The sequence below is a fragment of the Poeciliopsis prolifica genome, unplaced genomic scaffold (genome assembly GCF_027474105.1).
Source record: "Poeciliopsis prolifica strain line A6 unplaced genomic scaffold, Auburn_PproV2 SCAFFOLD043, whole genome shotgun sequence".
NCBI classification, from domain to species: Eukaryota; Metazoa; Chordata; class Actinopteri; order Cyprinodontiformes; family Poeciliidae; genus Poeciliopsis; species Poeciliopsis prolifica.
The window spans coordinates 3,866,210-3,938,298 of record NW_026562418.1 but is presented as its reverse complement, the minus strand read 5'-3'; the positions used below and the strand labels follow the sequence as shown (position 1 = coordinate 3,938,298).

General features: G+C 39.2%; 3 protein-coding genes and 1 long non-coding RNA gene across 5 annotated transcripts in view; all 4 read left to right on the top strand.

Annotated features, from left to right (window-relative positions):
* LOC129376357 (uncharacterized) overlaps positions 1 to 2,915 on the top strand; it is a 9,045-nt gene extending 6,130 nt beyond the window's left edge. For both annotated transcript variants that reach the window (XR_008607744.1, XR_008607743.1), the window contains exons 2-3: positions 596 to 637; positions 2,630 to 2,915. This is a non-coding gene — a long non-coding RNA (uncharacterized LOC129376357). The remainder of the gene's footprint in view (positions 1 to 595; positions 638 to 2,629) is intronic.
* A 2,592-nt stretch (positions 2,916 to 5,507) lies between these two features.
* Positions 5,508 to 23,481, top strand: phactr4a (phosphatase and actin regulator 4a). Its single transcript, XM_055055943.1, is given in 15 exon segments — positions 5,508 to 5,779; positions 9,780 to 9,947; positions 10,024 to 10,104; positions 10,206 to 11,369; positions 11,998 to 12,591; positions 16,379 to 16,463; positions 16,465 to 16,511; positions 16,904 to 17,456; positions 18,144 to 18,370; positions 19,173 to 19,344; positions 19,567 to 19,622; positions 21,094 to 21,155; positions 21,239 to 21,376; positions 22,324 to 22,400; positions 22,748 to 23,481. Coding segments are annotated over 15 exon segments (3,498 nt in total). The 5' UTR covers positions 5,508 to 5,721; the 3' UTR covers positions 22,764 to 23,481.
* Positions 23,482 to 40,617: 17,136 nt separating this feature from the next.
* Positions 40,618 to 43,241, top strand: LOC129376268 (uncharacterized). Its single transcript, XM_055055830.1, has 6 exons — positions 40,618 to 40,728; positions 42,029 to 42,262; positions 42,389 to 42,623; positions 42,696 to 42,749; positions 42,842 to 43,105; positions 43,201 to 43,241. Exons 1-6 carry the CDS (start codon positions 40,618 to 40,620, stop codon positions 43,239 to 43,241), a joined length of 939 nt encoding a protein of 312 aa, XP_054911805.1.
* A 3,669-nt stretch (positions 43,242 to 46,910) lies between these two features.
* LOC129376336 (NACHT, LRR and PYD domains-containing protein 5-like) lies at positions 46,911 to 70,003 on the top strand. The gene is made up of 22 exons (XM_055055942.1): positions 46,911 to 46,958; positions 47,051 to 47,314; positions 47,410 to 47,446; positions 50,246 to 50,341; positions 51,555 to 51,623; positions 52,159 to 52,201; positions 52,906 to 53,137; positions 53,789 to 54,058; positions 54,152 to 54,188; positions 55,463 to 55,520; positions 55,809 to 56,039; positions 56,162 to 56,396; positions 56,488 to 56,541; positions 56,627 to 56,893; positions 56,990 to 57,026; positions 58,466 to 58,521; positions 59,654 to 61,394; positions 62,526 to 62,702; positions 63,576 to 63,752; positions 67,715 to 67,891; positions 68,352 to 68,504; positions 69,070 to 70,003. Exons 1-22 carry the CDS (start codon positions 46,934 to 46,936, stop codon positions 69,101 to 69,103), a joined length of 4,470 nt encoding a protein of 1,489 aa, XP_054911917.1. The 5' UTR covers positions 46,911 to 46,933; the 3' UTR covers positions 69,104 to 70,003.
* Positions 70,004 to 72,089: the final 2,086 nt, after the last annotated feature.

The following is a 72,089-nucleotide window of genomic DNA, read 5'->3' as shown; positions in this document are numbered from 1 at the left end:
TGAGCAACCTAAAAACTCTTATCATGTTGACTTCACTGGGACAAAAAAAAAAAAAAACAGAATTTTGTTGTCAGCTGTTTGGTTTGTCCTTGTCCCTGTGATCTCTTTGACTCCACAAACAACCCCAAGCTAGTGCTGGTTCTTAAAGCTATAGGACACAATTCAACAGCTCACATGGGAAATCATTTGTCTGAATTCCTCTAGAGCATTTTGTGACATAAAAACTAGAATCATAAAGAAGTTGTTGATGTACTGAGCTACATGTAAAGGCTGTTCAACCTCTAACATGGAGATCGACTCTCCCCCTCCCCCATAGTGGCGCTGCAACAAGAACCACTGAAGGAAAAAGGCTAATTTAAAAAAAGAAAAATAAATAAATAAATGCTGCCTTGTATACTGCTTCTTGCTATTTAGTTTGAATTTATAATTGTGAATATTTGTCATTGTATATTTTGTGTAAATATGACCTAAAGCACCTGACAACCCTTTCACAAAATAAAAGGCAATGACATAATTTATAGCAGCAGACAATCTCTCAGGTTTTCATGCAAACAGTTGAATTAACTTTGAAACTGATCCTATTTATCTGTTTCAGGTACTAACGGCGGAGTTTTGGTCACTGTAATGGAAAAACCTGGTAAGAAAACTTTTGAAATATTACTGCACTGTAAATGTTAAAGGTGTGACATTATCTGTAGATGAGAAACCTTTAGAAAAGTACTCAGGTTGAGTTGAGACAGACCAGCTGTTTGTTTCTCTGCTGGGAACACAATCGCTCTAAGTAATGCATGCACTTCCGATATATTGTATCTTTTTAAAACTACTAAATGCTTGGCTTGTTTCAGACTTTAAACAACAAATTCCCAACACGACATTTTGTCAGTTGTATATTGGAGAGCCTTAAAGGGGCAGGATTATATATTTTCCAGGCATATAGTTATATTTTAGAGCACAAGCAAGTAATTACATTATCTTCAGTTAAAAAAATGCTGCATATATCAGATATGACTTCAAAAACATTTACTTCATAATTTAGCGCTTTGGGATGTGGCTTCTGCCTCTTTAAAAGCTGTTTGAGTCCGTGAGGGCCTTTGTTCTACAACCTTTTAAGATGTGTCATTGGTCTAGCACACCTGAATAAAACCTCCTCTGCAAGTCAGGCCTTTTAAATATCAGTGATGGGCCAGAAAACTGCAATAAATGCATCCCCTACTCTAGTGTGCTGAGGCAGAGAATTGGCTGATCCCAGTTTTCACAATTAAGAATTTTATGTTGTCTTTTTTCATTGTATTAGCAGTCTATACAGCTGAGCGTCATTTTAGGGCCCTCTTCAGTTGTAGGTCTCGGACAATATACAGTCAGGGTAGAGCTACTGACGTCACACAACACTGCCCAATGATTGGGAGACAAAAGAAGGGCACTGCTTGCGACAAGCAGGACACATTCATTATGTTTGCCGTTGCACTTGTATGACTTGATGTTGTTGATCCACGTTTGAGTTTTTATTCTGCCTATGCAGTGAGAGTTCAACTAGTGGTCAAAATTCTTTCCTAAACGTTGATTCATAAAACAGCGTACCAAACCGCTCGGTGGAAACGGATCATAAGCGTGGACAATTGGTATGTCCTGCCAAAAACTATCTCTACTGATCCAATGTTATAGTTCAAGGAGCAGAAGTACTAAGATTGGATAAATTGAAGAATGTGACATCGGGACCATTGCACATTTGAGGTTAAGAAGACAGTGACAGCAGTGTCTTATTTGTTACTGAAACATTCTAGAGTGACAGGATGAATTTAAGGTTTTGGCACAATGGTAGTAACAAAGACAAGATGCGCTGGAGATGTTAGGATTGTTAATGGGAGTAATGGAAAAACATAAGATGTGTAAAACATTATAGTATATCAGGAGGAACATCTTGACTAGAGTTATTTAGCAATTAAGCAAGAGAGTTCAGGGTGTAGAAGTGATTGACTTGTCCAGAAGTGTGATTCTAGATGTAAAAGGTAAAGGTTGTTGTCTCTGATGTCAGAGCAATCTGACTCATCATGTTTTAGTTTTAAAATGTCATTAAGGATTAAAATGTCATTAAACATAATGGAGATTTGATGTATATTAATCAATTGACAATAAGCTACGTCTGCATCTTCATGCATTGTTAATTGCTGCTGCTTTGAGATTCCATGCTATTTTCAAGTTATCTGTGCAGAATACAGGCTGATTGGTGGAGTGAGGATTTAAGGGTTGACAGTTTGACGCATCATGCTTTTTATCACTGAAACCTCCTGATCGGTCCTAACCCTGAACACACACACCTACCGGTAGCAACACTGCTGGTTTCCCTTTTTTTTATCACACATAGACTTGAATCTATTTCACTGTTGACCTCAATCATTTAACAAGCTCTGAGTATCTGTGCACACTCACATTACCTGAGGTTCACTGCCACAGTGCAGGAGAGGCAGCAGTTGTGCAACGTTTGACATGGCCGTGCAGTCTCAACATTTTTGTAAGTAAACCTGTTTTCTGAATATCACATGTGGAATGTTCTTGGCTTGTGCCTGTTGCAGTTGAAGAGTGTAAGATCTGAGTCATGCTGCAGGTTGGTTGTTTGTTGTGTTTTCTCTAGATTCACCATGAGGAGGCAGGGTGCTAAGAGCGCTTTAGCACTAAGAGAACCTCAGTGAGGACAGCTTAGGGAACTCATCTCTGCCTGGACAGTGTGGCCAAGTAGTAAAAATAAACTGGACTTCCTCTTCAGCTCAGTGTGAAATGGGACCTTTCTGATCTAAACACAGTTGTGTTAAGCAGCTCACAGGTCCAGGTCCAGGCTTTGTTGAGAGGAGCTTGTTGAAATGTCTGCCTGCTGCTCCTCTTTAAATAGAATGTACAGGTTTCCAGCCATGGAAACATAAATTACACAATAAAAGCCCATCATCTCTCTTTATTTACCCAGTTGTTATTGGACTGTTGTCTTGATTGCTGTCTTGTGATCCTACATGAGTCACAGGCTGCTGTATTGCAGTACCTCAAGTGACCTGTAGAAGGAGCAAGAGTATAACTTGATTCAGACGACAAATATAAGCATATGAAAATGTACTGCACTGTTTTCTCTGTCGGTCTCACTTAGTTTATTAGTTTCTATAAGTAACAATCAGGGGAACTTACAGTTTAATTTATCTTTTATTAATAAAAATTGCATTTAAAGTAATAATTTTACTGCAGTAACGTGTTGACATAATCCATTCTCCCTGATAGACATGGTCCTGGTTCAGTGATTGGGCAATTGCTGCTATTAGACACTATGGTACCAACGATTATTAGTTGTGGTTATTAATTAATTATTGCTTAATTGGATGAATATAACTGGCACATTCAACATATTTTTTTATTTTAATACTTAAACATTTCTATGCAATACAAGAAATGCATTAAAATATAAAGAAACACCCAAATAATTTATATAAAAAAAGAGCATTCTATTGCCTAATATGCAATAACTGCATTCCTTTAGTGAACACCAGATTTTTTGTAGCAAAACAAATCTGTAGCTAAAAAGTATTTCTAACATCAACATGTTAAAATCTCAGACCTCTCTACTTGAATCAGCATCAGTACAGAACCAGACTGATGTGGTGATTGTTTTTTGGATTCATAATTGGATAGCCAACTTATTCATTCTAATAGAATTTGAAACAAGTGTAGCTAAAACTGCCAGGAGTTTCAGGTCAAACATATTTGTGGACAAAGGGTTCTTTTCATCTTTAATGTAAAAAAGTATATCATTTTTGGACAGTTTTGTCTCCACTACTGTTCTTTTAGTAAATTCCATTTTACATAACCAAAAAACAAAACCAAAACAACAATTAAAATGGATATTTCTATAGTCTTTAAGAAAAAAAACAAGACAAAAAAAAAAAGAAACTGCCCTTCAAATCAGCAGTTCGTTGAGATCAATGTGGGTTCTATGAAATCTTTTATTTTCCAAATTTTATTGTATTTTTTTCCCAAATTCAACTTTGGAATTTAGGAAAATAAAATAAAATTTTTTCTGAATTTTATTCTAACCATATTGGTTAACCCAAAAAGTATGTATTTATGGTGTGAATGAAAGAAATTGAACAAATCAATAACCAGAGGTCAACACTTATTGTTGTTCTGTTTCACAAATGAAACTAACTGTTAACAGAACATTAGTTTTACAAGGTCTTACAATGTGTTTCACACTCGTTTTTTTTAAAGAACTCAAACATTATGTGCAAAACTACAAAAGATAAAATTGTCTTGTTTAAAATCTTTTTTTATTCAAATTGTAATAGTTGTGTCTGTGTTTTTAAATACAACCACTTAAGTCATGTTGTACAGTTTTCATATAAATATCCTGAAACAGTCATGTTTTTATTCAAGGTTATTTTGAGAGATTCACTTCTTTCACTTCCGACTCAGAAAGGCATATCTGAGGTTTAGTATCTGCTGATCGTGATCCGATACGTAATAACATCTGAATTGACTTAAAATATATTCATTAAAAAAATAATCATAGACATAAATGTACTAAATTAAAAATTAATTTGATTACTCTGCACCAGTTCAGCACACCTAAATCCACCAGGTTTACCAATATTTTATCGAATATGCCTTTTTGACTGCTTGGTCAAACATGTAAAATCAAGACAAATTTAATTTGTTCAGTCTGTGCAGTTAAAAGCATTTAGTCGACGTAAAATAAGTAGTAAAGGAACTGTAACTGACTAAAACAATAGCTTGACTATCTGCCACAAACCTTTTTTTAAATGGTTCAGAAAGTAAAATTAGGAATTCTAAATAGAATATAAAATCAATGATAAAACATGACATCACCCATAACACAAAGCATGGAATTAGACTGAATAGATCTGCCCTTATGGATCAGGCACATTGTTACCGATACCCGATCTAGATTTTTTTTTTCCAATGTCAGGACCGATATAGGTATTAATATTGTATCTCTAGTTGTCACATAACAGGAGTTTCATCTGTCATATTCGGGTCGCTAACAAAAGATCTCCAGTCATTATTTTACGCATGGTTTAAAAGGACAATCCTGAGTCACAGTACACCTACATTGTGTCACTTCCTGTACTCTGTCACTGCACTCCACCTCAGTCTGGCTCACCTTGTGCTTCTCAGATTACAACAGCCTGTAGGGTCCGACCCCATCCTTTATTGTCCCTCAGTGAGAGGGTGCTGACAGCAGACAACATGTAGCATGGTAATGGGAGGGAAGAGTTCAATATGTTGCAAATCCCACAAGGCCTGATGGTCAGACCAGTCAAACCTAAAAGCCTGCCTGCTTTGAACTTTGCCCCTGAGAAATCCACTTTTAGAAATGACTTCCATCTCTGTTGGTCTACCTTTCCTGTGCACCTTATTTATGAAGTCAGATCTCCATGAAGGGAGGGACTTAAGTGCTGAGAGAGGGAGTGTGTTTGTGTTTTAAAGCAAGGAGACGAAGGAAGCAGGGAGGGAGGGAGAGAACAAGTAACTCAAGCTGAAGAAAGGGGGAGGTGCTGGACTCTACAGCCAAGAGACACTAAACGCCTCGAGTGAGCAGTCAAGACAGTAGTTACAGTAGTTTGGTGTGCTTTGGAGAAGAGTGAGGTGGAGTAAGGTTCTTCTCTCCTGCCGCGGGGCCTCAGGGGAGGCAGCGCCTGGCCAGCCGGTGGGGGCTGAGGCCCTAGCATGGGACAAAATGCTAGCGATGAGACTGTGGCCCAGCAACCGGCCACACGCCAAGCTGGTAAGTCTGAGAAAGTGACAGGACGTAAATGCAGCAGACCAGGAAACAAGCGGTCAGGTTTTTATTTTAAATTCATTTTTGCAGTTCTGAGAGCCGTCGAGAAGTTAAAGACGAGCAGGTGTTTGTAATGCGGGGGGAACGAGAGGGTGGCAGGTACAGGCAGGTGTAGAAGAATGCATGCAGATGGAATGTGGTGATTGTGAAATCCACAAACCACACAAACCTCTCTCTGTTTGCACACTTCTCTGTCCTTTTAGCAGCAGATGTTAGAGCAGCAATTAAGAGACCTGTACTATTCCACTACACTCATATGTCTACTTCACCTGTTTTTATACGTCTACACTTCTGTTCTAAATAAAGCAGATTCTGTGATTTTTATCTACTAGTAATATTCCACTTGTCTATTTCCAGACGGTGTGGAAGTTAAAAAGGATTATGAAACTTCACTGTTACTCGACAACATTGTCCTGGTTAGATATTTGCTCACCAACTGCCGGTGTATTTTTGACTTTGGTTTGCTATTCTGCATATTTGGTTTCAGCATGTCATGTGATTGGCATGAGTCAGTCGGAGCCTGACCGTAGGCCAGCAGGGAGTTAGATAAGTGCCAGCTGGTCTGTTGATGTTTAATCGCATGTTGCTTTTAAATGGGTGAGTGTTGACAGAAAAAGGGGCAAGTTCTATTGGGAGCAGAGATAGTTTATGCTAGCAGATTTTTAGAACCAACTCGTATGTTAGAAAGCTGCCATGTAGGGAACCATGGCAGCTTTCCTACATTCTTTGTTTTTGACGGTGCAGGGCCGGTTTTTGGAGGAAAGACAGTATTTGTAGCTTGATGTGATTTTCGGCGTTAGCAGAACATAGACCAAGGTTTGCGAACATTTGTAATTGAAACACAGCTTGTGTCATGATTATGGATGAATTTTGGACACCACTGGTCTAGAGTTCTGGGTTCTCTCTTATGTTATTTTTCTCTTCCGTTCAGCCCTCAAGTTTTCTAAAGGATTGAGATCTAGGGACTGGAGTGACCATGTTTTTGTATCGACTTATGTTTTCTATCATTATCCCATTGACATAATCGGGGAACACCCATATTTAGTTTTCTGTTAGACTCTGCTGGATTGTGGTATTTTAAAGAGTTTAGATGTTATGCTCTCTTGTTGTGGTGTGTGGAAGAGAAACAAGTATCATAGAACCTTCACCAGTAGTAACCATGGCAGCTTTCCTACATCCTTTGTTGCACTAGTGATACTTGTTTCTGACTGTAGTGTTGTCTTGTCTAATTAAAGTACATAAATCTAGCTAAAATCCCAAGAGAGTTAATCAAACTTCACACTTTTACATTTGGGATAGTAGAGCAGACAGATGACCATGATTGTTGTTAATATTGTCTAGTGGATTTTATGGTAACCTGATTTGGCCCAGGTGGTGAAAACTGCCCCAGTTGGGGGTCAGTTCCTGAACTTGGACTTAATATAAGCTGGCAAACTGCAAAGCAAGGTCAGCCATATTGCTGATAAACAGGACACAAATCGTTTTTACCACTTCCACCTGGGAAACATTACAGATGTATAGACTACAAACTAAGAAAAAGCTTTTTCCCGAGAGCTGTGAAACATCTGTCCACCTTCCGTCCTCTCTGCCTCCCTTGCAGACGCACTCATACCCATTTGCTAAACCCTAAAGACCAATTGAAACTTTAGCAACATACATTATGTGCTTTATTGTTTTGCTTACTTATCACTGAGGGTACCAACACAATTTTATGTTCTAAAAACATAGTGAGAAATAAAAAAAATATATAATTTGATCTATTGGCAAAAGTTGTAGTTGATCTGATTTCTGTGTCCACATGATCACAGTTTACAAATAATCTACTACTGACAAAATAATCGTTGTTTCTTGATCTACCTGAGATCTATATATCTGTAATCTTCTTATTGAAGTTTAGGGCGAAATATTGAGTCAATCCTCAGTTTGTACAGTGTAGGCCAAGAACTGCTCAAACTGCCATAACAGGGTGAAACAGATTCACTTAAACATTTTAGGCTATCACAGATCTGCGGTCCTTCACTAGCCTTAGTTTCATGACGTCAAAAAACTCACATTAAAGTAAAAATGATTATTATGGATGTTGAGTTTTTTTGTGTATGTAATTATTAGATATAGAAGTGAATGAGCTTCTCGACTAATAAAAACTGAATTGATCTGTTTTCCCAAAGTGAATAAAAAAGAGGTAAGAGTAACAATCCTGACACAAAATGGAGAATGTTAACTCTCACTCAAATTTGTAGTAGGACAGATGCTCTTTCTACTCATTTGTATTTTTGTTAGATTCTTAGGCAAATAAAATGAATAAATATAATCTGCATACTTGTAATACACTGGACGAAACTCTGATTAAAACCCTTTCCAGGCAGATGTTGCAGATTTGCAACAGCTTAATCCTACTTTCCTAGTCTTTGTAAGTAATTTGAGCCTGAGAGGGTTAAGAAATTGTGTTTGTTACTTTAGTGACAAATACAGATTTGATTGTAGCTGCTCAACAGTTCAAGGTCATTTTGTTGTGGGTTTTTTACACAGCCGTGCAGTAACAAGCCCGTTAGGGATTTCCACTCTGAAGCTGTGACTCAGAGTGCATTGCCTTGTTCTGTGTCACACAGAGGTATCAAGCATACTTGATTAGGGTTCTAATTAAACCGAAAGTCTTCAGAATTTCTTTTGTCATACTTACTGTAACATTCATGTTCATTCTTGCTATAACCAGCCGTTTAATATAGTTCTTTTTGTTGAATTATTTTTCTTAAGCTTATTTTAAAGAAATGATAATCGCAACTGAAAACATAGTATTAAGGGTAAGTTAGCAGCTTAGGTGTTGGCTAAATGTGAAATCTTGTTTTCTTGTTGCTACACAAACCTATGCTACATTGTTTTCTTTTAGACGACCGTTGGAGAGATTTCTTTGTTCTCCACACTGATTTTATTCAAGGCCTCTTCTTTAACCACGGACTCCTGATTGAATTCTTGGACTACCATAGCGGTACTCACTCGGACTGTTGTGTTATAAAAATGTTATTGTAGATGCAATTCTTCTCAGACTTTACTTTGTCATGATCACAACAAAAATAAAGGTTTTGTCATATAGCGTACTTGTATATTACAAACCAGTAAGGGGAAGGAGCTGTAAACATTTGTGACTGCCCATGACAAAACCAAGAACAAGTCTTCCCAGGTTGTTTTGAGTTTTTGTACACATTCTGAAAGTGTTGATTCTACTCTTTATAATAATATTAAACACATAGAAATGAAAAAAAAAGAAGATATTTCAAGAAAATTGTCCCCTTACCTGTTGAACTACCCTGGTGTTTTCATAAAAACTCATCATTTTCTTTGCACACCAATAGCAACAAAACGTCTGAAGACAAAAATAAGCAATTTGTCTTGAGCTTTTGCTACATTTTTCAATTAGGCTGTGAGCTTCTGTCATGTAAAATTTTGTCTTGGAGTCTGTGAAAAATTACACCATGAATAAGTACAATATGTTAGACAATGTTTTCTGTTTCATGTACACATTAGCGTTTAGACTGAGCTTAGAAAACACAGCCTTGCCCATCTTGAAACGGAGGGCATAAAACCCTATAACTTTTTCATTTTATGTGTTGCACCTGCTTTGTGCAGTTAGTCAGTGTACTGACTGAATACAGTGCTATACAGGATTTCCTGGGATAGTCCATTGGGATTTTGTATTTAAAAAAAATGAAGCAGCTGAATTTTGACACAAAATTTCCTATTTTAAAATCCCAGAAACTGATGTTTAAAGCATGCAGCGGTTTCTTTACTTCAACTAGTGTATTTTTCACAAAGAAAGTTAAATCACTATTTCTACAGAAATTGGTTGGTCTTTTCACAGTTTTGCTGTGGCACACCACATTTATTTTGTCTGCCACCACAATAAACAAAAACATGCTGACATGCTTTTTTTTTGTTTTTGAATTGGTAGATGATAAGGTCGACTTGCAACAGAGTACACCAGGGTCTGAAGAAGGAAATTCTGGAGGAGGAGCACCCCCAGCAAAACGGAAAAGCAAATTTTCCATGGGAAAGTTCCTCAAGCCCTTTAGATTTAAGAAGAAGAAGCCAAGTGAGAAGTTCTCCGAAACATCTAAAGGTATGCTTGCTACAGTAGTTATTTGTGTCGTGTGTGGTGGATTAAATAATTTATTTGTTTGGTATTTCTTCTTCAGAATTGGAAAGAAAGATTTCTGTCAGAAAATCTCGCAATGAACTGATTGCTCGGGGAGTTTTAAAAGAGATCCCTGAAAATGGTAGGTCTACATGGAAGTGCTTTATTCTCCAAAGTGATTCTAAGTTAATTGCAAAAAAGTGTTATTTGCTCATATACTTTTTTCCCTCTGCATGTGGTTAGGGAGCAACAATGAAATCCACCTCAAAGATCCACCAGTTAAAAATGGGCATCCTGTACAAACAGATGCAGATAGGGTGTCAGAAACAGGAAATCAAAAGGCTGACATCAAGGCAAATCCCATTAGGTATCCTCAAGGAGAAGATCGTCGCATCAGAACACCATCGGACTCTTCGCTCAACCGGGCGCCTCTAGATGTGGACAGATATGCAAAATTGCCAGTGGATGTAGACAGACGAAGCCGCATCCCCTTGGACTATGACAGAAGAGGGTCTGACCCTCCACAAGATGATAGATCCATTAATGACAAGAAGAGGGATGGCCAAGACATTCGGGAAAGGAGGGATCGGGACGACAGGGAGAGGAGGGATCGTGATCGGGATGAGCGGGAGCGCAGGGATCGGGACGAGAGGGGGTGGAGGGACCGCGATCGGGATGAGAGGAGGGAACGGGATGAGAGAGAGAGGAGGGATCGTGATCGCGACGAGAGGGATCGTGATCGGGACGAGAGGGAGCGCAGAGATCGGGACGAAAGGGAGAGGAGGGATCGGGACGAAAGGGAGAGGAGGGATCGGGACGAAAGGGAGAGGAGGGATCGGGACGAAAGGGAGAGGAGGAATCGGGACGAGAGAGAGAGGAGAGATCGTGATCGGGACGAGAGGGAGCGCAGGGATCGGGACGAGAAAGAGAGGAGGGATCGGGACGAGAGGGAGAAGAGAGATCGGAATAGGGAAAGCAGGGAAAAGAGAGATCGTGATGAAAGAGAATGGAGGGATCGGGAGCAGAATGAAAAGGAAAAGAGAGAGCTTGATGACAGAGAAAGAAAAGACAACAAAGATCGATGGCTTGAGCGTGAAAGGAAGGAGAATAGAGACGATAGAAAAGATAATAAAGTAAGAGAAGATGGGGATAGGAAATCTGCTCAGGTTGAGAGAGGTGATACCAGGAACAAACAGGAAGACTGGATTAAGGAACAGGGAGATGAACGTGAGAAAATGGACAGAATCTTGCCTGATGTCTCACGTTCAGTTCCTGACATGGACTTACGACCTCCACTGCCGCGGAGCTCCTCAGATGATGACAAGAAAACTGTGTTGCCATTGGACGTTGAACGAAGTTCCACACTACCCAGATATAAACCAACAGTTGAATTCCGTGACCGCTCAGGTAAGGAAATTGTCATAAGATTCAGAAAATTATCCTATTCCAAAACTCTTCCATCTCTCTCTTTTTAAGTTGGCAAAGGTTTCACAGTAGAGCTAATTATTAAGGCTCTTGAAACCGTTGCAAAAGTCTTGAATTCAGCTTTCGAGAAGCCAAGTGCGGATACTTATTTCTTGGCTGGATGTAGAAGCACACAAATATATTTTTAAAAAGTGGGTGACTACAAAGGCTTGGTACATGAGACTTTGAAAACCATGTGACTTCACAACTAGTAGTGAATAGTGAAGTTGTGAAGTCCTCCATTTCACAACTATGTAGTTTTAATGTGACACAGTGTACAAAAGTTGCTCAAAAGGTCCGAGTACTTTTTACAATGCACTGTTGAGTCAAAAGAAATCAAGAAAATCCTGCTTTGATCTGTCACCATGGGTGTACTTTAGGTTACCTCCCCTCTAATGGATATCCTACAAGCCAGCCCCTCATTTAAGCTTTTGCCTCACTCCTTATTTGTGTGTCAACGCTTTTTGTGCTTCCTTTTTACATAGTTTCCCAAAGCTCAGTGTTTGAAGCCTTGTCAACCTCTCCTTTAATGACTGTCTGTGTGTATTTGTCTCTGTCCACGCCTCTGCAGAGTCTGTCGGTGTCCGATTGATTCCTGACCATTCCCTGGAGCAAGATTCCCAAAATCAACTACCCCTACCCAAGCGAGTTTTGGTTCCCCCTAAATTCCCCACTGGTCATCTTTCCAAGTCCACCAGTTTGACCCTGTCCTTCTCTTCCTCTTCCTCGTCTTCTACCTCCTCCAACTCTTCTATTAAAGCTGCAATTGCCAAGCCCCCAAGGACTGTCTCTCTTGTAAATGACCCATTTCAGCTGCCTCTTGCTGGTGCTCTTTCAGCAGACTTTGACGCACCTCCCCCTGTTCCACCCCACACAAAGCAGCTTCCTGTCCCTGCCCCTGCCCATGTACAGCAGCCCCCTGTCCCTGCCCATGTACAGCAGCCCCCTGTCCCTGCCCATGTCCAGCAGCCCCCTGTCCCTGCCCCTGCCCATGTCCAGCAGCCCCCTGTCCCTGCCCATGTCCAGCAGCCCCCTGTCCCTCCCCATGCCCAACAGCCCCCTGTCCCTCCTCATGCTCAGCAGCCCCCTCTTGTTTCAAACCCCAAGCAACCTCCTGTGCCTCCACCTAAACCCACCAACCGCAACAGCAATCCTCCAGCGCTTGGTGAGTTTCTTTCCTGTCCTCTCTATAATGAGTTGCTTTTGTCTCTGTCTATTTGTGTCCTCTTTTGAAGTTGGCCAAACAGTCCAAATGTGATATACCTTCATCATCAGCTGTGGCCTGCCTGGCTTCTCTCTAACCAAACTGCAACTTGTGTGCAAAGTTAAGATATTATGACTTTGTAAGTGTTGTGATTCTCAGCATTCCTAAGTTGTCCGAAATCATTTTGAGGGTTTTAGAACAATTACAATGCCTGAGAGTCTTCATCTCTTTCCTATTTTAAAAACAGACACATCATAATGCACAGTTAACAATATTAAAGATGACAGAAAATAAGAGTCTCAAATGCATTTACAGTTGGAACCAGAGGTTTACATACACCAAGTAAAAAGACATGTCTACCTGGTTCTCTTAAAGCTTAGTTTGATTTAACTTCAAATAGTGAGGAAGAAATGGTGTAATGTAAACCTCTGGTTTCAACTGTTTCTTTCCAAAACTTGTATTTCTATTTGTACTAAATGTTACTGAAGGTTAGTTTTGGTATGACTGATGAAACTGTTGGTGGTGGAGGAAATATTCCTCGTATGTAAACGCACAGTTTGTGACAGCAAAATACACCTGAATTGTCTTAATTTCAGTGCAATGTAAATATTCAGTATCCTGGGGTGGAATGTGCTCCTGAGTAATCCTGTTACTCCTTAACCTGCTCAGTAAAACAGACCTAATGTTAGTGGGAAAAACAGGATAACTCTTTTAGTAATTACTCAGCTCTCCCTTGGTTGCAGTCAGCATAAACTGTGGTTCTGTAATCTGCAGTCTGAGATAAATACTCAGGGGGAACCTTGAATTGTTCTTCGTCACAGAGCTGTGTTGGCTCCACCACATTCTTCAGATGTTTCCTGTTTATTTATTGAGCTCTTTCAGCATGGCATTTCAGAAATTCTTTAAAACACGTAAATATGAAAAAATAAATTTGGGTGTAGAAACAAGTATACACGGAAAAAAGTTACATAAAATAATCAATTATAGAAAACCCAATAACAAAATTAGTTTTAATTGTTTTCTTTCACCTTTATTTGCCTTTTTGGAATGCCACTCTGCTGCAAATCAGTTGTTTCAGGAAATTCTCACTTAAACAGGAAAGTCAACTTAACAGCGCGTATTACACAAGCTTAAACTAGATTTAGATTTTGAGCATTGACTCTTCTCCTGCTTGAGAGGTTGTTCAGATATAAGAAGAGGTGAAGATACAGCACAATAACGTAAGTACCCCAATACAGGACACAGATACAGTGTTAGACTGATTGGTTCAGAGAAAGGCTAAAAATGTTAGAGCTCACCACCGAAGTTAAATGTTTAAAAAATCCTGTGGAAACATGAAGAAAACTGACAGAACTGGTATTAACTAAAATATACCAGTAGTTTGGCACTTGACCACATTTTTATGGAGGAAAAAACATAGACATGGAAATGACTCACTACTGTTAAAACAGCTTTTAAACTGGTCTGAGCGCCTCTTTAACTCCCCATTAGGCATATTATACACATTATACTTTTATATAGACGCATTTATCAGCCACTTTGTTAAAATGAATGAATATGGTTGTTTTTGGGGTGGGGGGATTTCCAGTTCACTGATCCTGCTGTGTTTTTTCTGACTTATAAAAACCAAGCAGCCTCCATCAGTGTTGCTGCAGGAGAATTTTAGCCAGCATTCATACGTTTCCTCAGGCGTCAATGAGCGGTTAGCTGGAGTCTCACCTGATCAGGGGATGCATAAATTGGTGAAAGAAAAATTTGACAGTCATTTGTCTCTTTGTCAGATGGCTGGTGCAGACATGCAGACATTTTCAACTTTACACACAGAGTAGCACATCTCAGAGGAAACTAAATCTATCAGTAAAAAAGTATGACCTCTGACCTAGACAATGAACTAACTACAGCTCACTGTCTGGGAGCTGCCAGAACATGGAAGAGTTATGAAGGCTTTGGAGCAGAGGGAGCGCATTCAGCAGACTTTTTTCCTGCAGCCCATCATTCAGTTTTGCCGACTTCTGATTGATTTATTTTGAAAAATGTTCTCTGGCGCCAAACCTTTGAGGTGTTTGTAATTCAAATTTGTAGTGTGACAGCTGAGGGCAGATTCATCCTCTTGGACAATCAGGTCCATGATTGGACAACCGTTTTTATTTTTTGTGGGACTCTGTAATCACTGCACATCTTGGACAACTTTGTGGTTGAGCTGTAACATTTCCAGTTTTCTGAAACTTGAAAATAGGTTTTGCCACAATGTTGTGTGTGATGCTCGTTCCATGTTTTCTGTAAAATTTCGTGCAGCCATACGACTGCGTCCTGATCATCAGCATAATTTCAATTCTTTGTCAAACTCATCTTGGGTATCTGAAATAAAAAGAAATATACATTTTACATTCTCCTATGTATGGGAACTTTTGTCCCACCCTATAGAACCCAATGAAAATTTAATACAATTGAATAGGCCAGTATCATTTTAGAAACGGATTATGATGACGTCTTTTGATGCAAAAAATAAAAACGACTATTGTGATCTCTGCACCTGATTGAGCTGTTGCTGCTCTCATCCATATTTTTGCAGCTACATACTTTACACCAATAGAGTTGTTCGGGAGGGCAGATGGAAACTGACTGATGTCTTATTTTTAATATTGTTTGCTCCATCTTGCCACAGCTGTTCGCTCTTGCAGCCCAGCCCATTGTTGTTGGCTTGAAACTCACGCAGCCTCTGCTGCAGTGACACATTCCACTGCCAATTGCTAGCAGCAGTTGCAATTTCACACGTTTATAATTAGCAAGTAAGCAGGGCTGGTCGAGATTGTAGCATTACGTTCTCTCTGAGTGTTTCAATAAATGGCAGCTGGATGTGTTTTGTTGCATCATGAAGGTGCTCCACCTCATCCAAAGGCCCTGTTCAGATCAAAGACCCCAGATGAAATGGGGATTGAAGGACCAGGGGATGATCTGTAATAAATTGGTGTGAGTCGAAGCATAATGGGTTGAGACCCACAGGGTGGCAATAACAGCCTTTTGGCGTTTTACTGTCGGCTGGCCGTATGCTCAACTTTAGGTGTCTTGAATTAATGTATCTAAAATTAAGGCCTTAAAATGTCTTTAAAACAATTTAAAACATTTTCTCCTTTTCAAAACATAACTTTATTATGAACAAATATTACAAAGAAACGTCTTCAACGCAAGTAATATCAGACTAGAATACATTAAACCAAATATTAAACAGGAATGATGATATACAAATAATACAAAATAATCAGTGACATTTTATTACTCAATAGTCTTACAGTTTACAAAACAAATGACATAAAAACGGAATGTGGTCTTTGAAACGTTAATCTCAATACAGAAGACTTACGGTGACAAATGAGAAAAATACTAAGAGGAAATGTAATTGTCTAAGTAAAATTGGAATGTAACAAGATCTATATTTAATCTCACAAGTCACCGTCTTAAAAGAAGTAATAGTTATTAAATATTTACTACAAAATATTGGGATAAATTTATATCATCCAGGCTTACTTACAAATATATATCAAATATTCTATTGTACATTCATGTTACAATACAGGCCTAAAATTCTTAAAAGTTTTAAATCTTAAATTTCACTTGGTAATAGCTGAGATAAGTGCAGTGCTCTGACACACAGGGTGTTTCCCATTCTCTGCTGCTGGTTGTCATGTTTATCTCCCAGCATGGAATGTAAGCCAGCTCCATCCCTGACGTCTCCACTCATTTCTGCCAGCTTCCTCCCTGAACAGGGTGCCTCAGGTCAGGCAGCCGTGCCCCTGGAGGGGCTCGGGACTCGAGCAGAGCCGGGCCGGCCTCTACCTCTCTGCCCATATACCTGCGCCACAGGGCCGACCGGACCCGCTCAGGTACCGGGGCCGGACGCCCGAGCGGCTCGCCGTAGCCAGTCGACCCCATCCCGTCATCTGAGTGTTAACTCCATACATGCACTTGCTGATAATTCAGCTTTTTTCCCCCTTCTGGTTGAACTAATGTTTTCTACATGAAGAATGGCCTTGCATGGAAAACGCTAGAATGAAGTGAATGTCCTCATTAATTGAGCTGTGACCATGATGACCTGGAAACAGTGTAGCTCTGGAACGATCATCTCCTACTGACTCAGCTGTTTGTTCAGTAGTTTTGTTGCTTGTCGTTGTTGAACTAACCTCACCAGTTGCTTCTGCATCTTCACATCCTGAATGGTTCCCTTGACTTCTTCACACTTTAATGCTTTTTTTTCTTTGCTTCTTTTCCTTCACAGCTGAGTTCTCTCAGGCCAGCGGCGGCGTGACCCCCAGCATTGCTTCCGCTAAGCGCTCCCCACCAGTCCCACCCAAAAGGACGACCCCCGTCAACAAGCACTACTCTGTAGACCCCACTCAGGTTCCAGAGCCGCCCTCTGTTAATCCCGCAGGGCCCCCTGCCGTCCCTAAAGGTGGAAGCAATGAGGAAAGGACGCCCATGACTGTCCCCCAGAGGACGGCGGAGGCTGCGCTCCCGCTGCCCGCCCACATACCCCCGTCTCCTCCCAGGGTGAAGGTGCTCCCTCCACCTCCCACCTCGTCTGCTGGGGCCGTTCCCGTCATCCAGACGGACCTCCCCAGCCCCACCACGGAACTGCCCAGCCAGCCTCCGCCCGTCCCGCTGCACATCCTCATCAAGAGAGCTCTGAACAGCCCTGGCGCAACCCAGCCCAACCCTGAGGGATCCCAGAGGGCCCACTCACTGCTCTTTGATCTTCCCCCAGAGGACCCTGAAGAGTCCCTGCTGAACTCGCGTCACTCCCTCCCCATCTTTATCGAACCTCTCAGGCTGTAAGTAACCATCAATGTCACTGGTACCCAGATGAAGATCTGGGTTTGAAACGGTTCTGGGTTTTTTATTTGAATGGATTTTTATACAGTAAAGAAATTTATTGCAGAAACTGGATGATTTTCTGTGAGTCAAATTAAAATTGTCATTTTCCATTTCATTTTTTTTTAAATTTCACCCTCTCAATAATATATATAATAAATCAGGGTTTCCCCCAGAAAACCAGCTAAGCCTGGTGGTAGACGCATTAGGGCCGCCATCCAGCACCTGTCTGTGTTTTTCAGTTAGAAATGTTTAAAGTTCACAGGAAATTTGAAAATATCATTAGGTAATTATGTGTTATTGGAGGATATTTTTAGCAGTGTCTAAACATCAGAAAAAGGCAAACATAAAAAAAATACACAACGTAAAAATAATGTTTTTGAACTTCAGTTGTTTCATTCTATTTAAAGTGCCCAAACATTGTTTGGTCTTGTGTTAATGACTTGTCACTTGATTTGCTGAAGTTGTTGGCTTGTAAACCTGTCAAGACAGGCAGTGGCTATGCAGTTCTGGTGGATAAAATTGATTAGTTGTCAGAATAATTGATTACTAAAATAACCATAAGTTTCAGTTCTAGTATGTGAAATCTGTCAGAGTGGAAAGGGAATGGAAACAATCTTCAGCATGTGATGCCGTTGTCTTTCCAGGCCAGAGGATGATGACTTTGACATGGAGGAAGAGCTGCAGAAGCTGAAAGCTGAACGGGTCCGCCAGCAGCCGGAGCTGGAACCCCGCAGCAGGAGGGGCCTGATTGGAGACCCCAGGGTCACAGTAATACCTGAACAGGGTGGCCACGAGGACGAGGATGACTCAGACTCCGATGGGCCCATCCTCTACAAGGAGGACGAGGACGACGAAGAAGAAGGCCCTGCAAGTAAGCTGCACTGTTGCATTTAAAGGGGAAGCATCATGTTTAATCAAATTTATTGAGCTTTACATCCTGCTATAATATTATTTCCTCATCAAAATCATACTTGAATTGTTGCCTTGATTTTTTTCATGTTTGAAAAAAATCCTTTAATCTCCATGCCAACCATTCAGCTTTGCAAAATGACTAGCCCCGCCTTCGAGGCACAGCTCCTCCTCAGACCTGTAGTTTCCAAGCTTGCGAGGTTCCTCCTCACAGAGCAGCCCTCTGACGATGCCCCCACTCAGCTCCTTCAGACTATCCAGCAGCAATTAGCAAACACTCGGTGGAACTTTGCCAGCAAGCGTTAGATTTCTGTTGCAGAAATACATGAGCCTAGAGGAGCTGGTGGCACTGAATGTTTTTAAGTGTGTCCTTACTGACTTTCAGAAGGAATCATTTGTCTGGAAATGTTTTGACTGGAGAATTTTTTAATTTATTTATTTATTAAGATGTTAGTTTTTCTGTTGATCTCTGTGTGCTTCCTCCAGTCTTGGTCAGGATTCCCTTGCAAAAGAGATTTTAAATCTCAATGTGGTGAAATAAAGATTAAGTTAAAAAAAAGAGAAGCTTTATTTAAAGAGACAGAGGCCCAATTGCAAGTAAAATTTAATTTAAGTTCATATTTGTAACGACTGAAGGTAACATAGTTACTTGTTTGTGCTGCAAAATGACACTATGTGGCTGGAAATCACATAATTTTGCCTGTAACAGCCACACCCAGTCTCCACCCATGTCTGTATTAATATGGGGGTCTGGTGTCTGACAGGTGGACTGGCGAGCCGCGTGAAGAGAAAAGACACCCTGGCTCTGAAGCTGGAGAGGCAGGAGAAGCATGAGAGAGAACAGAGGGAAGCCCAGGAGAACCAGGAGGAGATGAGCTGGAGCAACAGGGAGCAGTGGTTGGCTGTGAGGAACAAGATCGGCACTGCGCTCACACGGTAAGACACACACACCCACCCACACACACACACACACACACACACAACACACACCTGCCACCGCCACAACACTGGGAAGTTCTTTTCCCTGATTCCATCTGTTTATCTATTCTCCTTCCTCCACTTCAGAAATGCACTGCATTATTTTTGCATTCTTCACTGATGTGACAGATGAACTAACTTCCTGTATGACTGACGGGTAAATATGTTGCTTATGTTCAGGCGGCTGAGTCAGAGACCTACAGCGGAAGAGCTGGAGCAGAGAAACATTCTTCAAGGTGAGACTCACTTTGTCCGACCTTCACATTACAGTGAAATATGTAATCTGCAGAAAAAGATCAGTTCCTCAATGACTTCTTAAGTTTCATAGTTTCATTTTTTTCTCCCAGTTTAACCTTCATTACCATTCTTTTGGTAATGTTAAGTACAAAAAAAATCAAGAGTTCTTTCAATCAGTGAATTTATTAGTTCTGCTAAATAGTAACAAACAACACTCTTCGATGTGAAGGTTGTTACTAAGTGAAGGCTAGCTGCTAATATACCCCGGCTGGCTAGTTATCCAGCTAGCTTTTTTCCTGTAGCATGGGCACAAAGCTAGGCTCACAGTTTTGCTATGCTTGATTGGAATACAGCAGGATCCCCATATTTGTAATTATTTTAATCTTAAATGTCATTCAAAGTGGCATCAAAAATGTCTTAAAAAGTCTTAAATGTAACATGCTGAAACCTGCAGATACTCCAGTATCTGTAAATACAGAAATCAGTTTCTAATATCACAATAACACCCTTGTTAGAAAATGGTCAGGAGGGGTGCTGATACACCGTGGACAGCAGCCAGTCTCTGTGCCCTGCAGCACAGAGACATGCACAGGACATGTCTCTGTGTCAGCACAGAGACATGCACAGGACATGTCTCTGTGTTAACCTGACAGTCATGTTTTGGACTGTGAGAGGAAGCTGGAGTACACGCATGCACAGGGAGAACATTAAGAAGGACCCCGGCCCGAACCCAGGACCTTTTTGCTGCAAGGCAACAGTGCTACCAACTGCACCACTGTGCAGCCCCTTTTTGTAAATAAAATCTGTATTATAAGTCAAGAAAGCTATTTGAAACATTAGTGTTGCTTTTAGAAGTTTCTAGCAAGACCGTGTTGCCTTTTCATATGAAAGAAATGCTTAAATCAGTTTGTGTTGTAGTGAAAGAGACCATGAAGTGTACAATTTACACATTTTTTTAGCGTCGTTACGCTGAACTCCAGCATCGTTCCACTGTTTATGATTTGCCTCTCCTGCCCGGAGTTGATGCTGGGTGGGAAAGAAGGTGTTCAAAGACTTGAGCTGTGTGATGTCAGGTAGCATCAGGTAGAGCTCCAGTCAGGACAGGCACAGACAGGCTGTGGAGAAAATCAGCTGAAAGGAAAGTTCTGTTCCTCCCACAGAGAGGTTGGTGCTGAAATAACACGCATCTCTGATCATGTTTAGGAGAATGTTTAGAGGTGTTGGAAAATGCTTCTGTAAAATCAAACTACTTCAGATACAGTTTGTTTATTCATCAGAGTCCTGCTCTGTCAGTTTGAGCTCAGTCTCTGTGTGCCTTTAGCTGGGATCAGAACAACATGGCTCCTTGTGCAGAGCTTGGCAGTGCTTAAAGAGCTTCATTATGGCAGCGGGCGGACAGCAGCTCAGGTGAAGCTTACCTGACTGGCTGCTCTGTTTTCCCCTCTCATGAAACGTTTCCCCTTCCCACAGCCAAGAACGAAACGGATCGTCGGATGGAGCGATCTGAGATCAAACGGAGGCTCACCAGAAAGGTGGGGGACGTTCGGCGAGCGTACGTTTAGCAGGTATTTTCCTGAACTCCCGCTCTAAAACCTCCTTGTTCTTCTACGTTCAGCTGTCTCAGAGGCCCACGGTGGCTGAGCTGCAGGCCAGGAAGATCCTGCGTTTCCACGAGTACGTGGAGTCCACCCATGCTGAGGACTACGACCGGAGAGCCGACAAGCCCTGGACCAAACTCACTCCTGCTGACAAGGTGAGACTCTCGCAGTTCACAGCTGGTCGCTGCTGAGGGAAGTCTTGTGTGACGGTCAGGTGTTCAGGAAGCAGCCACCTCATAGTTCGGTAGACTCGGTTCCATTGGGACCAAAACTACATTTATTCCATTTCCAGCTGCTGTGGTTCTCTCTCTCTGTTAAACCTCTGAAGAGGAAACTGACAAAAATTGCCTTCTTCACAAAATGGAAACAAGAATGGAGTTGTGTCAGATTGGAGAATTTCTCTTCTGATAGAAGATCATGACCCATTTCTTCCGCTGGCGCTAGATTAGTGGGTTTGTTTTGATTGTATTTACCCAGAATGCCCTGCGCTGTAGTTTGCTTCCTGCTTTTGGGACAGTTTCTGGTCCACATATCAGACTGTATGTGGACCAGTCTGATTTAATGAGTGTTAAATCTTTTTAAGTCTAATTCTTAAAAAGATTTAAAACTTTATGTATCTGAAATAAAGGCCTTGTAGGAAATGCAAATTGGACTCAAATATAGTAATCATATGTCTTAAACTTTGTCATAGGAGGACAATTGTTTGTTTCTTTTTCAGGGGGCCGTGTGCAGACATCTCCGTTTTGACTTGACACGGTTGAGCCTACTGCTAGCTGCTAAATTCCCTTGCTACCTAGCTTTTTGTGTCTATAATGGATAAGTGCAAACCTATTCCCAGTTGGCTGGATAATGTTTATTTTCACCACTGTCTCACCTCTGTTGACCACTCCAATGAGGCTTTTTGCTTTCTGTACAAAAAACCCCAAAAAACAACTTTTAAGTCTGGCACTATGAGGGTTTTTGTGACGCTTGATCGCAGGATTCAATGTGACATCTAAAAGCTCTTAAAAAGTCTTAAATTTGACTTGCTTGAACCTGCATTGTGAAAAGCAAGTTTTCAGAATTGTGTCCAGAAGGTTCTGATCCTGTGTGTTCCTGCCAGGCCGCCATCCGCAAGGAGCTCAACGAGTTCAAGAGCACAGAGATGGAGGTCCATGAAGAAAGCAGGATCTACACCCGGTGAGCCGCCGCGCACTCCCACATTCACTACAATAATTTATAACAAAATAAATACCTTTTCACACACTTAATCCAAGTAACCATCCAATTAACTTGGTTTATTATTGTATTGGTAAAATGAAAACTTAGCATTTTGTTACTTCTTTATTTCTCCCCTTCATCTTTTTGGACCCTCTTGTCATTTTCTCTTGACATATTTTGGCCCATGTGACAAAAATTGTACACCTCAGATCTGGATTGTTAGTCATTTTTCTTCCATGTCGCTGTCGGATAAAATTCACTGAATCAGTGGAAGTTTTGGAGGAAGCCTCATGTTTACAGATGTTTCCATGTGTGCCGTCCTGCAGATACCACCGGCCCTAGCTGCACACATCATCATGTGAAGCTCTTAGGAAGAAGCAGCAGCAACTTGTCCCATTTCCTCCTGTAACCTGAAGATGGCGCCAACGCTGCCTGAAGAGTCTCAGGATGTTGTTGGACTGTGGTGGAGTCTGCAGGAGACGTGGGCCCCGTGGGCCTGGTGGGTGTTGCATCGGCTCGGTGACTGAACCAGAGGGGGTTCCTCATCATGAGCCGGTTCTGCCTTAACGCTCCTGAACACTGGTACCAGGCTGAGGCCAAACAAGAGATTGCTTCAGAACCAGCCTCTGATCGACTGTTTTTGTTAATCACAATCCCATATCGCTAGATGATTTTTGATAAAAGCACCTTATGCTTCCTAACGGGGTTGATTGAAAACTTAACAGCCTTTAATTCTGTGTTTATATTTGATATTTTTGAAAGCAGGAAAGTGTACATATTTTTCTCTTCCTGCCTGTTTTATGGTACTTTATATATGCTGCTCCATCGCGGGATGCAGGTGTATGGAACGATAATGTAGATTTAATAAACTTCATATTGTAAACTACTGACAAGAAATGCTGACATGTTTTAATTGTTTAGTATTTCTCTGATGTCATTTCTGAGCATTAAAGGTACAGATCCTTTTTCTTTTTTTGATACAGAGCCTGTAAACTGTGTCGTCTGCAAACACTGAATAACTGATCGATTTGATTAGAAAATAAAAAAAAACAATGATTTATGAAGGCTTCTTGTTTCTGATCTATTATTTCTTTTGGTTCTCTGGTATATTTTTGGAATATGCAATTACCTGAGCTTGGCCACATGAGGGCAGTGTTGTATGAAGGACTGTCACCAACCAAACTATTTAGAGGATTCGGTTTCACAAAGTTTCTGATCTGTAAATATGCAGAAAAAGAAAATAGGTCGTTGAAAATGAATTTATATTTTCATACCCTATTCTGTGTAGAGACAGGAGAATTACAGTTATTTTATCAGTTATGTGGAAAATCTGTATTTTCTTGAGCTGGTGCTTCTGCTGTTATTACATGAAAGGAGTCGACAACAAAACATGAAGGAAAAGAAATATATTTAAAAAATGTAAGCCTTTATAGCATAGCTTTCCACAGTGCGGAAAGAAATGCCTCAAAAAGCCACGTAAGTAGAAATAAATTGCAAAATACCGCACCCTGGTGGACAACATAGGACATTGCCGGCCAAGTGTTTTGGAAAAGACTGTTTTTCTCTTCTTTTTTACCTTATCAAAGTATTGATTATTATTCAGACTGAACTTGAAGTATATATATAACATGTAATGCAGGATTACAGTTGGATATAATGGGGGATTTTTTTTTTTAACCTCAGGGTGGTCAACTTTCTATTATTCCTATATCGATTTGATACAGTAAGAGTTCCCTTACTTCCTGTAATGTTCACGCATGTCAAACCTCTGCAGTGACTTAGCAGATCTGCACTTGTGTGTTTCACTCTTAGCAACAAAAGGGCAAAAACATTTGCACAGCTTTCCTCCTCAAACTAACCAAGTGAGATTAATGCTGTTGGATGCAGGCAATGTGAGCTAACTGACTGACTAGTTAATGCCAATAAATCACATTAAGCTTTTTAACAAGTATAGACTTCTGATTTTATTTTGTTCAAAAGTGAGTAGTATGGTTACATTACTTGAGAAACCTTTTGGGGAAAAGCAGCTTGAATGTACTGTACGTCTTACAAATGATTATTATTGCTACTTAGATTGATATCGCATTTTGATAAATAGACATCTGATGATGAAATCTGAGCACAATTCCTCCACATTTTATACATGTCACTGATGTCATTGTTCACATCCTTATTTATTTTTGTTTTATTAATAAACATTGTTATTTTTATTTGAAAGGTTTCTTAAAAGTTTTTTTTATTTTTTTTATTAAAGTACAAGCCAGTTTACTCTGCCCCATAAAAGAGCAGCGTCCGCCCTGCTAAGCTCCTCTGGAGCCGGAGCTGGATGAGCAGGGCAGGTTTTGAAGTTTGATCATTTTCAAGGTGGGCAATGTGTGTCGCCAATCAAATAAATTGATTGGCTGCGCGAAGGCGTGCTGCATAACCGTGGAATGCTTTCGCACTGGTGGAGAACATCGCCAATAGATGTTGATTTTCTTAAAGCACACAAAAAAGCTGGGGAAAATATTTTTGTCAAATTTTTTTGTAGGATTTTTCCAAATGACCACTCAGGTGGACAACATGGCTTAGTTTTTCTTTTTACTAATGAACTGCTGTATATTATAATGTGAACATATTTTGACATTAGTTAACATAATGCATAAACATAGAACATCTCATCTTAACAAAACAGTCACTACTATCTCATCTGTTTTCTTCCCTCTCATTCAACTGCTTGATCTCATTTTAGTCTCATTTTGCTTCCTCTCCAACAGTATGATAATGTGAACATTTCTAATTTTACAAAAGTGAAAATGACACTTCTGCCATTCTGTAGGATGACATCACAGTCTTTTCAGCTTCAGACTTATAAAGATGCCAGTTTATCTTCCATAAAAATGTGCAAAGCAACCAGGTTGCAAATACTACATTGGATGCAGATTAGTTTGCTGTGCAGGTTGGATTATTGTGTGTTGATATATTTTATTTCAGAAGGTTGGGCCAATGTTTTCCAGGCCTCAACCTCAAGAAGTGCCTTAGACCAGTGTTGTCCAAAGTTGATCCTCGCCTTTCAACTCCAGGCATCCTGCATGTTTCACTTCTCTCCCTGGCTTAACACACCTGAATCAAATGATGGCTCATTAGAAGCCTTAAGATGAACACTGACTTGCGGAGTAGATTTTTATTTTATTTTTTTACTACCATCAGGCAGAGAACTAGAACATGCAGGATGGAAGCCCTTGAAGACCAGCTTTGGATGCCACAGCCTTAGAAATCAGTCTGCCTTGTAATGGTGATGGGATGGCCCTGGCACTCTTGAGCATGTCTGGATGGAATTCTCATTTATTAGCACATTCTGAACAGATACCAGGCATTGGGAATAGTCGGGTTCAAGAAGTGAAAGAAAAAAAAAAAAACACTTGTTATGTCAAGATAAAGACCTGGCCATGATAATCAATACATTCTTGACTTTGGGCATCTGAGGTATGATATGATGTTATTCATTACATATTTATTTTTACATAATTTTTAATGAACCCAAATTTATCTACAGCAACTTAGACCAGCTGTAAAGTTGTTTATGCGTGACTTTGGTCATGGTTTTAAGGAAATGTTAACAGATATATCGATATTGCATTGAAGAAATCTCGAAACTTAACACATGATCTGTTTTTCCAAGAGCTCCATCTTTTTTGTCCTCTTTCGTTTCTCTGCTCTCTGAAAAATATCTGGTTCATTCTCATTAGCATCTCATTACTATGCCCTGCTGAAGCAGGCGTCAGCAGCCGGCCAGAAGGTGGCGCTGATCCATGTGGAGGAGCTGTGCCCGTTTCCTGTCGAGCCTCTGCAGCAGGAGCTCAGAAAGTATCTGAACACTAAAGGTAGAGAGAGCCACCCCACGCTGACACACAAACACAAGCACACACACACATGTACACCCCCCTCCCCCCACACACACACACACACAAACACAAGCACACACACACATGTACACCCCCTCCCCCACCTCCCCCCACACACACAAACACAAGCACACACACACGCAAGTCTGACAGGACGTGTTGCATCAACCGAACCCTGGTGAGTTTTATTATCTTCACACTGATTGATGCTCAAGATTCTCTGAGGAACTTCTCCATGTGATTGTTTTTAGTTTTAAAAAAACAATCACATGGTTTCATATGAAACCAAAAATTTCCAGCTCTTTCCAATCAGAAAGACCTGAAATTTGCAGTTTAATTCTACCATCCAATTAAAACTCATTTTCCTTCATTCCTAGGAAGATAAAGGATTAGCTCGTTGGTTACAATCATAACTTTCACGTCTCAGAGGGGGCAGACTGTGTGATGAACTAGATAAGCTGTGTATTCACTATCAATCAAACCCGAGGCTGTGTGCTGTGACTGTTCAGGAAAACCAAAATGAGTTCTGAGAGGTTTCTGGAGACATGCAGACCTCGGCATCAACTTTAGTGTTTTGTTTACTTATACTTTAATAGGATTTGGTTGGCCTTTTGTTGGAAATATCCTAAATGAATACACCTGGCTAATACTGTGAGGATCTGCAGGGAACAGCTGCCTGATCAGCAGCATGCATGTTCAGTAGTCCCCAACACTTCTTAATGTTGGGGACTACTGACAATAGTTATCAGGGATAACCCTCTTGACTATTAACAAAATTGTGAAGAGAAGAAAAAGATCTTTTGAGCCAAAACATCTTGTATTTAGCCACATCAGTGTGAGTCTGTGGGGGTCAAAGGGCACACCAAAGCCTAAATCTTATTGGTCTTATTGGTGGCTTTTGCTGTGAGCTAAAAATTAATGAAACCACTAACACCTGGAACACCAAAGACATCCTGTGATTATCGCCTTACTTCCAGGGAAGACTCGTAAGCCTTCGCGTCCATTTTACGTGCCCAGGTGAAGCTGCTTAAACCAGTGCTGAGTCTCTGACATCAATGGTTGAAGCACATGTCAACTCAACATCTCCAGAGTCCAGTTCAGGAAAAGAAAGTAGTTCAGAAAAAGCTCTGAGGAGAAACAGGATGTTTTCTGTAGTAAACCCAACTTTAATTATTAGGTTGGAGATTACATGGTTCACCTAAAGTTGAAAAAAAGCTCCTGTGATGGAAAATGTTATTATAAGGCGACATCTGCTCGCTATGCTATGTTATGTCTTTATTGTAAGTGCACTCAATGAAACTGTTTGGCATACACACACACACACACACACACAACGTTGTTTTCCTGCAGCTGCATGGGAGCCAGACTGTTTCTTATGTCTAGGATTTCTTGTCTTCAGTATAAAACTGCTGTGTTATCAGAGCTATTTCAGAGCATCCCTGAGGTCACATGGTGTCCACTCGGACACCACTAGGAGGGTAAGCTTTAATGTGAAATAAGTCAAAGAGAAGTCCTGATCAACACATCAGTTTAGGTTTTCTAATCTCTGGGATCTAAATCTGTAAATGAACTGGTGTTCTATGGTGTTTTTTCATTCATTCACACTTGCATTTTGCCAGTGAGGTTGGTACGTTACTTTTGCATATTATATGCATTATGTAAAACATCTACTGTCAATTTGTTATTTAGTGTATCCACAATAACTCATTATAAAATGTATTGGGGAAAAAATATATTGCAATAGATTTCCAGTAATCAGGAATAAATATATTTTTCTTTTGTTAGGGATCCCATTAAGATACAGTGCATGGTCAAAATCAACTGGAATAAACAACATGTGGATTGGTGCTTTCTGATAGGACACACATTGACAGCTCATAGAGGAGCTGTCAATGCTGCCTACTGTCTGGGTAAGGTCTACTAATGTGACATCTGGACTATCAGATGTGAAAACACCTTCGGCTGATTTCGTCTGGCATGAGAAGAAATCAAACATAATTAATTTGTTTGGCACATTTCAGTAACAAGGAAGTTCAAAATGCTTTTCATTAGAAAAAACATCATACAGCCATCAGTTACGACACAAGAAATAAACATTAGAGGAGCTGGCAATGTTGCCTGACACGTCTCTGCTACTTCCTCAGAAACAGGCCCTCCAGCATTGTGGGGCGTTGCCCTCCAAATTCCTTTACACCTTGTAACTTTCATCATTTGTGACATGACAGATGGAAGTTTTGTTGGAGAAACCAGCAGCATTTACTACGCCAATAAAACGAAGTTGATCTGGTTCTGTGGGACTTTGTTGAAGTCCACCAGTTGTCAGACAACAAGATCCAGATGTTTCTCTACTGTCAACAGATGTGGAAACTGTGCCTTTAAGCTCCATCTTATCTGTTGAATATCAGCAACTGCAGAGACACTCGTCTCTATAACCAGGGATGATGATAGGATGGATGGCCCAAACCTAGAAATAGATTCAGTTTAACACACCTCTCTGCAGTTTTTGTACTGTTACCCCTTTAAGACCTAGCCACAGTGTTGAACACAATCTCCCTGTCTTCAAACACTTTGCTCGTTAATGACTTGAGTTTTTAAGAGAGGAAATACTATTTATGGAGTTGTTTTTGCGAAAGGATTCTTGGCATCTTTTTTGGTCAAACTGACCTGATACCCTCCCTTCCCTTGCATGCGAAGCGCAAAATTGGACCAAATATGACCTGGGAAGGATGCTGTGTGGACAGACAAGGACAACGACCTGTGATGAATTAGCTTATTTTCCAATTCTGAAATGGAGCAGATGTTGAGGTTAAGAGGTCCTGAATATTTTCAAAGAAGTCCAACACACTCAGTCTAGGGGCTGCCAGGATCCTTTCGTAAATCAAGGGCAGTAATGCTAATGGTCAAAACTTTCCAACTCACATCAGTGAAGATGAGTTTGCATACATTTTATTTCCTTTACTTAACCAGGTAAACCTCGTTGAGATCTGTATCTCATTTTCAAGAGGGAACTGGGGAAAATGCTGATGTTAAGAATAAGGGGAGATTTTTGGTTTTTGTACTGATGAAGCTGTAAGACAAATCCATGGCAGAGTGCAATAAATTTCCCAACCTGTTGTGATCAGCAGCAAGAACTATGTGCATTATTTTCTCACCTATATATTTAAGAGCTTCAATTCTCCAATAATTTGTGGTCAAATTATTTATTTTATCTTCTTATTAGGGAACCTCATTGAGTCAAGTCAGTTTAATTTGTATAGCACATTTCAGTAACAAGGAAGTTCAAAATGCTTTTCATTAGAAAAAACATCATACAGCCATCAGTTATGATACAAGGAATAAACATTAGAGGAGCTGGCAATGTTGCCTGACAGGTCTCTGCTACTTCCTCAGAAACAGGCCCTCCAGCATTGTGGAACGTTGCCCTCCAAATTCCTTTACACTTTTTTAAAACTTTCATTTAACATGGCAAATGAAAGTTTATGATGTCACAAACTTTCATTTGTTTGAAATGAAAGCTTGTGACTTTAATTTCAAACTTTCATTTGTGGCATGACAGATTGCAAAGGAAAGGTCAACCAAAGGGAAGGTCAACCAAAGGTGGTCGTCAACCGACAAACTTGTGGAAGTAGAAGAATCCATCACCACAATCGGAGATAGAACATCTGAGGTTTGACAGGAAAACTGAGAGTGAGAAGAAGGTAGCATATTTGCATAATTGTAGAAAGGAGAGGATGCTTGTTCCTGAGCTGAACCTGTCGACAAATGTGTTGTTAATTTGCTCTGTCCAAGCTTCCGTCTAACTGAACCTCATTTTCTCAGATATTAGATTTTCTTTGTCACTAGGATCAGTTGCAAAACCTTGTTAGATGTGTGTTGGTGATTGATGATAAGACTCCTTGACGAGGACCTGACGATGTTGACTGACAGGTGAGTTCTACAGAAACAGGCATCATAAAACCGCACCCTACATATTTCTCCCCGCTCTTTTATTTCTCGTTACTTTCAATAAACAGAAAGTGATCTGTATCTGTGGGACTTTGTTAAAAGTCCACTCGGACACTTTAAGATACAGATATTTCTCCACTGCCTCTGATGTGCATACCTGTACCTTACAATTCATTTTATATGTTCAGTGACAACATTGTAAGAGACTCTCCACACTAAATCAGTGCATGTGGATAGGACGGCTGTTCCCGACCAGAAAATAGATTCACATTTTAGCACACCTTTCTGCAGCTTTTGTACTGTTATTCATATCAATTCAATAAAACTTTTTGGCTCTTGTCCACAGACAAAATCAACTGGAGAAAACATTAAACTAAAAGGAGCAAATCATGAACATCTCATGAAGATACGTATTACTGACTAAACAGAAACTTGAAACTATTAAATGTGTTACTGAACATGAGGTCTGTCGCTTCAAAGACTTTGCTCTTTGAAGTCTTTGGCTTCTCATCAACTGAAATTGTTTTGATTCAGAAACTTGGGAGCAACCAGAAGATTATGTTCATGCACTGAGTCAACGCTTTCTAATTCTTTAAACTGTAACATTGCTGGAAGTAGAGGATAACGTGGAGAAGTACTAATCATTTTTTGTTCCACACAGATTGTTCAAAAGAACCTGTTAGTTCTGTCAGAGGGCTATGATGCAGTAGCGCTATGATGCAGTAGCGCTATGATGCAGTAGCGCTATCAGCAGGCGAATGAGTAAAAAAAGACCTTGGGTTCTGTGGGCGAGATAAAATGCTGTATAAGTGCAGGCCATTTTACAAAATTTAAACTCTAGTTTAGTTGTTGAATCAACTTAGTCCCAGTAGGTTCTCAATATTTATGGCAGAGCTAACATATCTGTGTTCCTGGTAAAGAACCTGTTAGTTCTTTTGAACATATCCATTTTTTCCTCATCGAAGTTGCAAAAAAACTGAATACACTTTATGTATTATATGTGTCTCTGTTGAAGCACACCTGATTCAAATAATTACATTACCTCCTCTGCAGCCATCAAGTGCTGCTGAAGCCTGTTGATAACCCATTCATTCAAGTGATGGAGGTGTCTGCTTGGAGAAACAACTAAGATATGAAGGCAGGGGTACTGGAACACTGAGTTTGGGAACTTGTTCTCTCAGGTATTCCTTTGTCACTAGGATCAATTGCAAAGCCCTGATAGATGTGGGTTGGTGTTAAATGATAAGACGCCTTGACGAAAATCTGACAATGTTGACTGACAAGTTCCAGGTAAGTTCTACAGAAACAGGCATTTCTCTGTAGCGTCATAAAACCGCACCCTACATATTTCTCCCCACTCTTTTATTTCTCGTTACTTTCATTTGTGACATCCCAGACGGGAAGCAACATTTATTACTCCAATAAGCAGAAAGTGATCGGGGTCTGTGGGACTTTGTGTCATGAAACGTGTGTAAAAGGGCCCTGCATCGATAGAAAGAGCTACTAAAGCCACATTAGCAGCACTAAATGAATTCTCCTGTTTGTTGTGCATCTCTACCTGGAGCAGAAATTACTGCTAAAAACATCAGCACTTCTAACAACATTTCAATGTAATTGTAGTGAAATCTGGGAGGGAGTTAGTTTAAAAAGCAATCAGTGATAATTGTAGAATGATTTGTGAACAAACAGATCTCAAACTCAAAGATTAAACTCACAGCATCAGATTGTAACTATGGTAACAAAACAATCTAACCATGAATGTTGTTCCTTGAACTTTTACAAAAGCAACTTGTCAGCTCCTTAAAATCTTACATACAAATGTTAAACAATTTAAAGTCTTTTAATTTATGTATGCTGAAACAATTAAACCAAATTTAGCAGCTTTGATCATCTCATTAAACAAATGTTACGTTTATATATCTCTGGTCCGTGTTGAAATATGAGCATTTATAGGCCCCTGAGGACCTGGGGGCCTTATGGAGCTGCTGACTTAATTTGGATTAAACAGAAGTGCAAACACTTAATCTTCATTTTAATTGTATTTTTTGATTCACTGTTTTAAGACTAGTTATGGAGTGTTTCACTGGTGATGTTTTTCCATTGTGGCAGTTTCTGATACGAGCGACATGGCAGTGATTCTTGATAAGACGGACACTATAGGTCCTATGGAGAATGCACAAAATTGAAATAAGATGTACACAAAATATATTTCTTTCAAATATCTGACAAAACTATGTATACAAATATGACAAGTAATGTTTTGGAAATGTAAAGATGCTCCCAGTTGCAACATGGGAGCAAACCCTAACCCTAACCTCCTAACATACAACAATGTATGTTTCCCTGGTGATGGCTGACTATTTTTTATTTTAAATATTGCAGTAGGTGGATGGTGTCTTTAAAATCCCTTGTCCTGGAGCAGAACTCAAAACATTATAATAGTTTAAAACAGTGAAAGAAATACTAAGATAATATATTATGACAATTAAATAAAAGTATTCAAACAAATAATTTGTTTTTAATCAGGTTACAGTTTACTGTAAAGATTTCATGGACCTGATGAGCTACAATATGGCCGCCCTAATAACATCATATAAATTGTGATAGTTTGGCATTTTGTCAACTCCATCAGATGGACTTTATGTTGTTTTTTTGTTTAAATATTTATTTTGTTTCTTGAGAAGCATCTGTCTGTGAAACTGAGTAAAAAACAAATAAATAAATAAATAAATAAATCACAAATAGGCACATTAAAAAAATTATGAGAAAGTTCTGGGTGAGGTCCATTAAAAATGTAATTTTCAAAAAAAATGTTGCAACTGGGAGCATCTTTACATTTCCAGAACATTACTTGTCACATAAGCTTTAGGAATAATTAATTTTTGGGGGGAAGGGAATTTGAACTCCCCAAGGCGGAAATTTGTGGGGGGCGGCATGAGTGTCCGCTGCCCCCCTTCCGTTGTCAAATCAGGTCAGGTAGTATAGTTTAGAAGATCTCAATGTCTGACAGGTAGAGGTGGTGAGTTTGTCCTGCGTATTGTCTTGAAGGGACAAGTGTAGGAGAGGCGGAGGGGCGCCAGACAGGTGGTTCGCCCAGGGTGCCAAAGAGGCTCTGCTATAACATATAATCACTCAGTAATATTTTTACATTTCTTGTCAACTTAACAACTTTTAATAGAAAAACACAGTGGACTGCTGGGCACCCTGACCTCTGGGTTTAGCAAGCTCTCTGGGGGAAACCTTGTAATTATTTAGGATTTAACTAAAGTGCAAAATATTTACATTTATTTTAATTGCATATTTGTCTGCCCTTTTGAAGACTGTATGGCTGATATTTAGGTATTGTGAAAAATGTCTTGCAATAACATAATTACATACTCGATCCTAGCTCTCTTACATCTGGGTTTAGCGAGTTTTCGGGGGAAACCCTGGGTGTACACACCTCCTCAAGAAGGGGCGGAGCCTCAGGTGGGCCAGGTGTAATAAATTCAGGAGAAACAGTTCCAGTTTGTTCAAACTCCAATGTGTGTGAACAAAGCAGAAGGAAAATCAAAGATTTGGATCAGTGTAAGTTTTAACTTCATATTCTTCTGTCGCTCTCAGAGTCCTGAGTGGGTTTTCTCTCTTTTAACTCTTGGACCGAACCAGAGGCAGAATTATAGGATATATATATAGGGTTTTTTTCACAATGTGGTTACTCCCTTGGCTCAGAGTCAATTCCAGTTGAACAGGTTTGATGCACAGTCAGTAGCCACAGGATGAACAGGATGCAACCTCTTCCTCACTGAAAGGTCAGTTAATTATTTAGTGGACAAACATCTTCTTGGTCAAAATATGGGAGTTTCCAAAAATTAGGATGCTAATGGAACAGTTTTCCATACCAAAAACATTGTAAAACCTTGTACGTTCTCTGAGCTTCTACCATTCAATGGAGAAATTTGTTAGATCTTAGGGCTTATTCCATCTTACTGTATTTACCTAAAACTATCTGTTGTTATCTATTAACAAACTTTAGCACCTTATTTTAGTCACTGACAGCCTGCTGGAACCTTTTCAATAGAGGTCAAAAGGAAACCTATCTAACTGATTCTTCAGAAACTCCTTGACCTCCACATTTTAACGGACTGAACAATACTAATGTTAAATGACTAAAATAATAAAATAAAAATTCTTAAAAGAAATAATAAAACAATTTTTACTTCACAGATTTTTTATCCATATTTGTCAATGTGGCCTGGGGGGAAGACATTTCACGTGCCTTCCCTCCTGCCGGTGATCAGAAGGCCTGGTGATGCTGGTGCATGCAGTCTTGGCTCTGTCAGAGGGATATGATGCAGTAGCGCTATCAGCAGGCGAATGAGTAAAAAAAGACCTTGGGTTCTGTGGGCGAGATAAAATGCTGTATAAGTGCAGGCCATTTTACAAAATTTAAACTCTAGTTTAGTTGTTGAATCAACTTAGTCCCAGTAGGTTCTCAATATTTATGGCAGAGCTAACATATCTGTGTTCCTGTTAATCATGGGATAAAAATTTTTTTTTAAAATTATATTTGTTTTTTTTTTTGTTCCATTGAGGTTAAAATATGTCTTTTCGAGGGAGTCCTGGCTAAGAGCCAGCAGAAGTTACACAATTATAATTATCTATGCAATAAAATGCCATTCAAATAATCATTAAAACAGTCGCAACTTAAGGAAGTCGTCTGTAGATCAGTCTGGATATATAGATATATAAAGAAAATCCTATTTCAAGCTGATTGCAGGTTAGTAAATAACTCAATAGTCAATACCTCAAACTGTGGAGTAGGTAGTGGCAGCAGACAGCTGAATGCATTTTAAAATCCATGTAAAATGATTGTGGTCATTGTGAAGTGACAACAGAGAGCCACTTAGATTATTTCAAAAGCTCACACCTCCCTCTACTGTTTTTATAAACATGTGAAAATGGTTGCTTGAGCTGTGCTCCACACTATAGTTTTGATGAGGTTTTAAAAATTCCAACCCAGATCTGATGTACCAACTTTTCCTGTAAGAAGGGGCTGAGCTTAAAGTGTGTAAATATGAGATCAGGAGAAGCCACAGTGATTATATTTTATATGGTGGAACAGCAACAAATACTTCACTCAGGTCACGTAGACTTGTTGCATAGAGCTTCACTTATTTACTGTACGTCCAGCTCCTTGTTTCTTAATCTGCAGTTGTGGAGTCACAATGTCTGGGACCTGACCGCACGTCACTGCTTGTATGTCTCTCTGTTCCAGGATACTTGATTGAAGTAATTACACAACCTGTATGTCAACTTCCACAGAAACCTGTTATTCACCCACTTATTCAAATCAGCTGTGGTAGAAGGAAAGCGCCAAAAACATGCAGGGAAGTGGTCCCTCAGAACCCGAAGTGAGAAACAATACTTTAGGCCTTAACCTTCAGGTCCAGGACTTCCCCTAGTGGACACAGAGCAGATATACAGCAGACGGTACTGTATATGCATTCAGGAGACCTTGGAAAAGAACAGAGATTATTATGATGTTTCTTCTACAGGAGTAGGTGATGCCGAGTGGCCTGTCCTCATGGACCAGAGGATGGACACGGAGAACGAGAGTCTGAGCAAAGCTCCAAGGTGAGATGACCCTCATTTTATTTCTTTACAATGTCTCAAGAATAGATTGCATCATCTGTTCCATGTGTTCTCATAATGTGCTCCAGAAAGAAAAAGGCAGAAAGACCTAAAGCCAGCAAACAGTCCTCTAAGAACTGCCCAACATGTCCAACATGGTGTTTACGGTAAGTTCTTGTGAAACTGGTCTTCATCATGGCATCAACTTATTTTATGATGAAATAGATTGCTACTATTTTTTCGTAAATTGATTTTGATGAAAGCAATTTGATTTTTTAACAAGTTCTCCTTCATTATGGTGAGCTATTTTACAATATTGGTTTTGACTCGCATGCACACTGTTCTGTTTAGCTCAGTATTTGCAACAATGATGGACCTTTGAAACCATCATAATTATAACCATGATGGTTCTAATTAAATCAGAGGTTTGTGTGGGAGGACCAGTGTTACATTTAAGATCCCCAGAAATCTTCACATGCTCAATTGCATTTATTCTTTACAGATTAAAAAAACACACACCTGTTTAGAGTTGCTTTTGAAACATTATGAATGAAAAATGAATCGTTATTCTGATGAATAACGACTGCAGTTGGCAAATGTTGACTGTGTGTTCTACAACTTTGTATTTCTTTGTCCGTGGTTTTATAATGTAAAGCACTTTGAATGAATTGTTGCTGAAATAAACAATTCATTCATATGCAAATAAACTCGATCCATTGATTCTATAAAGATGTGCACATCATTTCTACATACACACACACACACGCACACCACCCCACACCCCCCCCAACCACACACACACACACACACACACGCACACCCACACACACACACGCACACCCACCCCCACACACACACACACGCACACACACACACACCTATATGTGTGTACTAATAGAGTAAGATTTTTCAAGCTTTTATTTTTTGCAATTTTAATGATTATGGCTTACACGTAAAGAAAACCCAAAATTTAGTGTCTGAAAATTTAAATATCACATAAACTGGTTACAAAGAGATGTTACAAGAGCAAATATCAAACTTCTAAAAAGTCTTTTCAGTCTGTGGACTCAGTACTTGGTCGAGTCTTGTCTTTTATGAATAGCTGTGCACTGAATTACTTTAACTGCAGTCAAAGGTGATCCATTCCTAAGTTTAATTTATGATGTTCCAAAATAACTATTATGGTCAGCATGATAATTTGATACCTATATGTGCAGCTGTCCAAGATGAATTTGTCCCATCATCAGTACCAGCTGGTGTTCAGTAACAGAAAGTCAGACAATTTTATGTAAGTGTCTGGACCAATTTTCTGCTGACTAAGAAATCCTGGATAATGCTCTCTTTTTGTTCTTTTTATTCTGCATAAGAGACTTAGTCTAAGTGGCTTTTTGTCAGCATTTGTTGTGATTATAGCACAAAAGTCTGTAAGTTGCCCTGAAATATTTTCGCCTACTTTTCTATGATGTTGCAGGAAGCAGTTGACGTTGCCCTGATTCTTATCATGTTGACAAGAGACAGCAAGAGAGAGAATTTCAAATCAAACAGATCTCCACAAAATAATGCATTTGATGGCATTAGATCAGACAGTACAGTAAGGTTTCCTACAACCTCATGGCTTGTCATATACTTACGTTTATCTTCATTAAAGGTGAGATTTTTAAATGAAAAAAAATCTCACCTATTATGTAAATTTCACAATCAGTGAGTCAATAACTTGGCCAATAACTGGTTCAGAATGTTATTCACTGATGATAATATTATTAGAACTATAATCATATTTGATGTGTTGTGACTGCTGCTTTGAATATTTTATAACCCCTCTTCTGGGTGATAGGCAAGATGTGATAATATCAAAGATTTAATTGCTGCTTTCAAGATATTTCAATTAATAAAACTTGCATGTCTTCTTATAATTGACATATCTCTACCCATCTATGCAATCATGTCTTTGATGTGATTTTTCCATTATAATTTGTCATCGACCCTTATTTTCAGAAGTTGTTTTTTTTCTCAGTTACCAGGTATACATGGATATTGTTCATTTTATTATTAAATATTGAATTATTATCACTATTAAATTATAATTTTACTGCAAAATCAAACAGTTTTAGATATATATTCAGGACCATTTTATTTTCTTTAATCCATTCCATCACTGTTTTTATTTCCTTGTTTGTAATAGTGTCTAGTTTTTTAGTAGTTAATGCTGATGTATATGTGCTTGAGTCATCTGGATACCTTACTATGTTAGCTTTATTAAACATCATGGAGTGCAGATTATTCATTTTGGATAAAACGGGTAAGTAACAGCAGAGTGATCTCACCAGTAGATGTCGCCAGCACTGCTGTCCAACATGTGGTGAAGAAAGCGCAGAGCCAAAGAGCGTCTTAGTGACTCATCTACATTCCAACCCTCACCTTTAGTCAGGAAACATGAACCAGGACCAAACTGAGGAGGTCCTGGATATACAAGAGGCTGAAATAAGCTTCCTTCTTATGAGGTTTTCCATGTAAGTCCCAGATGAAGGAGATTCCAGGGATAATCAGACCTCACTGGTGGTACTATAAATCCTTTCTGGCCTGGAAAGGCCTTTGGGATCCCCCAGAATGAATATTATTAGGAAGAGTTAAGTCTGAGGCTTACTGCCCCTAACAAAATATTTCCTGAGAAGTGTAAGCCAATTAATAAATGGAATGTGAGACTCTAAATACTTACCTGAAAGCATTTCCCTGTTGATTGTCTGATCATTTTTAGACGACAGAAACGTCCTGAAACGAATCCTGTTCAGACACTTCAACCTGGACCAGTATCTGAACTTCAGAGTGAAACTTACACGGATCCTGTTAAAGGTTCATTATTTCAGAGGTAAGTTTGGACTATTGTCTACACACCATCTCATATCTCCATGGAGACACAAACCAATCCAAGTCTATAAACTCCTCTATCTGACTGAAACTGTTGCATTTTAAGGCCTATTACTCACCATTTTGGATCAGCTTAGGACAGAAGAAAGACTAATTTCTCTGGACACTGAATTCAACATGATTATTCAATGTTATATGAAGAGTTTTAATGTTAGTCAAAGCGTAACATTCTGGTCCTCATAGACTTTTTCAGCTGTTTGATGTTTGTAAGGATGTGTGCAGAGGGAGGTCAGAAATTTGTTAAAAATCCAACCAGATCATAAATCTCCTCAGAGTGACTCCTGTTTTAATATGGCCTCATCTAGGAGCTGGAACATGATTACAACATGTATGATAAGTGTATCTTCTCCAGCTGATAAAATGTTTATAAAAATTAACCATCACTAAAATTTGCATCATCTTTGGACCCAAAGTCCTCCTGAGGATGTGAAGAAAACCTGGAGGAAGATTTGTCCCAAAGGGGACAAGGATGCTGTAAGTGACCGTCCATCTTCTTTAAGCTAGTTGTTCTGGAGTGCTGTTGGTTTGTTCTTGTTTGTGTGTTCTAGCTTAATTCTGTCACAGCTGATTTTAAAGTCAGATTTTCACTGTTATTCATACATTTGCAAATGTCACTATTTCAAACTAAATTCTTTGTTAAAAACTATATATATAGAACCAAATTCAATATATATTTTAAATATTTAGTTCTATATATTTTGAAAAATAAATGTTAATTTTATATACTTACTTCCTTATTCATGTATTAGCACAAAATGGATGATGAGCTTCTCTAGCTTCCTCACCACTGCAGCCAGTCTGACGCAGTCACCAAACCGTCACCAAACAGTCAGAGCAGATCAGACTCATTTCACTCTCTTCGTCCACATTGCAATAAATTATTTGCCGGTCGCCAGTTGCCAGTTGTCAGTTGCAACTGTTGCCATGGCCTGTTGCCATGGCGACAGGCCCTGGCAACTGGCGACAGGCGAGCATTGTCAATTGACATCCAACGCTTGCTACTTTAAATTCTGACTCACCTTCACGAGAGGGATGTTAATTGAGATTACATTATCAAAACTATCTCAAACTAGGTTTCAACTCCCACAAGAGTTGCGTCACCTGAAAATCAGCACAACCCTCCATGCAACCAACTCTAACATGTGTCACCAAATGTCCTCACATGCCTTCATCTGAAGGGCTATTCTCAAAGAGATTCATAGGTCTATCTTATTTAGAAAGGGTAATTCATGGACAGCTACTTTATCTGCTGAGATGTACCACCAAAAAGAACTCAAGAACTACTTTTTACATTATTCTTAAGATTTTACTTAAATCTAAAGTAACAGTATAATTCAGAAACACCTGTTGTCCACTGACATCCAAACACACACCATCACATGCCCTTCTGTGCTGCCATGTGAAGCCACGTCACGAGTCCAATTATGATTTGCCTCTCTCCTCGAATGTCAAAGGTCACCTGTCAAAATTTTTGATTGCACCATTAATGTTTTTTAACAACACTTGAGAATTTTTTTAAAAAAGACTTAAAATTTAATGAGGGGCTAATAACTTTGACCTCAACTGTATATAAACTAATATTTCAGTCTTAGTATTCATCATACCTTCCTGGTAAGGCCTAGATTTTTAAATAATAATAGATGAAGGCATGTGTCCAGTACTGGCTTTATCTGATGCTACACATGTATGGTATGAATATAATTCAATCTGGAGAGACTGAGACAGACAAAAACATAGATTAAAAAGTCTTATTGACATAAATGAATTAAAGTTCTTTGGCGTTCGGACCCTGGCAGAAGATTTTGTGCCGTGAATTGAAATAAGCTCGGATGAGCGCTCCGGATGTTGATGAGGGATGTCTTCCCCTGTGGGCCCGTACACTGGTGATCAGAGAAAGGATGGCAGCCTGGGAGAATGCAGGTGGAGAAGGGGTGGAGGTGGTTTGAGCACAGCTGGAAAACAAATGATGCTATGGATGAGGATCTTTATAAGCGGGAACTTGATTGGTGATTGGACGTGACGGGGGTATGGTCCCGTGTCGAGGTTGGTGGTGGATAGCGTGACGCGGTAACTGGATGATGCAGGTGAGGCTAAAGAGTCTTCTAGTTTGAATTTACGCCAAGGCTTCATTTTATCTAAAATGTACAAGATATTATCAACAAAATCAATTCACATTCACATTTTAGTCAATTAACTTCCTAAGCTATTAACACAGAACCAAAAAGAACTGACAAAAAGACACAAAAATAAAACTAATACTAGAAGTAATGATAGAACCAATAAAATTAAATAAAAAGCCAACCAAAGTTCGAGATAACTTTGGTGAGCTGGAAGTATTATTTTCCAGAAGTAAATAATACTTCTGGTAAATTAGTATTATTTACTTCTAGTTGTAAAATAAGAAGTAATTGTATTGTTTATTTATAATAGTAATAGGAGAAGTAAAAATAAAAATACATAAAATAGAACCAAAAAAAATTGCAGTGATGTCATAGTTCAGTGTGATTTACAAATAATGAAAATTGTTGTGGAAAAAATAACCCCTAAGACTGAAGTCATCTTCAAATTAAGGGAGTGCACCCAAACAAACTGCCGACTGGATATAAGTCTGATCCTTCACAGCAGCAGTTAGGATAGCCTTTGTGGTGAAAGGAATACTTTATTTGAGTGGATCAGATTCACAGGCAAGTACTTTGTAGACATTTCTCAAAGTACATGAAAAAAACTCTTCAGAGTGTCGCAGCTGGAGTTTCTCAACAGAGGATCTAGTATATTGGGTTTTAAAAACCTAGTAAAATACCTTTTCGGTCAAGGAATGGAGGCTGCTATCGTAGCCCTCTGCAGGTAAACACATGAAGAGACTTTCATGTCTCGAATGAAACCCAGAAAAATAGGCTTTGCAGACAGTTCTCTAGTGAACACGTTGAAGGTTTTGAAATAAATCTTTCAAGTCAGAAGGTTAGAAGAAAAAGGTTCAAAGTTCTTGTGTGTCAGTTGAAGGTTGACTCCAAAAGCAAAGCTTAGGTCTTGCTTTTGTAGTGGTTTTTGTAGCAGATTTGTACCTGATGAGTTCTAAGTCTTATTGCAAGGAGGTAGTTTGAGAGTGGTATCTCCAGCACAAGAAATAATTAGGAATTAGATCCCATCAGTTTGTTAATAAAAATGGATTCCAACAAGGGTAGGCTTTATAACAGCCTTCGTGGTGATATATACATTGTTCCTTTTATCTGTTTTTTAAAGGAAACAAAGGAATGGTTGAAGGACCATCTAGATGATCTGGATAGCAAAGAGTTTAAGCGCTTCCAATGGTATCTTCAGACTGCAGATGAGTCTGACTTCCAACCAATCAAAAGGAGCCGTCTGGAACATGCAGGCATATTGGACACAGTAGAGCTGATGTTTCAGATGTACACCACAAACACCAAGCAGGTGGCAGACAAGATTTTCCAGAAGATCATTCCATACCAAGGACATGTAATTGCATTTACCTTTATTACTTACACAGGAAGCTCCTTAACTCTCATCAGACGGACTATGAGTTCAGAGAAGGTTTTCTTGACTGGTATAGTGCTAATAATGAATCTTTTTCAACTATGGCAGGAATTTAAACTTTGGCTTCTGGACAAATTGGAAGACCTGAATAAGAAGGAGCTGGAATTATTCCAGCATCACCTTCACAATGCAGATGAATCAAAGGATGGCTTTGGACCCATCAAAAGATTCAAGCTGGATGGTGCAGACATACTGGAGACAGTAGATGTTATGACTAAGACATACCACCCAAAGACCAGGGATGTCACAAAGAAGATCCTGAAGAAGATTGAAAGCAATAAAGGTCTGTCTGATGGAGAGAAACTTGAAACATTAGAAGAAGCTCCTGCTAAACATTTATTCTGATTCCCAACAGACAAAGTTATACCTGAAACTGAGGACCAGATGAATTCATCTTCTCCAAGTGAAGGTACAACCAGTATGGCTTCCATGATCTGGCCTTTACAACTTCACAAAAATCCCATCAAGGAACTGCAGTGAAAAGACTATTTCTGCTTACAGAGAACGAGCTCAACACAATTGTTGAGGAATTTGTGAGGAAGGTACCAAAAGAAACCTTGACACAATTTACAGATGATCTCATTAGTGAAAACATTTTGAATCCATCGGAGAAGGAGGAAATCTTTCGAAACCACACCAGACTAAACATGGCCACCTGCTTAGTTGACATAATGAAGGACAAAGGAAACTCCAAAGAGCTGATCAGTCATATTCAAACCAATTATCCACAACTATTGTCTGAGGAGCAGTCACCTTCTGACCCAGGTCAGTCCACAACTTTCTAATGACAGCTGTTTCTCTTTTCTTTACTACCATGGCTACAGCTAAACACCATCTCATGTTGTTTTAACTTTCTCCAGGTCAAGAGTCTAGTGAGCGTCGCTTCTCTGGAAACACGTAAGTTCAACAAGTTCTTCTAAAATCCAGATTCAAATCAAATTTCTTAAGCTGGCCTTCCAACATTCTGATCCAATCATTAATTTGAACTAATGTCAGTTTGTTTTGGAGTTTAGTCAATTAAATTCCAAGTATGAGGAGTAGGGAGGGATCAGTGGAATAGCACAAAGCTTGTTTATATCATATTTGTCCGGCAGATCCCAGGAACTGAAGTTCCAGGATTATCAGTGGAGTACCACAGGGCTGCTGGGTCATTTTTCTCAACTATATGTTTGCTATACTGACAAGATCCCAACCTCAGCTCCTTGCTGAAAAGCTGCTCGCATGAGACTAATTTAACTTGATAAGTGTTTCCCATTGTCAAAATTCAGTGTGTTTTGTGTTAGTCTTGAACCAGACAAAGCAATGGTGAAATAGTGTATTCAAAATCTCATTGAATCTTTAAGTTTGAACCATGCTCCAGAGCAAGGCCGATATGTTCTCTTGCACTGGTAACAAGTCGGTACCAGGATGAAGCCTTGTGATTTTATGCCAGACTCAGTGTGGAAACAGAATAAACTAGTGTGAACAAAGTGTTGGCACTGGTTTATCACTGAACCCATTTTAGCTAAATATCACCCTCTGATGAAATGTTTTAATTAGTCTGTGTTGGAGGATCAGTCATCTGGAGCCATCGCCATTTCTGGTTGCATATTTCTGAGTATAAAATGTTAAAGCTTTAGAAACAGACATATCAAGTTTAAGAATTTGCAGTAAAATCCAACCAGATGATAAATCGTCTCAGATTGACAAACACATGTTCTCAAATGGTCTTCCTAGAGTTGAAACATGATTTCAACTCTCGAAAGTGACACAAGCTAATCTTCTGTATTTGATATTTCTATAAAAATGTGCATTCACTAAAGATAGCATCATCTTTTGACCCAAAGCTCAGAGGACGAGAAGAGAATATTACGGGCGATCTGGCCTGAAGGAAATGATGCAGTAAGTCATCCACCATCTTCAAGCTGTTTGCTATTGAGTGCAGTTCGTAAAATTACACAATATAAACATTTATTGAAATATTTTGGTCAATTTATGGTAACTTATCATAAAAAAATAAAAAGGATGTTAATTTTTCAAAGTTGTTTTTTCACCATATTTTTGTTCCAAATGAAATATTTGTTTTACAAGCAATATTGAGTTAACAAAGTGCATATTTAGCTCATAATTAAATGTTTAGTTTCAAAGTAAATGTTTATTTTGTGACACAAAAGTCTATTTTACAAACGGACAATTTAATTTCAGAACCAAATACTTAATTTCAATCTAAAATGGTAGAGCAGTTACTCAGATTTAATATTTCCCATATTAAATGTTTATTTGAAAACGAAACATTAAATTTCCAAACTAATTATTTCATTTTCAAAGTAAATATTTAAATTGAATCTAAATATTTAGCTTGCTATTTTAATATCACATGATAGTGATGGGTAGGTCAGGAACGTTTTGGCTCTAGTAGATCTTGCTTTGAAGTGAGCCAGTGCTCTGACGATCTGCGATACCTTGTCAGATTTTCCTACCATAGTGTGTCCAGATAGCTTTGTGTGTCTTTGTGTTTGTTACCTTCCAAAAACCGCGACTGTGATGTTTACACACTGAAGACCATCACAGTTAGTATTGATCTTAAATATAATAACCAGAAGTTAATCTTTATGTGACAAGACTGAAGTTGCGGTTTTAACATCTGAAAGAAAATTAGATGAATGATGAAAACTTTTCTGAAACCACCAGAACATTGTACCCATTTAAAAGAGCTATGTGTGCAACTGCTCTAAAACCCTTAATGATGGTAGTGTATATGTTTGACTTGTAAATCTAGTACGTGTAGACAACAATGCTTCAGTGAGCAATCAAGCAGTAGTTTTAGATATGAAACAAGATGACAACAGACTCATAATATAATTGTGCATGAAGATTTGAATAAATTAATCCATTACTTTGAGAGAAGCAAATGAGAGTATGCCACAGCCACAACAAATATGAAGGAAGAAGAAAACCTGTGAGCTAGCGGATTTCTTCCTATTTATCGTTTCAGAAAAAAAAAAAAAAAAAACTGCAAAGGGCTGCCCCCAAGTGGCCTGGAGCCACAGGACTTCATTTTTTTTAGGATATATTTGGAAAAAGATTTTAAAAAATACTGTGATTGTGTGTTTGTGAACTATAATAAAGTCCATGTGGCTTAAACAATTTAAAGTTGATATGAATACTCGCACGAAACACACTGTATGAGATTTTAGACCATTGCTGGGCCAGATAAAATGGGCAACACATCCCCACACCGGAGAAGAGCAGACTGCATTAAGTTTTTGTCTGCAGTTTAAAGATATTTTATAATATGCAAAATAATAAAAAATAATATTGAGTCTATTTGGTAGATTAGTTCTCAGTGTTTTGTTAATAAATGTTAGTGTTAAAAATGTTTGTTGTTTAAAAAGTTTGATTAAAATATGCAAAAATAATAGTGACTGTTTTCTTAACAAGACAAATACATAAAATTAAGCAAGTATAAGGCCTACTTTCCTATTTCATAGGGAATACTAATTGCAAAAAACAAAGGAAATCATCCTACAAGACATTCATCTTTTTAAAGTTAAGCTAAAATATGAGGTTACAGATGGTAGTGAATTAGGAGTCGTTGTGAAAATAGGACTTTGAAGTAACCACATTCTTTTTTTTTTCTGGCTAAATCAATCAAAAATAATGTTTATTTTTTTTATTCTGTAAGTTTGCAAACAACACTGCCTTTGATGCCAATATTTTCTGAGGTTTCAAAGACTCCAGGAATGTTCCTTCACTTGTCTGTATGAAGATATTCTGTACACTCCTTTAAGATAACATCTGATATAGTCAGGCAAAAAACCTGACCCTGTCACACAGGGTCCATCAATTCTAGAGTTTCAACATCTGTGAGCTGGCATGATGATAACATTTGTCTACCTTCCCTTATCTGTTTTATAAAGGAATGGTTGAAGGACCGTCTGGACGATCTGGACAGCAAAGAGTTTAAGTTATTTAAATGGCATCTCTGCATTCCAGAAAAGTCTGATGTTGATTTCAAACCAATCAAAAGGAGACATCTGGAACATGCAAACATATTGGACACAGTAGATAAGATGTTTCAGATGTACACCACAAACACCAAGCAGGTGGCAGAAAAGATTTTCCAGAAGATCATTCCATACCAAGGACATGTAATTATAATTACCTTTTTTACCTACACATGAAGCTCCTTAACTCTCATCAGAAGGACTATGAGTTCAGAGAAGATTTTCTTGACTGGTATAGTGCTAATAATGAATCTTCTTCAACTATGGCAGGAATTTAAACTTTGGCTTCTGGACAAATTGGAAGACCTGAATAAGAAGGAGCTGGAATTATTCCAGCGTCACCTTCACAATGCAGATGAATCAAAGGATGGCTTTGGACCCATCAAAAGATTCAAGCTGGATGGTGCAGACATACTGGAGACAGTAGATGTTATGACTAAGACGTACCACCCAAAGACCAGGGATGTCACAAAGAAGATCCTGAAGAAGATTGAAAGCAATAAAGGTCTGTCTGATGAGAGAAACTTGAAACATTAGAAAAAGCTCCTGCTAAACATTTATTCTGATTCCCAACAGACAAAAAGTTAAACCTGTAACTGAGGAGCAGATGAATTCATCTTCTCCAAGTGAAGGTACAACCAGTATGGCTTCCATAATCTGGCCTTTACAACTTCACAAAATTCCCATCAAGGAACTGCAGTGAAAAGACTATTTCTGCTTACAGAGAACGAGCTCAACAGAACTGTTAGTTACTTTTTGAGGAAGGTACCAAAAGAAACTTTGACAAAACTCATAAAGGATCTCATTAGTGAAAACATCTTGAATCCATCGGAGAAGGAGGAAATCTTTCGAAACCACACCAGACTAAACATGGCCACCTGCTTAGTTGACATAATGAAGGACAAAGGAAACTCCAAAGAGCTGATCCGTTATATTCAAACCAAATATCCACAACTATTGTCTGAGGAGCAGTCACCTTCTGACCCAGGTCAGTCCACAACTTTCTAATGACAGCTGTTTCTCTTTTCTTTACTACCATGGCTACAGCTAAACACCATCTCATGTTGTTTTAACTTTCTCCAGGTCAAGAGTCTAGTGAGCGTCGCTTCTCTGGAAACACGTAAGTTCAACAAGTTCTTCTAAAGTCCAGATTGAAATCAAATTTCTTAAGCTGGCCTTCCAACATTCTGATCCAATCATTAATTTGAACTAATGTCAGCTTGTTTTGGAAGTTAGTCAATTAAATTCCAAGTATGAGGAGTAGGGAGGGATCAGTGGAATAGCACAAAGTAACTAGTAACAAGTAAGTTCAACAATTTCTTCTTAAGTCAAGATTTAGATGACATGTTCTCAGCTGACCATCTGGTATTGTCACCCAGTCAATCATATACTATAGTACCAAAAGTATTTGTCACCTGACTTGACTCACATATGAGTTTAAGTGACATCCCATTCCTATTCCACATGGTTCAATATGATTTTGGTTCATCATTTGCAGCTAAAACAGCTTCAACTCTTCTGGGAAGGCTGTCCACAAGGTGTAGGAGTGTTTATGGGGTTTTCTGTCCATTTTTTCAGGAGCATATTTGTGAAGTCACATACTGACATTGGACGAAAAGGCCTGGCTCGCAGTCTCTCTCTAATTCATCCCAAATGTGTTCTGACGGGTTTAAGAGCAGGCCAGTCAAGTTCATCTACACCAGACTGTGCCTTATGTCTTTATGGACCTTGCTTTGTTCTCTAGTGCTCAGTCATGATAGAAGAGGAAGGGGCCCACTCTAAGCTGTTCCCATAAAGTTGGTAGCATGGAATTGTCAAAAATGTCTTGGTATGCGGAAACATTCAGAATTCATTTCATTGGAACTAAGTGGCCAAGCGCAGCTCCTGAAAAACAACCCAACACCAAAATCCCTTCACAGTTCCATGCTGGAATTCACTGAGCTCCTGAGAGTTAGCCATCCTTTCTCAAATGTTTATAAAAACAGGCTCCATGCCCATGTGCTTAATTTTATACACCAGTGACCCTGGAAGTGTTTGGAACATCTGATTCCGATAATTTAGGCGAACAAATACTTTTGGCAATGCATTGTATGAACTAAGGCCCAATTGGTTTGGAGTTTAAGGAATTCTGTTTCAAGAATAAGGAGCAGAGATGAATCCCAGGAACAGCACCAGGCTGGTTTAGATTGTATTTCCCTGCCAGATTCCAGTAGTTCCAAGCACCAGGATTACTTGCAGACCTCAGTGGCCTGTCCTTGAGTATTTTTTTCTTGATTATACATTTGCTTCTATATTAGATAAATTTCCACTTTTGTGCTGATGATACTAATCCTGATTAATTCAACCAGTTAGGTAGATTACCATTACTACTTGAGCAGGACCTCTGAAACAGAAACGGCTTTCTCAGTGACTTGATCTGGATGGTGTTAAATCAGCCTCCGAAACACATCTAAAAGTTGCAGGAATCTGGTACCTGGAGTGGAGACCTTGAGAAGACGTTGGTTCCTTTCTGACCAGCAACTCTGAAACCGAACCTGTGCAGGAATTCATTTTTATTTGTGTTACCCGTAAATCTGGTTTACGGGTAACATCACCATAAGGTAATTCGCTGCTACGGGAAGACTACCATTCTTCTGAGCACAATTGGAAAACTATAATTATTTATCAATGGACTAATACCAATAGCTTGATGTGGAGATGAAAGATACAGCAGACTGCTCATGAGTCACAAATGGCTTATAATTGCCTGCTCTGCCAGCTCAGCAATCTTTATGGAGAACCACAGGATTTTCGGGGACACTTTCATATCACATCACGTCTCAGACACTTTCTTAACTAATTTTCATCTTAACTTTTCAAAATGCTTTAACTGAACTCAACACAAAAATACTCATCACATGACAAAGAAAAAAAAATGGAACTAAAAGCTCATGTACGCTTCCGTGACCTTTGTTAATTTTTTTCTGGAAATAGTTCTGTTCAGGGCCATTTCTATTGCTTTATCAAAACTGAGCAGTTTGTTTTCGTTTTTTTTCCTAAAGGAATGTCTGATTCAGGACACAGTAAGTCACCTTACTGACAAAATATTTAAGAATTAGCAGACGTGACTGAAAAAACTAACCAGGTAGTTTCTCTATATTTTTGTGTATTTATTGCATCCTCATTTGCTGACAAAAGATAAAGAATTGTTTTTCCCTGTTTCATAAAACTCACTGGCCCCAAAGCTTGTGCTAAGCTTTGAGTTGCTTTCTTTTATCTTTGGGAGAACATGTCTGTGGTTCAGAAAGTTGTTGTTTTTTTCTATGGCTGACTGGTTCATTCTGTCTGTATGAAGAGAAGAGCCAAGCAGAGGCAGAGCTGTGCCTCGAGTAACAAGATAACAGTGTATGCAGGAGCTGCTCTGGCCAAAACACTGCAGAATCTACTGAACAACATCTATAAGTTGTTTTTTCCTCTTTTACACATCATCAAATAGTGAATCTCCAAATTAGGTCCACTTGGGACAACAAATCCAGTCTCATATGGCTCTTTGTTATGTGACTCTATCACTGCATGAATAATGCAGTTGTCCAAGGCGCTTTCGCAATACGGTTCCAATTTATGATTTAAATATAGACAGACACTAATTGCATATCCCATAATGTTGGAGATTGTACCTCCAACATTAATTTTGTCTATTTAAACAAACAAATAAATAAATATGTAAATACTACAAGGTATTTACATATTTGTATCCAGAAAGAATTTAGGAATCTGCAGTGAAATCCAACCAGATCATACTGACTCAAAATGTTCTAAACTGGTCACTCTCTCCTCCTTGTTGGGATGAACATCATTTATTTTTTTCACAACATGTCAGTATTAAACTACATAATATTTTCCATGTGTTTTCTTTTTTTTTTTTTTTTTTTTTTTCTAGAAACCCCCTCACAGCAGCACCTGCATCCAGCGAGGAGAATTTTGTGGAGAATTGTGTGGACCGCTGCTGTCCATGCCTTAGAAGTATTTTGGATTTGTAAGTTCTCTCCAAACCAGTCTTCATTATGGCAGCGGCTTTGTTTATAAAAGAGTGTTATTGTTTTCTATTTTCTCAGTTGAATTTAACATAGGCAGTTTGTTTATTTCAATTAGTGCTCCTTTGACCCACCGATTTTCTGATGCTGTAAGCCGTGAGCGATTGTGCAACGTTGGTTTTGAATTACATAATATTTTTAGACGCATTTTTGTCCCACCTGTCCTTTCGGGATTCTGTCCTTTTAAGACACACGCACATCATTCTGTTAGACCCGGTTTTTGCAACAATGATAAACTTTAGAGTTATCAGTGTGTTAAAATCTGATGGTTAAATCTGAGGTTGGCGTCAGGGGACCGGTGCTACAACTTGCAGTGGAAAATCATCGTTTTTTAATGAAAAAGATTAGGAAGAGCAGATTGATCCCACAAGGCAGTACTGCCAGTGCTGTGTTTTGGTACAGAAAACGCTGAGCCAAAAAACAACTCTTAGTGGTTAGTGTACATTCCCACCCTTGCGCCTTTGATCAAGACACATAAATCAGGATCAAAACCCTGAGTTCCTGTATATACAAGCATCCAAAATGAGCTTCCTTCATAGGGATGAACTCAGATATAGATATTTGGAGAGGAGTGGAAAATCTGCTGGTTTTCTGGTCCTTCTGATCTGATGGCTCTTTTGTGTAACCAGGTTTTTGTGTGTTCATAATTTCTCCTCAAGTGCTTTTTGAAAGTGGGATCTGGAACTCAGTGGGGTTTTACTTGATTAAATAAAAGAAATAACAAAAACCAGACCTTTCTGGCCTAAAACACCTTAACTTAGAATCCTCCTGAATGAGATGATGAATGTCACTAGGCAGGGGGGAGTTTAGGGTTCTCTCCTGGCCATGTTGCCCCCAACAACCCATTACCTGCCAAGCATAAGACAACTAATGGATGGATGTTTTTTTTTTTTTCTCTGAAGAGTTTTTAGCGGCGCTAGTGGCTTGCATTTTTTCGACAGTAGACTGACAGGAAGGAGGGCAAGGAGGGGGGAGAACATGCGGCAAAGGTCGCTGGGCCCGGGAATCGAACCCGCAACGTCCGCGTCGAGGGCTGAGGCCTCCAAACAAGGGGCATGCTAACCCCCTGCTCCACCACAACAATGGATGGATGTTTAACCTGAATGTGAGAATGTAAATACTCACCTGAAAGCATTTTCTGTTTGGTTTTCTCAGAATTTTCCAAAAGATTCCCCAACATGACGATGACAGGACACATCAAAAATCTGAACCTCAGAAAGAAGGGTAAGATTTTATGCACATCTCCTGTCACCACAGAGCAAAGAAGGGATCTGTCTGTTGAGAGTCTGCAGGCTCCTCTGTTTGACATAAACTTTTATTGTTTTGTTTTTCTGTCTTTTCTCACAACTTGTAAAAGTACAATAGCTCAACTGAAGTTGATGTTACAACTGTATGGTTGGTCAATTCATTAAGAAGACAGAAAATTATTCTTCTGCACACTGAATTCAGCATGACTAAAGTGATATTACATGATTTCAGGAGATTTAATGGACTCTTTGAGTCAACTCTTAATGTTCTGGTTCTTCTAGTCAGATCTTTGACGTTTGTAATGAAGTATCCAGACGGGTTTATGGAAGCTGTGATAAAATCGATCCAGATATTAAATCTTTTCTGAATGATTCAATAAAAATATTTTAAACTTGTCTACCTAAAGGCTGGAACATGATTTCAGCATATATGATTTTGGCTAATCTTTGGTAGCAGATAATATTTCCTTTAAATTTGTCCTTCACTAATGTTAGTATTATCTTTTGACCAGAAAAACCATCGAGGAAAGGCAGGAATTCAGGAACAATTATAACGTAAGTCACCATCCATCATCTTCAATCTTGTTGCCAGAGGGAGCAGTTTGAAAAGTTACACAATAAAAAATTAAGGACTAGGTTCTCAATAATTTGGTTATTTCAGAGTCATAAGAGGAAAAAAAGGGTGTTCGTTTTTTACACCAGTTGGATCACTGGATCATATCACGAGGGGTCGAATAAGCCCCATCTCTCCAAGCTAAATATTTTTTTTCGAAAAACAAATAGTTTTTTCAGGAAATTAAATGCTTATGTACTTCAGACCTAAACGTTGAATTTGTAACTAAATATTTAGTATCCAAATTAATATTTGTAAATTTGTAAGCTACACAATTGTTTGGAAAGCTAAATATTTATTCATGTAAAAATATGACTGAAAAATTTACAAAAATTTTTTGGCTAAATAAACATAAATATTAATAGAATATTTTTTTTTACTGAGAAACATCACAAACAGCACACCTTATGATGCTGTTGTACAAAGTCTAAGTCTTGTAAGGTAAGGTAGTACAGGAGCCTCTGAAAAAAAAAATTCCTCACTTGTGTTGAAGTTCATTATGTATACTTCTTTAAGCTAACATCAGATTTAGTTTTGGTAGGAATCCTGATGCTGTGACCAAATACTCCACCAACTCTGGGGTCACAAAAGCTGTTAACTGACTCATTCATGACATTTATCTAAAACCAGTTATCGGTTTTTAAAGGACAAGCGATGGCAGAAGGAGCGTCTGGATGAACTAGACGACAGGGAGCTGATGCACGTCCATCACTACCTTCACACTGTAGACGAGGCTGAGGTCGGCTTCAAACCCATCAAAAACAGCGGGCTGCAGGGTGCAGACAGACTGGACACGGCACATCTGATGACTGAAGCAGACAGAACAAACACAAGGGAGGTCACGAAGAAGACCTCCGAGGAGATTCAGAGCAATAAAGGTTTGTTAGATGGAGAGAAAATTTTGAAACATCAGGAGAAGTTTTTCTGCTGAACATGCCTACTTACGTTAAGTTTCCTTTTAAGTTTTACCAACTCAAGTTATCTCTATCCACCTCAAATTACCAGGTTTATCCAACTCAATATATATTGCTCGTCCAACTCATTATTTGTCGAGTTTATCCTACTCAGTTTATTACATTTTTTAACTGAATTCATTAAGTGAGTTTAAAATGGCAAATTCAAGTCACTCTTGATCAAATCATTTAGTTTACTTCAGATAAAGAAGGGAACTAATACGAAATCTCTTTTTACAAGGGTTTTTTTTGACTCAGACAGCCTTTATTGAGAGAAGTGGACAGGAAAGTGGGTGATGACAGAGAGAGAAGACAACAGCAAAGATTATGAGAATTTAAGACGACCTCATCGAGGACAAAGTTCTCCTTATGTTAGCTAGGAAGAAAATGAATTAATGAGATACATATGAGTCCATAAAATGAACTACAGCCAAAAACACTTTTTAGTGTGTAGAGGTGCAGATTACTCCATCATTTACAAATGACGGTCCAACAAGATTCTAAAACCAGGCCTTTATTGCATGGCAAAGCATCCATCAAGGAACAGCAGTGATGTCTTTGTGTTCCTGCCTACAGAGAACGAGCTCAAAATGATGCTTCTGGATTTTATGAGGAAAGTACCTAAAGAAACCTTGACACAACTCATAGAGCATCTCATGAGTGCAAACATCTTGAAGTCATCGGAGAAGGAGCAAATCCTTCAAAACCACACCAGACTAAACATGGCCACCTGCTTAGTTGACATTGTAATGGAGAAGGAAACCAATGCCTCCAAGGAGATGATTCATCATCTTCAAACTATCGATCCACAACTGTGGTCTGAACTACAGTCATCTTCTATCACAGGTCTGTTCACAAGGTTTCTACTAGTCACTGTTTTTCTTTTCTCTAATTCTATGATTAAAGCTGAACACTGTCTGCTGTTTATCCATTTTCTAGGACAAGAGTCTGGTGAACATCTCTTTGATAATAAAGCGTAAGTTCTAAAAGTTCTTCTAAAGTCCAAATTCAGATCAAGTTTATTTTAACATCAACCTCTGAAGTGACCTGATTACTCTGTGTTGGAGAACCAGTGACATGGCATTATCACTATGTCTTCCTGGATACCATGAAGTGTAAAATATTCACAAATTTTTACAAACACAATTATTAACGGATAAGTTAGGGGTCTGTGTTAAGTTTCTACCATATGACAAATAATTTCAGAGTGACTTATTTACCAAGTTCTAAACTGATCAATCAAGGGACTGGAACTTGATTTCAGCATATCTGATATACACCGCACCGGGTCCAGAGCAGTTTAGTGGGAGGGGTGCTTTTGCTTAATTTGAGGGGGGTAGACTAAACAAACTTTTACTTTAATATAAATACACAAACAAACTTTTATGTAACATTTCAAATAAAGTAGCCATGTTTATTTAAATAAAATAAACAGTAAGGATGTAAACAGTGACATGAGTAAAATGTTGAGTACTTAAGCTCAAATTTGCATAAACATTAACTCATATGTTGCAGAAATCTAAGGTTTCCCATGAAGTCTATTTCTTTAAATGCAAAATCAAATTGACTCAACTAAGACTAGAAATAATATTACTCAAGTGAAGGAAAAAAGTACAGTGCAGTAAAACTATTCTCAATTCATCCTTTCCCAAAAAGGAACTCAAGTGAATCTAACCAGAACTAACCACTTTTGAACATAGATGTAAAAAATATTAGTCATCTGTTCACTTTAAAAAGCTTAATGTGATTTATTGGCATTAGCTAGTCAGTAAGCTAATGTTACCTGCATCCAACAGCATTAATCAACTCACTCGTTTTGTATGGGGGGTGGACTGTGCAAAGTTCTTTGACTTTTGCTAGTTGCCTGCCATGATTCTAACACACACCAGAATGCCATTCTGCACAGCATCAGCATGTCTCTGTCGCAACTGACTGGTGTTGCATTAAAGGTGGTCGGGAAAACATGTTAGCAATGGATTAAACATTTGTAATGGCTGACAGAGGTGCGAGAGACAGAGGGACAAGTATTGTACCAAAGCAAGGTAGGAATAATAGAAAGTTGGCCACAATGAGGTAAAGATGAAAGAAATACCTTCCAGTCCAGGGGGAAGCTCAGCTGACTCTGTGGGTGGACAATGCCCCCCAATGCCCACTCATCTCACCAGCCCTGGATGTACGCTATCTTCTGCAATAGATATTTTCTTAAAAAATGTACCTTCAGTAAATTTAATATCATTTTATTACTCATAGAGCCTTCAAGGACATGAAGGAAGTCTGGCAGCAAAAATCTCCTGAAGATAATGATGTTGTAAGTCACCATCTTTGTCTATGAGCTTAATGCCACCAGATAGCCTGAGTTTTGACTGATTTCTGTAAAGTTAATTGCTATGCTCATGTTATTTGGGAATAGATTTTCTTCACTTGTTCTTAACAGTGTGTTTTGTAAACTGCTTTAAAAAAACATCAGACATAGTCATGCAAAAAACTTGAAGCTGTGTTCTTGGACCCACCAATTTTGGAGTCCTAATAGCTCATGACTGTTTTGTTGATAAAATTTATCTAACTAACCTCATTTTTAAAAAAAAATTATATCAAGCAATGGTTGAAGGCCCGTCTGGAAGACCTGGATAGCAGAGAGTTGAAGTACTTCCAATGGTACCTTCACACTTTACACGAGTCCGACGTTGACTTCACACCAATCAAAAAGAGCCGTCTGGAACATGCAGACAGATTGGACACAGTAGATAAGATGTTTCAGATGTACACCACAAACACCAAGGAGGTGGCAGAAAAGATTTTCAAGAAGATCATTCCATATGAAGGACATGTAATTATACTTTTTTCTGTATTGCCTCCAAATAGGAATGTCATTAACTTCTCTAATAATTAATGAGCGCAAAGATTATATTTACCGATATTCTAACAGGGAATCTTTTCATAAAATGGCAGGTGTTTAAAGTTTGGCTTCTGGATATTTTGGAAGACCTGGACAAAAAGGAGATGAAGTTATTCCAGCATCACCTTCACAATGCAGATGAATCAAAGGATGGCTTTGGACCCATCAAAAGATCCAAGCTGGATGGTGCAGACATACTGGAGACAGTAGATGTTATGATTAAGACGTACCACCCAAACACCAGGGATGTCACAAAGAAGATCCTGAAGAAGATTGAAAATAATAAAGGTCTGTCTGATGGAGAGACAAACTCGATCAAGAGTTTGTTCTGAAACGTCAGAACGAGTACCTGCTAAACATTCATTCTTCTTATCAACAGACAAAGTGACACTTGAAGAAGAGGAGCAGATTACTCCATCATCTCCAAATGAAGGTACAGTTAGATTCCAAAATTCGGCCTTTATTGCATCATGAAGTTCCCATCAAGGAACTGCAGTAATTTGTATTTCTACTTACAGAGAACAAGCTCATCTGGATGCTTAGTTACTTTGTGAGGAAGGTACCTAAAGAAACCTTGACACAACTCATAGAGCATCTCATGAGTGCAAACATCTTGAAGTCATCGGAGAAGGAGCAAATCCTTCAAAACACCAGACTAAACATGGCCACCTGCTTAGTTGACATTGTAATGGAGAAGGAAACCAATGCCTCCAAGGAGATGATTCATCATCTTCAAACTATCGATCCACAACTGTGGTCTGAACTGCAGTCATCTTCTATCACAGGTCTGTTCACAAGGTTTCTACTTGTTACTGTTTTTCTTTTCTTTAATTATATGGTTAAAGCTGAACACTGTCTGCTGTTGTTTACCCATTTTCTAGGTCAAGAGTCTGGTGAACATCTCTTTGATAATAAAGCGTAAGTTCTAAAAGTTCATCTAAAGTCCAAATTCAGATCAAGTTTATCTATGCTGCCTCAGCAACATTGGCTCCCAATCCCTCATAGAAATTAAAGCCTACAGCGTGTTCCAAATTATTATGCAAGTGATATTTTCTCAGATTTTCTTAAATGGTCAATGCAAATGAGGGTCAGGATAATTTTCAAGTCATGAACTATTATATTATAAATCAAATTTTACTGAACGAAGCTTCCCATGAGAGCAGTATGTTTTTTTAAATATAAAAAACTCGAAATGCACTCTTCCAAATTATTATTTACGGCGGATTTTTTAAACATTTTATGAATTATAAAGAAGACTCTGAAGGGGCCGACCAGCTTTCTCTCTCCCCATGATTTGGGCCCAAAGCATGACTCCACCACCTCCTTACTGACATCACAGCCATGTTGGGACGTGGTGGTCCATCCACCACCAATCCACTGCTGTGTCCATCTGGGCCATCCAGGGTTGCACAGCAGTTATCAGCGAACAAGTTTGTTTTAAAATTAATCTTTATGTACGGCTGGGTCCACTGCCATCGTTGCTGTTTGTGAGCTGGTTACAAACAGCTGTCACAAATTAATTACAGTGATTCAAAGAGCCCTGACACACAATACCATCTATAAATGTAATAGCACAACAAAAAAATGAAACTTTATGAATCTTAAATCCATTCTGCATAATAATTTGGAACACGGTGTAATTGGTTTGGGGTTCAATGTATAATTTTATTGAATTTGCAATATGAGAAGTAGGACACATCAAAGAAACAGCACCAGCCTGGTTTAGATCATACTTGTTTCCCAGATTCCAGTACTTTTAGCTCCAGGATTATAGATGAAGTACCACAAGTTTGTGTTCTTGGGTTTATTTTCTCAATTACATACATGCTTCCACATGTGATAAATTCCCACTAAGATGTTTTGTTTATGGACATTTTTTTTATATATTATTCAAAAATTATGATGAATCCAATCAGTTGGGTAGATCACCACTCCCACTGGACCAGAATATCTGAAGCAAAAACTGCTTAGTCTGTCACTTGATAAACATGGCAATAAATTGGCCTCTGAGACACATGTAGCAATTTCATGACACTGGCCATTGAGGCCTTTATTTGAAGAGGCTTCTTGAATTATAGGCTTTCTACCTCAGTGCCTGAAAACAGAGGAAACAGTCAGTATATGCAGGAGAAATTAACTGTGCTGATGTTTTGGTTGAGTAGTGTGTTTTCTGGTGGGGTCTTCTTGGCATTTAGAGAGGTTTTCTCTGTGTGTGAATATGATGTGATTTCATTTGTTTTCCAATTCTTTAATTTATTTTTGGATTTTTGCTCCAATATTAATTGCTTCCTTTATGAATGAATACAAGTGAAAGACAGTAGATTTTGTAAATAAAACCATGAATAATGTATTTTTAGGGATAAGACTGAGAAACCCCAAGTAGAGGAGCAGCTGGAAGGCCAACAGGACTCAGGTAAGTAATGAAAATCTTTTAAACTGAAACTGCCAGTAGCTGTTGAAAACTTCTATAGAGAGAAGACAAAACATACTTGGTTGTTTGTATATATGTATATTACCAGGAAACTCAAGAGTTTATTTCTGTATCAACCAAATCTAAATTATAGCTTGTGTGATGAACCATGGCCTCTCAGACTATATCTATGTTTTTCATCTCTTTCTGCTCAGTGAAGCACTGTGGGAAACATTTGGAATCTTTGTAAAGCCTGAATATGACAGGCTTTACAAAAAATTGACTCAGATGGAGTCCAGAACTCTGCATAAAAACAAAGTTATGAAATGATATGAAGAATAGGGGTGAAACTGTCTGATACATCAGTCTTTATTTTATCCTCCAATACCTGGACTCAGAAAGTAGACAGAGAAAGCAATTCAATGTTTATCACATCATTCATTCATAACGTGATTATTATATCTTCCTAATATGTTGTGAAGCACCAGCTTGCATAATTTTGAAAAATCTTCAAATTCTTTCCATATTGCATTAGCAGCTTGGTCCATAGATGTTATGTACAAAGTTTCAAGTTGATCCACCTTATAATGTGGGATCAATGTGTTCCTGATGACATAATCAAAACTATGTTATAGCAAAAAAAAATAAAAATCTAGGCAGAAGTGGGCGTAGCCAAAGTAAACATTGTTGCAGAATCATCTAATGTTTAATGTCCCAGTAAGATTCTCAGTGTAGAACTTGAGGTTTAGGAGTTATTACCCAAAATGTATTGTACTTTGTTATAGTGTCCACTAAGTATTGGGAAATCTGAAGACTTTTCTCTAAGCAGCAGTAAGGTTTTTCAACCAGAGCCTCACTAGCTTTACTCCAGTGTTTTCTGCTTTTTCTGGCCAATATGTGTTAGCAGAGAGGAATAAAAAGAACAAAAAATTGTTCCACAGAAGCAGGAGAACGGCCATGCCCTGACTTGCCCATCTACTTGCTTCCATGGGCTTGGAATTTACTGTGAATATATTTTGCATTATAATCTGTTGATGTGACTTTATATACAGACAGCCATCTGATAGAATCAGTAATAGTTTGTATTCTTTATTTTTTTTAAGTGTATCATGTTTTTGTTTGTCTCTTCATTCAGATATTGTTGATCGGCGTCAAAGTGACCTTAAAGAGTCTCTAAAGAAGATGTTCCTATATCTCCGTGAAGACGTTGTTGAAACTCAAAATCAGACCTTTCAGAATCAGATCTCCACAGAGCTGTACATCACAGAGGAATTGATTGGAGAGATCAATGATGAAAATGGAGTCAGACAGATTCAAACATCGTCCAGGAAACATGGATCAACAATCGGACAAGAAGACATTTTCAAACTCCCTCCTGGAAGAGAGGAACCAATCAGAATAGTGATGACAACGGGTGTGGCTGGAATTGGGAAGACAATCTTAACACAGAAGTTTGTTCTGGATTGGGCTGAAAACAAAACCAACCAGGATATCCACTTCGTATTTCCATTCATTTTCAGAGAGCTGAATGCCTTGAAAGAGAAAACATTAAGCTTGGTGGATCTTGTCAATCTCTTCTTTTCTAAAAACAAAGAAATGTGCAGCTTTGAACACTTAAAGGTTTTGTTCATCTTTGATGGTTTGGATGAGAATCGCCTTCCTCTGGACTTTCGGTACACTCAAATCCTGACTGATGTTACAGAGTCCACTTCAGTGGATGTCCTGCTGACAAACCTCATCAGGGGGAAGCTTCTTCCCTCTGCTCTCATCTGGATAACCACGCAACCTGCAGCAGCCAATCAGATCCCAGGTGAGTTCATTGACATGGTGACAGAGGTCAGAGGGTTCACTGACACACAGAGGGAGCAGTACTTCAGGAAGAGATTCAAAGATGTGCAGCTGGCCAGCAGGATTATCTCCCACATGAAGACATCGAGAAATCTGAACAGCATGTGTCACATCCCAGTGGTCTGCTGGATCACGGCAGATGTTCTGGAGAATGAGCTAAAGGTCAGAGAGGGAGCAGAGCTGCCAAATACTTTTACTGAGCTGTACATTAAGTTCCTGGTGATTCAGAAGAACATCAAGAAGGAAAAATATGGTGGTGGAGCTGAAAATACGTACATCAGGCAGATGGTTGGGTCTCTGGGAAGACTGGCTTTGGAGCAGCTGCTGAAAGAAAAATTTGTCTTCAATAAATCAGACCTCAAAAAAGGTGACATTGACATCAAAGACGCCTTGTTGTTCTCAGGCGTGTTCACCGAGAACATTAAAGAGGAGAAAGGTTTGGGCAAAACTTCAGTCTACTCCTTTGTTCATCGAAGCATCCAGGAGTTTCTGGCTGCAGTCTACATGATTCACTGTTTTGCCATTAAGAACACAGAGGTGATAGAGAGCTTCCTAAGAGAAAACCATAATTACTCATCTTTGGATGAGTTCCTGAAGAAAGTCATGGAGAAATCCCTCAGGAATAAAAATGGCCAACTAGACCAGTTTGTTCGCTTCCTTCATGGCCTCTCTGTGGAATCAAACCAGAACCTCTTAGGAGACCTGCTGAGGAAGACAGAGATCAACCCTGACATCATTCAGAGAATCATCAAAAATCTGAAGGAGATGAACACTGATGATATCTCTCCAGAGAGAAGCATCAACATCTTCCAGTGTCTGACAGAGATAAATGACGAGTCATTTTTTCAGGAGATCCAACAGCTCTTGGAATCAGGGAAGAAGCTCACAGAGAGCCAGTGCTCAGCTCTGGCGTACATGATGCAGATGTCAGCGGAGGTTGTTGATGAGTTGGACCTGGAGAAGTACAACACATCAGAGGGGGGGAAACTGAGACTGGTTCCAGCTGTGAAGAACTGCAAAAAGGCTCGGTGAGTCAAGAAGTTTTCATTCAGAACTAGTGTACTCCTGTTTATTATTAATTCTACAAGTTGCTTCTGGATGCTTGTTGGCCTTCAGCTACTTCTTTAGTACTTTGGTCTTTTTCAACCATATATTTACTTAGTGCCAGTTCAAAACAAATGTCCTCTTGGAACATTTAAGAAAAAAAAATTAATCACACAAATATTACAATTGGTTCTAGTTATTAAAAGGTTGGGTAAGCACCCGGAATTATTCAATTTATTTCAAAGCATTTCTGTCTAAGGAAAATGTACATTTAAGACATTTTCCTCATCCTATTTTTCCATCTTCTTTACAATGCCTTAAGGTCTTCTACTTAAATCTAGCATTTCATTATCTGTATCTGAGGCACCAATTGAAAAATGTAAATGTTCAGCTCACTCATGACGGTGCTGCTTTTTTTTTGTTGTTTTTTTTTTGCTAATTTAAAAGTGTCCCACGTTTTCTTTGTTTTCATATTCAGTTGCAATGAATAGAAGACATTGAGAACTAGAAAATCTATATTGTATATGAAAGATCCAATCAGCCACAGCTACAATTTAGAAGTAAAATATCATAATATTTAAAGGGATCTTAAAATATGTAAGATATTTTGATATTTTACGATATGGCCCAAAGTGGGCCATTCGTCCATAATTTGTCTTTTAGGATCTTTGTCCGTTTTAATAAAATCACTTCATAGAATCTTGGACCATTAAAATAAATACTTCATTGCAGTTGTTGCCGTGGAAAATAATTGCTTTCACACAGAAAACCCTGTTAACAAATTTTTCCTCTTCACTCTAATTTCCTCTGAGTTTGTAAATGAGAGCAAGAAGTTTGGTGATTTGTTTGGCTTCAGAAAAAGTCATTTCTGGATGAGTCTTGTGGGGGAAATGTTTATCCAGACAGAGATCGGCTGTGAGTTGGGGAGCAGTGTTGAGGCTAGGGTTCTCTGAATGCCGTCTCTCTTCCAAGAGTTTAATCTTGAACAGTGGAGATTCTGTTGTGGCAATCTCAGTAAAACGATATCCAGATTATATGATTTAGATCACATTTTAGTCTGTTTATAATCTAGATTGTCTGATTTAATCAGAACTGACTTTTTTCTCTAATCACAGACTCAGTGGCTCTGATCTCTCAGAGACTGAATGTAAAGCTGTGGCCTCAGCTCTGAAGTCCACCCCCTGCCATCTGACCGATCTGGAAATAAGTAGGATCATTGAACTGAAAGACTCTGGAATGAAGCATCTGTGTGAAATCCTGGAGAGTTCAATCACTAAAGTGACGATTCTGAGGTTTGTTTCATCTGTTTATTCAATAAACTCATTCACTGATACTTTAATACTTATTTTAAGTCATATCTCTTCATATATTAATTCAGGTTTTAAAGTGTTGAACTTTATATTTTACTCATTTCCACTTTGTTAGGGTAGAAATTATTATTATGTGATGAATTCATAAACAGCATAATGTAATGAAATAAAACAAACAAAGGCATCAGAAATGAAAATAAAATTGACTGCATCACCACATTCCTCCACCTCACCTTTGTTTTAAAGCTGTTGTTCCCTTGGAGTGGGTCAGAGCCTGACAGAAGAGAACATGTCTTGGAGAAGGGAAAGTGGGTGGACAGCAGCACTGGTATTGATGGGAGTGTTGGCGGAGGGTACAGGGATGTATGCACACAATCTAGATTAATAAATCTATCTATACATTAATTATTAGCGCCTCTGACTCCAATAGTCAATTTTGCGTCCTTCTTGCTACATAACAGCATATATTTATAGTAATTTGTGAAATCTCTTTCAAGTCTCCAGAGGAATCCCAGCCAATTCTTCTTTGGCAAATCTTTCAAACTATTTCCAATTCAATGGTCTTCTCGCATGAACTCTGGTTCAGCTCAGATTTTCAATGGGATTCAAGTCAGGGCTTTGTGCAGGGCAGTCAGTAACATTCACCCTGGTTTTCTGGAGGTCGCTCTTCACCAGCATCAATGAATGTTAGAATAGTTTTCATTCTGAAAATATATACATATAACATCAGGTCATCACGTTTTTGTCACTTTTATATTAGGTGAAATTAATTTCCTATATTTTTTGTAGTGTTCATATTTAAGTTTTAACATTGATCCTGTTGGCCTCATCTCCCAAACTGAATTCTTTACTTAGATTGAAGTGGTGCCAGTTGTCACAGATCAGCTGTGCTTCTCTGGCCTCAGCGCTGAAGTCCAACCCCTCCGATCTGACAGAGCTGGAGCTGAGCAAGAACTACGACCTAAAAGATGCTGGAGTGAAGGAGCTGTGTGGTTATCTACAGACTCCTCTCTGCAAAATACAAAAACTGACGTAAGTGTTCAAAATAGATACAGCTGATATTTCTGACATTAAAGTTTAGCTGTCACTGCACTGCATATATATGGACGATGATCTACTGATTCATGGAGAGGTCTGTTTTTTTCCTCTGGTTTTGTTTAGTTTTAGTGAAGTTGTTGTTTTAAAACTTCCTTTGCACACAAAAGCTTATAATGGTAAATATTTCTCACAGACTACTATAAATGCCATGGCATTGCAAAGTGTCATTGTTCTGGTCTGTAAAAATTAGGTCAAACCTTCTTGTGACAGAATGGGGGCAACACCCCTACCCCCACTAGGGAAGTCAGATCACAACATCGTTCACCTACAGCCACTGTACACCCCCCTGGTCCAAAAGCAGCCTACAACAGCTCGCTCCATCAGGAGGTGGTCCCCTGAGATGGAGAGTGCTCTGAGAGACTGTTATAACACCACGGACTGGGATGCACTGTTCAGCCCGCATGGCGAGGACATAGAGGGGCTGACACACTGCCTGACGGACTATCTGAACTTCTGCGCAGATGTGGTATCCCCTGCTAAGACTGTCCGCTGTTACCCTAATAACAAGCCTTGGGTAACGCGGGAAGTCAAAACTGTCCTCAACAAGAAGAAGGTTGCCTTCAGGAGAGGAGACAGGGAGGCCATGAAGGCAGCACAGCAGGAGGTGAAGCAGTGTGTGAGGGAAGCAAAAGACAGCTACAGGAGAAAGGTGGAGCAGAAGCTGAGAGAGAACAACATGAGGGAGGTCTGGGAAGGTGTGAGGACCATCACTGGCCTCAACACAAAGACCAGAGTCGTTGAGGGAACAATGGAGAGGGCAAACCAACTGAACAACTTCTTCAACAGGTTCACCAGTCTGTGCCCCCCCAACCCCCTCTCTCACTGCAGCCACCTCTGCTCCTTACCACACACCTCCCCACAGACAAGAAAACACTGACAACCCCCCACACACCTCAGCACAACCTCCACCCCACATCACCACAGACCAGGTCAGAGAACAGCTGAGGAAGCTCAAGCCCAGGAAAGCAGCAGGGCCGGACCAGGTGTGTCCAAGGCTGCTGAAGACCTGCGCTGCTGAACTGGAGAGCCACTACAGCGGATCTTCAACCTCAGCCTGCAGCTAAGGGAAGTGCCCACCCTCTGGAAGACATCCTGCATCGTCCCAGTGCCCAAGAAGAACAGGCCCAGCGAGCTGAATGACTTTCGGCCCGTGGCACTCACTTCACACCTGATGAAGACGTTGGAGCGGCTCTTCCTCGGCCTCCTCAGACCTCAGGTGGAACATGCTCAGGACCTCCTGCAATTCGCCTACCAGGCAGATGTTGGTGTGGAGGATGCCATCCTCTACCTGCTGCACCGGGCCCACTCCCACCTGGATAAGGGCAGTGGCACAGTGAGGATCCTTTTCTTGGACTTCTCCAGTGCCTTTAATACAATCCAGCCCCTTCTGCTCCAGGACAAACTAAATAGCATGGGAGTGGACCAGCACCTGGTCACCTGGATCCATAGTTACCTCACCAACAGGCCGCAGTATGTCAGGCTAAAGGACACCGTGTCTGACACTGTGGTCAGCAGCACAGGAGCCCCTCAGGGCACAGTGCTGGCCCCTCTTCTCTTCACCCTGTACTCCTCTGACTTCCACTACAACTCGGAGCTGTGTCACATACAGAAGTATGCTGATGACACAGCCATAGTCGGATGTATCAGGGACGACGGAGAGGAGGAATATCGCTGTCTGGTGAGGGACTTTGCTCCTGGAACTCAACACCTCTAAGACGAAGGAGCTGGTTATAGACTTTGGGAGGTCCAGACCAATGCCGAGACCAGTCGTACTAGAGGGAACGGAGGTTGAGGTCGTGGGCTCCTACAAGTACCTCGGGCTGTGGCTGGACAGTAAACTGGATTGGTCAAAACACACCAGCCACCTGTACGGGAAGGTGCAGAGCAGGATGTACTTCCTGAGGAGACTGCGGTCCTTCAACATCTGCAGCAAACTGCTGTGGATGTTCTACCAGTCAGTGATCGCCAGTGTCCTCTTCTACACCGTGGTGTGCTGGGGAGGCAGCACATCCAAGAAGGACACGTCCAGACTGGACAAACTGATCAGACGTGCCGGCTCTGTGGTCGGCATGAAGCTGGACTCTCTGGTGACGGTGGCAGAGGCGAGGACACTGAACAAACTGCTGGACATCATGGACGATAGCAGCCACCCTCTACACGCCGTCATCAGCAGCCAGAGGAGCCTGTTCAGTGACAGACTGCTGCTTCCCAAGTGCCGGACCAATAGATTCAAGAACTCCTTTGTCCCCCACGCCTTCAGACTGTACAACTCCTCACTGGGGGGTCGGAGGTGACACAGGACAGAGGGAAGAAGGAGTAGTTTTTCTACAAATGTGAACTCCATATTTATCAGGCCTAACCATACAGTGCAATACCATATCACTGGTCAATCTATCGACCAAATTGCTATAATTTCCTTTTGTGTTGTATTTATATTCTTTGTTTTGTATTTAATTTGTATTTTTTTGTATTTTGTGTATGCTTACTGTGTGCCACATTTTTGCCTGTGAGCTGCTGGTAACTATAATTTCCTGAGGGAGTCTTCCAAGGGATCAATAAAGTCAAATCTAAAGTCTAGTCTCTCTAAGTCTAAGTCAAAATGTAAACAATTAAGGCTAAGTACACAGAAGTGGAGAAAAATGTGGGAAATTTCAGGGAAGATTTGGGCAGCTGAGTTTTTGAGGAAGAAGCTAGATCAGGTAAAGATTGGGGTCTGGTTCAACTGAAGGACTGTTACCCTTTAGAGGTTGAATGAAATTTTACAAATCACTAATACTGTTAAGGAAGCAATGATGACTAAACCTTTCTGGAGAGGAAGGGACCAACAGTGAAGGGTACTAGCTGGAAATCTGTCAATAAGAAATCTCCTCAAAAATATAATGTTCTAGACTGGTGAAGGCTCTTTTTATACACTGGCAAACTATTTTTTCAAGTTAAGTAGGACTCTTCTAGATATGTAGAGCACCATTTTCTCTCAATTTTTTTATTATCCTGCTTTAAAAAATGCAGCTCTAAATTAAACCAGGGAACACTTCATATGGATATGAATCATATGGATAACTTAACTTAATTTCTAAGGAGACTAAATTGTGTGTCACACCCAATATGAACAAGAGCATGCATTTAAGAAGGGCTACAGATTAAATTGTTCCCTTCATCTGCATTTCTGAGATTGAAAGGAAATTAAACATGAAACAGATTCTTTATATGTTTTAACAGCATTGTTTGATAAAGAATACAATTTTGTCTCAGGTTTGGAATACTTAAAACAAAAACAAACTCGGTTTATCAAAAACTGATCAGACAGCACACGGTGAACGAACAACTCTGGAGGATAGACTTATTGCGATAGCAATGTAACAAAAGTATGCTCTGTCCCTGAATCCTGTGTAGAGCAGAGCACAGCACAAATTTTGATTGATAAGACAGTTGACTTTCAGTTCACGAGAGGACAGGACGGCTTTAATTTTGATTGGATGGAAAGAATGGCCAGTTTTACCACTGGATAACACATTAAATCCATTTCCTTCCAATGCTCACTTGATGCTGAATCAAGTGTTTTTTAGAATTTTTCATGAAGTGTCTGAAATATGTCCCAGATGTGTTGCAGAGTAAAAGCTGGAAAAAGAATATTTCTTATTGGCATATTTTTGTATGTGAATTACTGTTGTTCATCATGCAAATAAATCACTCAATTCCACCAAGTGGGTTACAGTCATTGTGGAAACAACCTGCCTCCATGCAACTCAACTCATCATTTTTCAATGACTTTTACATTCACTGAAATCTATTTCCTACTTTTTTTATTATTTATTTGTTCGGACATCAGTTTTAGCCTGCATCCTGATGTCTACAGCTCATGTTGTTTTTTTTTGTGTTTTTTTTTCTTGATGCAGATTTAAGGAGTGCAGGTTGTCAGAGATCAGCTGTGCTTCTCTGGTCTCAGCTCTGAAGTCCAACCCCTCCCACCTCACAGAACTGGACCTGAGTGAGAACAAAGACCTGAAAGATGCTGGAGTGAAGGAGCTCAGTGGTTTCCTACAGAGTCCTCTCTGCAAAATACAGATATTGAGGTACAAGTGTAGTTCAATTCATATTTCTATGAATAATTTTATATAATACAGCTGAAAAACAAAGCTCATATCTTCTATTCTAATAACTATATATGTTCATAATACCTATATAACCCAATACCTTTTCCACTAAGTTCTAATTCTGTGTTTCAGCTCTTAAAACACAGAATTAGCCATAAAAACATTCTCCATAATGTCATGTTTTTATGGCTGTGGAAATAATTGAATTTGTCCGTATGAATCTACATTTGTTCATATTTCCTCCAAAATTCTCTTTGTCTTAGTTGTTTAAGTAAAAACTTGGATAATTTTGCTACAGAAGCAAAGCTTCTACAGTTTAAGAGTTGAAGTCACCTGGTCTATGCTGAATGTCATTAAGATCAGTTCGTGAACTGGGTCTGTTGGACTTTTTTTAACCCATATCCTGATGGCTTCATCTCACTATTTGTCATTCTTTCAGACTGAACGGCTGCAGTTTGTCAGAGGTCAGCTGTGCTTCTCTGGCCTCTGCTCTGAAGTCCAACCCCTCCCACCTGACAGAAATGGACCTGAGCTACAACAACCTGAAGGGGTCAGATGTTCAGCAGCTGAAGGCTCTTGTAAAGGCTCTAAGGTCAGTAGTTGGCTGGTCCAGTGTTTCCAGTAGAGCTGCTGCTGCTTCTCAGGGAGAGGAGAATGATGAAATACTTCTTGAGTGGACATAACAATGTACAACAATCAACCAATCGGATGCTTGTTGCTTGTTGTGTACCTCTGTTTATGTCGATGTGAAAATAACTGTTTTTGTGTTCATCTTTTTAATCAACCTTCCAACATGTATAGTGTCAGTGGTGCTCATTCATCAACCCATGGTAGAATCAGATCTTGTCTCACCCGATCTTAGTTTTATCCAGATGGGTTCAGAGACTGGTTCCATATTTATGAACCTGAGTAAAACCTATAGAGAAAGCAAACTTGAGACAAAAAGTGTGTGCAGGCATAATGAAGCTCAGTGTGTTCACTAGGCCGCGTTAAGATCTGAGCGAAGAGGAGGCTGGCTCCACTCCAAAGCTGCTCTCTGAGCAGGAAAGAAGTCCTTGCTGCTCTTTCTACTGGTTGTGCTTCATCACTAACCGACGGCTGATGGAGAGAGGCTGGAAACACTCAGTGATTTTCTCTGTTGATCCTTTTCTCTGCAGGTGGGAACCATCTTTGTTAAGGGAGAGAAGCTGAACTGTTTCCTGATGATGAAGTTGCAGCAGAGTGAGATGCTACCCCAGATCGGGGACAAGTGTGACGAATAAGGCCAGATTTGACAATAAGATGCCTTTACTATGACTCTGGGGTCTTCTAATTTCTATTAGTATGAAGTAAATAATCTAGAAGCTTCTGATTTATTCTAGATTCTATTTTTCCTAGATTCAAGCTTAACAAGGGAGGGGTGAAGTTGAAAGAAGTAAAACCCAGCATATTTTTAGTTGTTCCAATTTATTTGCAGTGATGAAACAGGACTCTTGTTAAATTGAAAAGAAACAGTTGTCTTGTCTCCATGCCCTTTCAGAAAACGGCTAGTTTTCAGAAGCAGTCCTTGACAAGGTTTTAGAAGTCAAACTCTAAAATTGACAATGCAAAAAAAAAGACATTTAAAACTAAAGGGAGATGGCTTCAGTTCAAGCAATGACGTTATGCTTTGCTTTTTTTGTCCTATAGACCTTGATTGAATTTTTTTATTTCTGTGTCTAATCATGTAATTATGAAAAACTTGTAATTTTGGTAAGTTGATCTAAGCTGCATAGGCTGTAGGGGAGACTGTGGTGAGATGAGTCATTTTTAGTTTTTAGAATCGCTACAAGGCAATCTTAGTTTAATGTCTGCATGTATCTGCATGTATTTTGGGATGTTGAGCTTCTCTTTAAGCACTCAGAATGAATATAAACATAGCTTTTTTCATAAAATAACATTTTTAATAACATGTATCTCTTGGCTCAGCATACCCTGTGTAGGACAGGGATAATGTTGATACCCCTAGCCCTTCCACCCCCAACATAATGTTTTAGTGGCTTTGGGAAGTGAACATTGTTTCATAATTACAATTAGAGTTCCTTTTTTAATCGGTTTGCAAAGTTGAGACTCTGTGGCATCTAAGAAAATCATTTTAGCCTCTGCTTCTCCATCCTTTTCAGAAGTGCTTCTCCATCCTTTTCAGAAGTGCATTTTCTGTTGTCAGCGTATCTCTTCAATGTCGTTCTGACTATTTTATATGCATTGCTTCTGATCCAATAGACTTCTCCTCACTAACTTCACAGGTGGCTAACCTACTTGTTTTGTGCTTATATACACGAGGCATGATGTCCACTCTAAAATCATGAAAATGCAGAATCTTGATTTTATATATTGGAGATATGTAGACAGTGGCTAAAATATGTGCATTAAGTGTATTTTGCTCAGTTGGCTCAACCTACCCCAAAGCTATGATTCTGACTTTACCTTAGTCTCCCTTATAATTGACCATTTGAAACTGTAAGCAGTCAATAAATGATTTTTTATAACTTGGGAATTGAATGTTACAAATATCAATAGTGAATAGTGTTGAACAATGATATCAATAATTGGAAAGTAATGTGAGGTAAAAAAGTAAATATCTGATTTAATTAATGTTGTGATTTAATATGTATAAAATATACTATTCTGTTATAAGGGACAGGAGATGACTCAGATGGCATAAGTGAAAAGGATCCATTTACTGGGACAGAAAAACATGAGGAAAGGTGAAGTGGGGAATGATAAGCTCTGACCTCAGTATAAAGAGGAAGTTCATTCGATGGCAGGGATCATGCACCTGGAAGTAATGGGAAGATCACAAGATCTTGCAAAGATGTGCAGACTAGCTCTAGTGCTAGATGATGGGAAAATAAACAAAAGGTTACAGAACTACAAAAGTTAGCCAGTTATGCTTCCAGACAGCAGACTCACAATTCAGGTTCAGAGATGCTCATGAAGATACACAGGAAACATGTCCTAATAAGGACAAAGACTGAGTTAAGATCCCAGAAGTCATGGACACATAGATCATGTTAGGCTTAGCGGGCATGTAGAGCTGTCTTTGGAAATAATTAAACAGAGTTCAACTGTTTCTGCAACACTTTTTTTTTTTCTGATTTGCTAATGTTGCACTGTGTTTTGTACTTGTTGGCTTTGCAATTAAAGACTGGGTGAAAAATGTTTTGAAAGTTGTGAAAATTTCATTATTGGGATTGTGACCATTAAGGATTCTGGTTACATGAGCTCAACAAAATTTATCAGACATTTCCAGGGGTTTGCCTTGGTCCAGAATGGATAAAAACAAAACCCTTGAAGCGTATTGTCCAAACTTCTAAAACTAATTCAACCCGATTTCAAAATGAAAGTTGTGAGAGGAGAAGCTGCCATTATCAATAGTGGTGTCCCAATACCGGCATCAGTCCGTTACCAGCATCCAGTACCGGTACTCATGCCATGACTCCAAACCGACATCACTGTTCTGCTGGACTTTGGTTCCCTTTGAGTGTAACTCATTTCAAACTTCAAAAGGTCGTGGTGGTAATACACCTATAAGGTACTTGCTGCTCCTCAAAAAAAAAAAAAAAAAAAAAAAAAAGAACCGAGAAGTTAGATGGCAGAAGGGTGAGCAAAATGTTTGCATAATTAAATTTTTTAAAAATTATTTAACATTGGTACTTTCACCAAATGATTTAATGGGCATATGAATAAGGGATCACTAGCTTAGAAAAAAGTAAATTGATGAAATGTAAAATAAATCTATGAAAATATATTTTGATGTTTAATGAAAAATGCTCAAATCTCGGATTGTTTGTGGATCTCGTTCAAAGGCAACAACATTTGAGATGCTCAGGCCTCCTGACACTCTCATCCCACAGCCCATATTGGGTTTAATAAAATAATAAAGGAACTTATTTATACAATATTTATATAATTTACGTTTGTGTTTTTTTTTATTTACTGTGAATCATCAAAAAGGTCAATAGGTCAAATATCAGCGAGCGTTAGGATCAGCGTTCCAAGGTTAGGGTTAGCATATTATGCAAGTGAAATAACTCAAAAACTATTTGTGCCAGAGATGCCAAACCTGGTACATAGAGTCAGAATTCTGCTGGCTGGGTGCAGACTCAGTGAAATCGGAGTAGTTGTGGATTTGATTAGTCTTGGGCTTATAGTTGAA

Excerpts from the sequence above, each read along its gene's own strand:
- LOC129376336 (XM_055055942.1), top strand. The coding sequence starts at position 46,934 with ATGAATTCATCTTCTCCAAGTGAAG. Across the intron at positions 47,315-47,409 it reads GCAGTCACCTTCTGACCCAG|GTCAAGAGTCTAGTGAGCGT; the intron begins GTCAGTCCACAA and ends AACTTTCTCCAG. Across the intron at positions 57,027-58,465 it reads CATCTCTTTGATAATAAAGC|GGATAAGACTGAGAAACCCC; the intron begins GTAAGTTCTAAA and ends ATGTATTTTTAG.
- LOC129376268 (XM_055055830.1), top strand. The coding sequence starts at position 40,618 with ATGAGCGCTCCGGATGTTGATGAGGGATGTCTTCCCCTGTGGGCCCGT. Across the intron at positions 40,729-42,028 it reads GTGGAGAAGGGGTGGAGGTG|GAAACAAAGGAATGGTTGAA; the intron begins GTTTGAGCACAG and ends TGTTTTTTAAAG. Across the intron at positions 42,624-42,695 it reads GAAGATTGAAAGCAATAAAG|ACAAAGTTATACCTGAAACT; the intron begins GTCTGTCTGATG and ends GATTCCCAACAG.